General features: G+C 35.8%; 1 protein-coding gene and 1 pseudogene across 1 annotated transcript; one reads left to right on the top strand and one right to left on the bottom strand.

The window, feature by feature from the left end:
* Positions 1-36,960: 36,960 nt before the first annotated feature.
* LOC120187743 lies at positions 36,961-42,427 on the top strand (annotated as a pseudogene).
* Positions 42,428-49,089: 6,662 nt separating this feature from the next.
* Positions 49,090-51,387, bottom strand: LOC120187710 (ribosome-binding protein 1-like). Its single transcript, XM_039191362.1, has 6 exons — positions 51,283-51,387; positions 50,911-51,156; positions 50,344-50,841; positions 49,898-50,166; positions 49,419-49,617; positions 49,090-49,356 (listed from the first exon to the last, which is right to left on the bottom strand). Exons 1-6 carry the CDS (start codon positions 51,385-51,387, stop codon positions 49,090-49,092), a joined length of 1,584 nt encoding a protein of 527 aa, XP_039047293.1.
* Positions 51,388-72,089: the final 20,702 nt, after the last annotated feature.

Raw genomic sequence — 72,089 nt, 5'->3', positions numbered from 1 at the left:
CGACCAACCTTTTCTTTCTACTTCAAACTTGGCTCTTAAGATTTCAATCTCTGATGGAACTGACCGAAAACGATCTTCCATAGAGATATCCTCATTTTGATATGGTAGAGGAATATTTTCATTTTTCATGACAGACCTCCATTCCTCATAATCAAGAGTTAACATTACCTTCACTACTTTGGCTTGAATACAGAAAGTTGTTTTCCAAGTTGTAACGACATCCATGATTTTTCTTTTGTAATTTTTTCTATGAAATGAGAACTTAGATGAACGTAATCCAGTAGTAACAGGAACAAATTGAAGACCCTCGTACTGCCTTATAACCAAAAGTGGTGCATATCCAATTCCTCCCCACAAACCGAGCAGCATTACCCAGTTGTAATCATCACATTTGTAAAAGAATTCCCTTTGAATTTGCTATGGGGTACGCCAAATAATATCGTTGCTTTGTAGATTTCGAAGGGCATTGATCCACATATCTTTCGTGACTTTTTTCGGCCATTCTTTCTCTAGAAACTCTTTCAATGGTGAGTAGTCTGTACTAAAGCGACGGTATGAAACCTTTTCTGTCCTCCAAAAATGGCTACGGATCCATACATATAACAATCGTGTACATCCCAAAAATCGTCCACCTCCTAGCCTTCTACAAGCGCTTAAAGATCGAAAAGTCTCTGCTAGAATTGCAGAAGCATGATTGACCCTTTTTGGTAGCTGCTCGAACAAATCTACTACTGCAGCCTCAATGTATCCCAATACTTTTGGGAAGATGACCATACCATATATACCCAGAGCAAAAAGATCAAATCGTACTTTATCATCTGGATGACTCTGAATAATTTCTTTGATGTTGGTCCAAGCAATGCCTTCTCCCTCGCCCTTTTGTTTCGTGCGGGCTACTACCCATTCCTCTCGTACTCCTGCAATCTTTGCTAATTTAACTCGGAAAGGTTGAGTTTTAACTGACCTTGAATAAATTTGATTCTCCAAAGCCCCTTCTATATGTAGCAAAGTTGTGTACTCTTCAATAGTAGGAACCAAGTCCTCCTTATTGAACGTGAAGCAATTATACCCTAGATTCCATAATTGAATCAGGGCTCAAAGTAAGTCATTATCAACTTCGACATAGAGTAAATAAGGGGTGTCCCCGTAAGACTGATAGAACTACAACTTTCTATTTGAATCCCAACTCTCCCAAATGCCTCGCAAATCTTGCATATCATTTTTTTAGAGAAACCGGAGCATAACTTGCTAACTCATGTACATAATCATCCTGCAGACTGTCTCCCCATTGTCTGTGTAAGTCCTCAGCCCACTGTTTTACTTCTGAGTTTGGAACTATTTGATTTGAACACTTTTTATCCATAAATGAAGGTTTTCCAATGATACGACTAACTCGAAGATCAATACCTTTAATCCTTCATGATGATATGCAAACAAAAATAAAAGAAAACATAAAAAAAATGAATTAGTTCAAATAATAAGGAAAAAAATAAAATTTAATGTCTACCTATATATTTCTATTTAACATGCATTTTACATAGTATAATTTAAATAATCTAAATTCATATGCAATTTATTTAACAGAAAAATAAATAAATAAATAAATAAATAAATAAAAAGGAAAAAGTTAGAATTCATTTATTCTTTGTGTACACCTATTTTGGATAAAATTTTGGCATGGCTTCAGATCGGAAGAGTTTCTAGGGTTTACTATATGCAGAGTTTCAGTTCTAAGAGTAAAGGTACCCGAATTGTCATTGTTAGTGCCCCCTTGGGCTGCTCAATCCTAGTCCATCACAGGCTAAAGTGGATCGAGTTCAATTCGAGGGGATACACTTCTCTATGCCTGACACGAAGAATAAATTCTCATGAAGACGTAGAGTATATGAACCCCGAAAGCTACTTGCTAGGTCTGACATGGAGAATAAATTCTCACGAAGACGTCGCTTTCACTCCCACTTAAAAGGGACAAGCTTGATTATAAAGCTTATGTTATGCAATGCAAGTGTTGTGTGTGAGGAGAAATGTTCAAACCTCTGACAAACAAATAGATAATAAAATTTAATATTTGAAAATAAAATAAAGATATAAAAAATAATATATATATAAATATTATGAAAATAATAAGTATATATAAAAATTTTGAAAAGAAAGGTTTATAAATTAAATATATGAAATTTTAATTTTTAATTAATAGAGACGATTTATAATTGTTTTTAAAGCTTGACCAGGTCCCCAGTAGAGTCGCCAAGCTGTCGTAACCGGTTTTTGTCCGGGCACGAATTTTTACTTGGTGGGAAAAATAATGTGGATAAAATGATTTTGATTAAAAATGTTTTGGGAGTCGCCATTGACCTTTTTGAATTAGGTAGGTCAAATACCTAAAAACAATCTTTTAAAATAGTTTTTAAGAAAACATAATTTAAAAGATAAACTGATCTACGTATAACCAAAAAGTTTTAATAAAGAAAGGATTCGTGGTCAATTACGTTTAGGGAAGGATTAGCACCCCTATAACGCCCAAAATTGGTACTCATTAATTATAATTTGTCTCTATTATTTGAAATTTTAAAAATTCAAAGATATATTTAATTTATAATCTTGTTATTTCAAATTTATAATTTTAAGAAAATCTATTAATTTATATATAAATAAAATATTTATATATTTAGAAATATCAGAAAAGGGCTTCAAGGTCTTTTAAGACAACTCTTTTCTTAATATTAAAAAAATAAATAAATATTAAAACATTTATCTAAAAATAATATAAAAAATAGATTTATATCTAATTTATAAAAGTAAAATATTTATTTTTATTTAAAAAATTAGAAAATAAACATTCAGTTGCTTTAAGACTGCCCTTTCTTAATATTGATAAATATATATTAAAATATGATTAAAATGATTTAAAAGTATTTTATTAAATTTATAAATAGAATTTTAATAAAATAAATAGATAAATATTATTTATTATAAATATATTTTCATGACTAAATAATAATAATAATAATTAAATATATGAACATATAAAATTTAAAATATAAATAAACAATAACTAAAATTAACATTAAATATAAAAAGTAATAAGACTTTTAATTAAATAAAGGTATTAAAATTAATGGCTAAATTATAACATTTTAAAATTAGATAACTAATTTATAAATAATTATTTAATATTTCAGTGACTAAACATGCCATTTTTCCTATTTTTAATTTAGGGACTATATTAAATATATATAAAATTGGAGCATCAAATTAAACCAAATTAAAACATGTTGTTCAAGATTAAAATATTAATTATTAAAATTATGACGGCTAGATCGATTATTTGCCTAAAATATATATATATTATGTAAAGGACTAAATTATAAATTAAACAAATTAAGAGGCCGAATTAAAAGATTATAAATTTGATTCCAGTGACTATAATGTAAAATTACAAAACTAAGGGACTACGGATAGGGTTTGACCTTTAATAAATTACAAACAGACCCTTCCCCAAAACGACGTCTTCGGGGAGGGGTATTTAAACCCTTTTAACCGACCATTTTAGTCGGTTCTCTCATTTCTCCCTTCCCATTCTCTCTCTAAGAGAGATAAAAGAATTTTCTCTCTCGCCTCTCTCTAGGTTTCCCTCACCGGAGGGAAACCAGACACCGATCGGCCGCCTTACTCCGGCACCGACTACCGCCGCCGGCCACTATTCACGGTGGCCGAAATTGTGAAAAATAACCCCGAATTTCTCCCTTTTCACTCTAAGGTCGAATACGGCCTTGTTTCATCCTAAAACCCTTTGGATTTCCTTAGATCTAAAAGAAATCGTAGGTATTACCTTCGGTTATATAGTATTTCAGGCGAGCAGGGTAAGTTTCCTTATCTTTTCCTCTTTCGATTTGTTGACTGGGATCGTTGGTAGCCTTTTTTTTGTATCTTGCTTGTTGTTGTTTCCTCTGTATGTTGTTTGTTGTTCTTGGTGGTTCCTCGTTCTTGCTCTCATCTTTTTTCTGTTTGCAGGTAAGTCGAGGCTTTATAGCCTTCACCGGTGTGGCTCTCGGACCGATCCAAAGGGAGCCCTTCGATGAGTCACCATAGCTATGGTGGTGACTTACCATAGGGATTCGTCGGGGAGAGGGCATCTGGCTTCTGGAAAGCTAGGCAAGGCTGGCGTCTTGGCAGCAGCAGCGTCGGCAGCAACTGGTTGGACCATGTAGCAGTGGAGTGGTGTCGGTAGTGACTGAAAACCCTTGCATATGGCGGCGGTGCTGGGATCTTCTGGAAGCATCGACGGTTAGGAGCTAGGGTTTAGAAACCCTAGCAATAACCCTAAACGAGTTATGTCTTACTGGGCCATCTGGATCTGGATTGGGTCGGTTCTGGTTGTGTAAAATGGGTCTGGTTATTGGGCTCCGGGATTGAATGTATTTGGGCTTGCTTTGTAATAATTTATAAAATAATAATAATAATAATAATAATAATGAAATGAAAAAAATTAGTGTTTACAGCCCAATTTAAACTCTTGATTTTCATGGGACCCGCTTCAACCTATCCCAATTTAAATTTCAAAGAAAACAAATATCTTTTTTTTATCCCAATCCTTTTCCACGTAAACTAGTCACCTTTCCTATCTTTATTCAAACTCTTTTTCATCATACATGTATCACGTGTTCTTTCCCCCATAAACCCTTTTTATTTTTTATCTTTTACGCTTCCTGCTCTCTCTTATAGTTCACGAAACGTGACAACCTTCACGAGTCAAACAGACTCGGCGAAGCACGCGCCTGTGACCTCCCACCGCTCCTCTACGCTACAGGTTCACCTCGGACGCTCTGCTACCACCACTCGCCATCTTTCCTTCATCTTCCTCGTGTCACCATGGTGAGAACAAGGAACCAAAGCAATGCTCTATCAGAGTTGTTGTTTCATGTCTCTAATGTCCACTGATGCATATTTTACCCTAATATTTTGAATGATCATCTTTTCAAGAGAAGCAATTCTTTTATTCATTTTTTATTCCTAGTGAGATCATTTCTTATTGTAATGGATTTAATTGCTTTTCATTTTTTCTTGATCATCATAAGAGGGTTTTTAGTAATGCCCAATTGTTGGTGTTCTTATCTCTTTTCATGGTTCGTCGTCTTTTGAGTGCTAAGACTCTTTGTTTTAAATGATCTTCTCTTCGTGTAATTTTTTACAAGAACACATGCTCTCAACTTAGGTAAATAATGAAAATGAGCTTCTCTTTATGAGAACTCATACCTAGATAGACACATGTCTTAGGTCCTTACAAAACTTTTTGAACATCATTTTCCACTTCAAGAGTAAAAGATGTCTTCTTATTTACGAGCTTGCTCATTTTCTAGTAACAAAAAAGTTATCAATATATCAGATATAGGAATGTCTTGTGTCATAGATATGAGCTAATATACCAAACCATCCTAAATTAATCCACGCCCCTTCTTATTAAGACAATCATTGATGATGTTACAAACAAATGTAAGAAGTTTTATCCTCTAATATTTCGTTATTTCTTTATTGATTTAAAAATCAGAGGATGTTTCCATTATTTATGCATCACTCCTTATTCTTGGTTCGGATTTTACTTCTTGCCACCACTTCTTTATTTACATGCATTTTGAGTCAAACAAAACATGATGCTTTCATGTAAGTGCAACTACGCTCCACAGTGAGTGGAAAGTGGACATATTTTGCTCATCTCGAAATGCTCAAAGAAAATCTGTAATACGAGTCCAAGATACTTTGAAGGTTTCATTGTAATACTCGATTTTCGGCCAACCTATCTTTTTTTCTAAGGTCGAATTTTTTTTATTGAAGATGGTTTTGAAGTGTGGGATATTAGTCGACTTGCAACACATTTTCAAGTGGGGTTTGAACGTTTTCAAGGTATGATGTTTTCTTGAAATAGAACCGACTTTCAATTAGTTTTCCAAGTCATTTTGAAATGCCTCAATCAAAAGTCGGAAACTCAAGATATGCTTATTTTACTGAAGATAACATGTGCAGAAAGTTGGATACTAGTCCAATTTGAGAATTTCAATTTATTATAACTTTAAATTATTTTATTGATTATTTGTAATTAAACTAAACCTTAAATAATTTTTTATTTAAAGGTGTTTTTTTTAATTTTCTTTTTTTTTCATATTTTTCTTTTTATTTTTCCTATTATTTCAATTGATTCTAACCTTATTTTAGAAAAACTATATTGAATGAGTGAAAACCGATTAACAAGGAAAATGTCTTTCAAATAAATCTTCATATATTTAGCCTTCAGTGAGATATCTCGATAAAAATTGATAGTAAATCTTGAATAATTATTTTCTTTTTAATCCAAAACTTAAAAGAAATAAAATTGTATTTGTTTTAATCTTGAGTTTTATATCAAATTAAATGAACCAATAACTTATCAGATTCTAACAGGATTTGTGTGTTTTCACACTAGTAGGAGATATTTACGACCACCCTCACAATTTTTTTCTTCATAATTAAATTTTAATTTGTTTTGATTTAATTTTTCACTTTTAATTAAAAACATTTCAACCCTTATTATTTTCTTTTTTATTTTATTTTATTTAATTTCTATTTTAACTTTTCTCTATTTAATTGCTTAAATTATGGCCGGTTGTTATTTTCTTTAATTTAAATTTTTTTTATTTTATTTTTACTTTTCCCATAATTTGATTGCAATTTCAATTAATTTCCATTTACAAATCATTGTTTTAATATTTTTTAGCTTTTCCTAATTTATGCCATATATTTTTCCTCTTTGGTTTTAGATAAAAGTTAATTTGATTTAACTTTATTTTTCTTCTTTATTTTAAATTATTTTACATTTTTATTTCTTTTTAACCAATTTTTACTTTTACTTATTTGAGTTTCCTTTATTTCTTAAAATTATAATTCTTTCTATTTGTTTTATTTTTTATTTCATGCATATTTTCCATTTTTTATATTTATTTCTTTATTTTTTAAAAGTAAATTTATTCAAAATGACTTATATTATTTTTATATTAGTATTCGTGACCCTTTTGCCTCTTTTTGTAGATTAATCTCAAATTAGTTTAAAAAAACCCTAACTTATTTTGTCTTACAATAAAAAATTCTCAATGGTAAGTAATTTTGATATTCTCTTTAATTTGACCTCAAACTTTATTTTTAATACAATTTAGTCACTATTTATTTTATGTTATTCATAGTTCTGTCTTTTTCAATTTATTTATATTTTATGCATGTATTCTTAATTCTTTGCATTATAATACTAACATGTTTTTTTTTTGGTACATATAATACTAACATGTTAATCAAATTGATTCCTTGATTTGTTTTCTTAATTTATTTTAATAATATTCTATGAAGCATGTTGTTTGATTGTATGACATCTTTATTAAATTGAAAAGCATGACAACTTACGTAACACCCAACCCACTTCAAGTTCATGGTTCCACCTTATCGTGATCAGTACATGTTGTATATGAAGGAACCCAAATAAAAGGCAAACAATCATTTGAAATATTTGAGACTTTCATAAAAGTCTACTTCATCAAAAGACGGAGCTCCATAAATCAAACATTTTTCAAAATAAAGTATACTTCAACTTTCATTACAGCCTATATAATTCAAACAGAGTACCCTTAGACCCGTACAATAAACATACATGGATACGTTAGACCCAACAAAAGAATCTAGAGGTGTACTATGCAATGGCATCATGGATTCCCACAGCGATGGCACTCCTAGCGGATGATTACTGCTACTAGTCTGAGAAGGAATCATTTGAAAGAATGAGCAACAATGCTTAGTAAATGAACAATGTTATATATGGTTCATATGGTATAAATTTCAGTAAGCAAATAAGGAAATATAAGCCTCGTTATTACTCCAGCTCCAGCAATGTAATTAGTGCTTCAAAGTGATACTAAAAAATTTCGTCGGGGCTCTCGTGCGAGTCACTCGGAATAATTATGATTTGGTGCTACCGTGCAAGTCACTCAAATCCTTTAGGGATCATGTGCGAGTCACCATGAATAAATATGATTAGGTGCTATCGTGCAAATTACTATAATCCTTTAGGGCTCACGTGTGAGTGACCCTGAATAAATATGATTATGTGCTCCCGTACAAGTCACTTTAATTCTTCGGGCCTCTCGTACAAGTCACCCAGAATAAATATGATTAGGCATACATATATATATATATCATTATATTATTTTTACTTTTCTTCTTTCTTTTATTTGTTTATTATCAACACAGTCTTGGCATTTCAAAATTTTCAACTCAATAGTATCAGTACTCCAATGGGAGTATTGATACTATAGTGGACGGGTATCGATACTAAAGTGAGTATCGATACCAAACTGGCTTACTGGAATCCTTAAATTTCAAAATATCTATAGAGTATCAATACTAGTAGCTTGGTATCGATACTCACCAACATTTTCGATACTTAGACCCACAGTATCGGTACTAGTATGATATTCTTGCATAAAATTCTCTAGAAATCTCTAGGGTACTGTGTTTTAACATTACTGGTACTTGAACCAATATTTTTACTTTTTTAAAGGCTTGAAACGTTATTAGGGTCTCACTACCTCTTTTGTTCAGGTCTAGCTCTTGAAAGGTATGTATCTTACACAATATACCTAATTATAACACATAAAATACAAGAAAATTAATTCATTACCTATAATAAAATAGTTATTGATGTAAGTTCCTCACTTTCAACACCTTAAAGCTTCTCCTTGCCTTTTGAATTAGATGATCCTTCAACCTCTTTCTCTAAAAAAAGAAAATATTAGGCTAAATGTACAAAAGAGTGGACAACAATTATATATATATGCATATACAACAAAGCCTTTAACCTAACTTTCAAATTTTTCATAATAACTAAACCCCCTTTTCTCTTTATCTAACAACATTCCCAACATAAGGATTCATCAATTCTTACCTTGCTTAGGAATCCTGAGCTTCAAAAGTCTTGAATAGAACAAAAGAAATCAAAGGAAAGTTGTGGAAGAAACGAAGAATGTTAGCTTCCCTTGTAATACCCCCAATAATAGGTCAGTGATTTATTTAAAAGGAATTAAAAATTTGGAGGACTAAATTAAGTAATTGGTAAAGTATAAGAAATGACTTAAGTAAGACCAATTTGTAAGAGATAGTTTATTGAAAGGGAATTTTGGTCTTTTAGGTTAAATGAATTTAAAACCTATTTAAATTAGGGATTTAAGAAAAAGAGGAAAGTGAAAAAACTTATTTCTCTCTTTTTCTTCTTCCCGTGGGTGAGAGTGTTCCTCATAGCTTAAGGTAAGCTTCATCTAACTCATGTTTTCGATTGATTTTGGTTGGTTATTGTAACCTTAAGTAATAGGTAACCTTAAGGAAATGTTATATGAGATTAAAACTATGAAATAGAGGAAATATTAGAGATTTTAGAAAATGGGTTATGAAATGATATGTTAGTATATTAGTGTTTATTGATGTTTATTGGTAGAATTGACTTGTCAAAGTAGTAAATGAGAGATTAGAATAATTAGATGAGTTTAAAAACAAGTTGGAAATTTCAATGTGATTCTTATAATCAAATACTCTTGAGGGATACTAGATGTTTTACATATCTAAATGAAGGAAAGTTAGTAGGATAATTAGAGAAGAGTTACATAGAATTATTAGGGGTAAACATGAGGAAAATTGACCAAATTTGGGTATGTCTCAGGTTGAAAACTAGAAAACCTGGGCATGGTATCGGTACTGATAGAACAATACCGATACTATAGGCTAAAATGGGAAGAATCAACTAAGTAGTATCGGTACTAATGTTATCAAATATTGATACCGAGAGGGAGGTATCGATACCGAGAGGAAGGTATTGATACCATTAAAAACAAAATACAAAAATGGTATCGATACCGTAACAGAGTATTGGTACCATAGTATAGTAGTATCGATACCATGGTAAGGGTATCGATACTAACGAACCAGAAATAGTGAGATAGGCTGATATTGTTATAGAAAAGTTAATAATAGGTACTCTTGAGTAATGTTAAGTGTAATTGTTAGAAAATATACTATTAATTGATATTGTACATGTATTTAATGGATATTGAATAGATCAGAATCAAGCCCCCGAATCAAGCAAAGCAAAAGGCAAAGGCCAAGTTCCGGAGTAGTCAACTTTACGTTTGGATACCAAAGCGAGGCAAGCCAGGTGAGTGCATTTAATTATGTACGTATATGCTATGATAATCATTGTTGTAGGAAGTATTGATGTATGTATGGTGATTACCAAATGACACTAAGTGTATAAAGAGTTAAGAAATTCATACTAAGTGTATGAATTTCCGTATTTGGAACTTTGTGTGCAAAAAGTTAAAAATTTATACTAAGTGTATGAATTTCTGTATTAGGATGTTTGTCTGCAAAAAGTTAAGAAATTCATACTAAGTGTATGAATTTTCGTATTGGGCACCTTGTGTGCAAAATGTTAAGAGATTCATACTAAGTGTATGGGTTTCAGTATGGGAAATATGTGTATAGACATAAGAAATTTATAATAAGGAGGTGGATTTTTATATTGGTAATGGGTATGCAAACCACATGGATTATAGCAATGGTTGAGAAATGACGGTATTAGTATTATCGATGTAAACCATAGAGTGTTTAATGAATTGAAAGAATCCCTTGAAATGTAAATTTTAATAAAATAAATTGTGTTTAGAATTTTACTTATGATTATTTATGACTCACTAAGAAATCTCTTAGCGTGTGTTAATTTCATGCGTAAGTTTTACTAGCAGCGGAGTAAGGAGATTTTTGGACATCGAAGAAAAAGGGTCGCCTCGTCAGTAACAGTATGACATACATGTCTACATTTTTATTTATTTAGTTGGCATGTAATGTATTTAGTAAAAATGTTCTGAAAAACATTGAACAATATATTTTGTTATGTAATTAAATTTAATGCATGTTTTATATTAGTTTTAATTAAAAATGTTTTATAAAAATAAACAAAATTTTACGGGTTTTCAAAAGAAGAACTGTTTTAAAAGTGAGGTGACATCTACATCTCGTGTATGGAAAGGTATACGGGAGATAAATGTTACATTTATTGGTATCAGAGCTATAGGTTTAGCCGATTCTCGGCCCAAATCGAGTGTAATTTGATGTAAAAAGAGTTTACAAGCCGCTAAGATGTCAAGTTACTGATAGGGTATAGAAAGAAATATGATAGATGTCTCTCCTTACTAACTTAAGTACTATTTTATGAATATTGTACTAGATACTGAATTCTACGAATTTGAGAAGAGTGGTTGGGTGAGAAAGTAGAGATGGATCGGGAAGTAAAAGTTATAAGGAAAATAGCGGACATCAGATTCCGTCAGAGAATGCCAGTGCACCGGCGCCTCAAGGTATGCCTATTCCGGAGTTCAGAGCTTTTATGCATGCTCTAGATACTATATTGACAAGGTTTCAACCTCCCTTGCCTCTCACTGCTCCTCCAGTACTGCGAATATTAATCCCAAAGGAGTTAAGAAGTTTGGGAGCTCCTGAGATCAGGGGAGAAGAAAGTAAAGGTCCGATGGACGCAGATTTATTGTTGAATGATGTTAAGACAATGTTGGAAAGTTTGCAGTGCCAGATCATGAAAAGTTGGGCGGAGCGGTATCATTACTCTAAGGATCAGCTCGGGTGTGGTGGACAAATACGACAATGTATGCATCGCCAGAACAAGTGAGTTAGCAATTTTTCCAAGATGAATTCAAGAACAAGTATATCGGGGAACAATTTATGAGATTCATGCTGCTGAAATTTCTGAACTTGAAGCAAGGTGATCGAGTAGTGCACGAGTATGAGGCTGAATACAACAAAATTAACCGTTATGCTACCAAGGTAGTTCCTAATGAAAAAGTTTATTGGGATTGGTTTATTGAGGGTTTGAGGCCTAAGTTAAAAGAAATGATGATGACCTTAAACTTGTCTAGTCTACAAAAAGTTATAAACAGAACGAAGGCTATTGAAAGAGCCCAAGAGAAGACGTTAGTAGTGGAACAGAGTATTCATACGGGAAAAAGATAGAAACGCCTTTATCTACACATTATGTTAAAAGGGGGAAAGGGCTCAGGTTCTCGATTCACTGACAGAGTTGATTATTCTGCAGTTTCACGGAAAACTAAGTAGTATCATTCCTATGTTGCTATCTCGGGTAGAGCTCCTGGAGAGAAACCTCTATGTCAGACATGCGACAAGTCACACAGGGGAGTATGTAGGTTGCTTTCCGGTACTTGTTTCCATTGTGGTGAATCTGGTCACTTTGCTTGGAGTTACCCGAAGAAATCAAGAGATAGATCAGCACAATCAGAGAGATCAGTCACTGCACCAAGTAGATGAAGAGGAATATCAGGTTGTCAATATGAGTCTAGCCAGAGACATGAGACTTGGGGTGTGGCCCAAGTTTATAATATAAATATCAATGAAGATATGGATGATCCGAAGATCATAACAGATACATTTTACCTTTTTGATAGGACTATTTTTATTCTAGTTGACCCAGGTTCTACACATTCGTATATTAATACCAAGTTGATTAGAACTAGAGGAATTCCTTTAGAACCAATTTGTAGTGAAATGATAGAGATAAATTCTATGGGTCAAAGTGCAAGGGTGGCTAGGGTGTGTAGAAAATGTCCAATTAAGATTCAAGGGGTTGTATTCTTGGCAAACTTAATAGAGTTTCCCTTTGATGAGTTTGAAATCATTTTGGGCATGGATTGGTTGTTTCCACATCATGGATGGGTAGATTGTCACCAAAAATGATTATTCTTAAAGGATGCGAAAGGCTTTGAAATTATGGTGATAGGTGAGAAGGCGAAATCCCTGTCCAATGTGATATCGTCCATGACCGCAATAAAAATGATGTCAAAAGGATGCGTAGCTTTTCGAGCTAACGTGATAGACACTCGTGTTCCGAAAGTGTGATTACATGATATCCCCACAGTTAGGGAGTTTTCAGAAGTTTTTTCTGGAGAGTTACCGGGGTTACCTCCAGATCACGAAGTAGAATTTAGAATTGAGATTTATCCGGGTATCGAACCTGTTTCTATGGCTCCGTATTAGATGGATCAAATGGAGTTAAGGGAATTAAAGGCTCAGTTGCAAGAACTACTAGAAAAAGGATTTATTAGACCCAGTGTTTCTCATTGGGGAGTGCCTGTACTATTTGTGAAAAAAGAAGGACGGGTCTATGCAGTTATGTATTGACTATCGTCAACTAAATAAGGTAATAATAAAGAACAAGTATCCTCTTCCGAGGATTGATGACATGTTTGATCAATTTAAAGGTGCAGTAGTGTTCTTTAAGATAGATCTCAGGTTGGGGTACCATCAGTTAAAGATCGAAAGGGAGGATATCTCTAAGACGGTTTTTCGGAATCGGTACGGACATTATGAATTTGTGGTAATGCCGTTTGGTTTGAAAAATGCTCCTGCAGTATTTATGGATTTAATGAATAGAGCATTCCAGCCGTATTTGAATCAAATTATGGTAGTGTTTATAGATGATATTCTGGTATATTCCAAGTCAAAGAAGGATCATGATGCTCATCTTCGAGTGGTCTTTCAGATACTTCGTGATAAGAAGCTGTACGTGAAATTGTCTAAATACAAATTTTGGTTATCTGAGATTTCTTTTCTTGGTCATATAGTATCTGCAGAAGGTATCAGAGTGGATCCCAAAATGATTCAAGCTATAGTGGATTGGCAACCCCCAAAGAATATTTCTGAACTTCAGAGTTTCTTTGAGCTCACTGGTTATTATAGGCGATTTCTGAAGAATTTCTCAATGTTAGCTCTACCGCTAACTAAGTTGTTACGGAAAGTGATTCCTTTTGTTTGGACAGAAAAGTGCCAAGAAAGTTTTGAAATGCTAAAGAGAATTGTAATTGAGGCTCCAGTGCTCGTGCAACCTGAGTCGAGTAAAGAATATGTCGTTTATAGTGATGCATCCAATAATGGGTTAGGATGTGTGTTGATGCAAGAAAGGAAAGTTGTGGCTTATGCCTTAAGATAATTAAATAATCACGAGAGAAATTACCCGACGCATGATTTAGAATTGGCTCCAATAGTGTTTTCTTTAAAAATCTGATGCCAATATTTGTACGGTGAGCATTGCCATGTTTTCACATATCATAAAAGTCTAAAGTATTTTTTACTCAAAAAGAACTGAACTTAAGGCAGAGAAGATGGATTGAGCTCTTGAAAGATTATGATTTAGTTATTGACTATCATCCAGGAAAGGCTAATGTGGTATCAGATGCACACAGTCGAAAGACTTTTGTAGCTGTAAGGGCTTTAGATGCACATATGTCTTTGAATGAAGATGGTGCTTTGATTGCCGGTTAAAGTTAAAATCGATGCTTTTGGATCATGTAAAATAACTGTAAGGTCGAGATAAGAAATATTTGATGAGATTGGTGCAGGTTAAAAAAGAAGTGACCAAAGATTTTGAAATAATGGAGAATGGATGTTTATATTACCGTGGAAGGCTTTGTATTCCCGATGATGATTATTTGAGGAAGGATATTCTTTGCGAAGCCCATTATAGCCCTTTAAATATGCACCCAGACGAAAATAAAATGTATCAAGACTTGAAGAGTCGTTATTGGTGGCATGGCATGAAAAGAGTTGTAATAGAGTTTGTTGCTAAATGTTTGACATGTCAACAAGTGAAAGTTGAACATCAAGTGCCATCTGGGTGACAATGGATTTTGTTTCAGGTTTACCGTTGTCACTAGGTAAAAAGGACTCGATTTAGATAATAGTAGACAGATTGACCAAGACAATTCATTTTATTCAGACTCGAGTAGACTACTCGATGAATAAGTTTGTGGAGTTGTATATAAAAGAAATAATGAGACTGTATGGAGTACCGAGATCGATATTGTTCGATCGAGACCCAAGGTTTTCTTCAAGATTTTGGAAGTCTTTACATGAGTCATTGGGTACTTGATTGAACTTTAGTACAGATTTTCATCCGCAAATAGATGGGTAATCAGAACGAACTATTTAGATATTAGAAGATATGTTAAGGGCATATGTGATTAAATTTAAAGGATCACGGGATAAGTATTTGTCTTTAGCAGAATTCGCTTATAATAATAGTTATCAATCCAGTATTAAGATGGCCCCGTATGAAGCTTTGTATGGGAGGAAGTGCAGGACCCCATTAAATTGATTTGAACTGAAAGATCGAGACCTGGTCGGCCCGGATTTGATGAAAGATATGGAGGATAAAGTGAAAGTTATCCAGAGTAATCTAAAGATAGCTTCAGATCGCGAGAAGTCATATGCAGATTTGAAAAGAAAAGAAATAGAATATCAAGTGGGAGATAAAGTATTTTTGAAAGTATCACCTTGGAAGAAGGTATTACGTTTTGGGTGAAAAGGAAAACTAAGTCCGAGATTTATTGGACCGTATGAGATATTAAAAAGTGTTGGACTTGTGGCTTAACAGTTAGCTTTGCCTCCAGATATGGATAAGATCCACAATGTTTTTCATGTATCCATGCTTAGAAGTTACAAATCAGATCCATCCCATATTATTACTCCGGCAGAAATAGAGATCCGACCAGATTTAACTTATGAGGATGAACCAATGCGAATCTTGGCTAAGGAAACCAAGCAATTACGTAACAAAAGGGTTCCGTAGGTTAAAGTGCTTTGGTAGAATCATAAGGATAGGGAAGCTACTTGGGAATGAGATGAGGATATGAGAAAGTAATTTTCACACCTCTTCATTTCAGAGTACTTCTTTTAAACTCGAGGATGAATTTTCTAAATGGGGAGAATTATAATACCCAAAATAATAGGTCAGTGATTTATTTGACAGGAATTAAAAATTTTAAGGATTAAATTGAGTAATTGGTAAAGTATAAGAAATGACTTAAGTAAGACCAATTTGTAAGAGATAGTTTATTGAAAGGGCATTTTGGTCATTTAGGTGAAATAAATTTAAAACCTATTTAAATTAGGGATTTAAGAAAAAGAGGAAAGTGGAAAAACTTATTTCTCTTCTTTTTCTTCTTCCCGTGGGTGAGAGTGTCCCTCCATAACTTAAGGTAAGCTTCATCTAACGCATGTTTTTGGTTATTTTGGTTGGTTATTGTAACCTTAAGTAATAGGTAAGATTAAGGAAAGGTTATATGAGTTTAAAACTATGAAATAGAGGAAATATTGGAGATTTTAGAAAATGAGTTTTAAAATGATATGTTAGTATATTAGTGTTTATTGATGTTTATTGGTAGAATTGACTTGTTAAAGTAGTAAATAAGAGATTAGAAGCATTAGATGAGTTTAAAAACAAGTTGGAAATTTCAGTGTGATTCTTAGAATCAAATGCTCTTGAGGGACACTAGATGTTTTAAGTATCTAAATGAAGGAAAGTTAGTATTGATAAATAGAGAAGAGTTACATAGTATTGTTAGGGGTAAACATGAGGAAAATTGACTAAATTTGGGTATGTCTAGAATTGAAAACTGGAAAACCTGGGCACGTGTATTGGTATTGATAGAATAGTACCGATACTATAGGTTAAAATGGGAAGAATTAACTAAGTAGTATCGATACTGATGTAATCAGTATCGATACCTTCCTCTCGGTATCGATACCTCCCTCTCGGTATCGATACCATTAAAAACAGAATGCAAAAATGGTATTGATACCGTAATAGAGTATCAGTACCATAGTATAGTAGTATCGATACCATAGTAAGGGTATCGATACTAACGAACCAGAAATGGTGAGATACATGATATTGTTATAGAAAAGTAAATAATAGAGACTCTTGAGTAATGCTAAGTGTAATTGTTAGGAAATATACTAACAATTGATATTGTACATGTATTTAATGGATATTGAATAGATCGAAATCAAGCCCCTGAATCAAGCAAAGCAAAAGGCAAAGGCCAAGTTCCGGAATAGTCAACTTTACGTTTGGATACCAAAGTGAGGCAAGCCAGGTGAGTGCATTTAATTATGCACGTATATGCTATGATAGTCATAGTTGTAAGAAGTATTGATGTATGTATGGTGATTACCAAATGGTACCAAGTATGCAAAGAGCTAAGAAATTCATACTAAGTGTATGAATTTATGTATTGGGCACTTTGTGTGCAAAAAGTTAAGAAATTCATACTAAGTGTATGAATTTCTGTATTGGGTACTTTGTGTGTAAAAAGTTAAGAAATTCATACTAAGTGTATGAATTTTCGTATTGGGCACCTTGTGTGCAAAATGTTAAGAGATTCATACTAAGTGTATGAGTTTCCGTATGGGAAATATGTGTATAGACATAAGAAATTTATAATAAGGAGGTGAATTTTTATATTGTTAATGGGTATGCAAACCACATGGATTATAGTAATGGTTGAGAAATGACGGTATTAGTACTACCATTGTAAACCATAGAGTGTTTAATAAATTGAAATAATCCCTTGAAATGTGAAATAAAATAAATTGTGTTTATAATTTTACTTATGATTGTTTATGACTCACTAAGAAATCTCTTAACATGTGTTAATTTCACGCGTACGTTTTACTAGCAGCGGAGTAAGGAGATTTTTGGACATCTAAGAAAAAGGGTCTTCTCGTTAGTAACAGTATGACATACATGTGTACTTTTTGATGTATTTAGTTGGAATCTAATGTATTTTGTAAAAACTCTCTAAAAACATTGAACAATATATTTTGTTATGTAATTAAATTTAATGCATGTTTTATATTAGTTTTAATTAAAAATATTTTATAAAAAAGAAACAAAATTTTACGGGTTTTCAAAATAAGAACTGTTTTAACAGTGAAGTGACATCTATATCTCGTGTACAGAAAGATATACGAGAGATAGGTGTTACATCCCTCTTTATCAAGAATTCCCATTTTTAATCCCCAAAACTTGGAGAAATCTAATCAAATCGGCTATTTACCCTGTTAGTCCTTATATTTCTATACTTTTATATCTCACTCTTTTGGGCTTATAAGATTGGGCCTCTTTACAATTACATATTCTTCTAGTAACTCAATCCAACTCCTAACTTTCTTATTTTTATCTAACTTTTTTAATTTGGTTTTGTACCCAGCCATTACAATTCTAGCACACTAATTTGAAATTTGTCCCTCAAAATTTACCTGAGGTAGATAGATGTGGGTATTGAAGCTACATAGTCTCCTTTGGTTCCCATGTGCCCTATTCTACCCCATGATTCCTCTACACTACTTTAACAAGTGATATACGATTATTTCTTAGTTCTTTAACCTCACGAGCCAAAAATCATTCATGTTTTTCTTTATAAGTTAGATCAGTGTCTACCTCAATTTTTTCCAAAGGTCTGACATGAGTGGGATCAAATCGATATCTACTTAGCATGGATACGTGGAAAATATTGTGAATTTTATATAACTCTAGCGGCAAAGCTGAACGATATGCCACTGGTCTGACACGTTCTAGGACTTTATATGGTCTTATAATCCTAGGGCTCAATTTTCATTTACGGTAAAACCTTAGTATTTTGTTCCAAGGAGATACTTTCAAGAATACCTTATCGCGAACCTAAATTTCTATATCCTTATACTTGAGATCTATAAAATACATTCTAGGTCAAAAGTCGCTTTCAGTTTGTCTTGGATTATTCTAAATTTTTCCTTTGTCCCCTAAATCAACTCCAGGCCCACAGGTTTACTTTCATACAATTTCGTCCATCATAATGGTGTCTTGTACTTCATTCCATATCATGCTTTATAGGGGCATTTCGAATACTCTCTTGATAGTTATTATTGTATGCGAACTCTACTAATGGTAAATAGCCCCCCTAAATTTTCTCAAAATCAATTATATAACATTTGAGAATATCTTCAAATGTTTGAATAACTCTCTCAGATTGTCTGTAACCCCCCAGGCCGATGCGGATAGCCCAATCCGATCTGGGGTGTCACATTAGGGCCACCGTAGCGACCCACCGTAAAAATCTCAGAAAAATTAAAATTTTTGTTAAAACATGTAAAATCATAAAATCAATTTATAATACAAAATTAAAATTTATCAGTATTCTGAAATAAAAATATTTTCATACTCGTATATATAAAAAAATACAACCTACATGCCCCCTAATTACCTGCATCGTACTCCGTAAGCAAGACCGGTGGAACTTCCCTACTAAAGTCGATAACTGCACTAGTACGATTCTTTTAACCTGAAATGGTGAGTAACAGAGTGAGCTTTGAAAAGCTCAGATATACAATACTACTAGTTGATGCTACAGGACATGCAGATAAATGTAGAACAATAAAATTTCCTTATTGAATAAGACGTATACATGTGTTTGGGATAAGCTGGGGTTTCACTGGTAGTTCATTGAGTAGAAGCCATGAAGATCTCAGTTCATAGGAAACATTCATAGTATTAAGTGTTTACAACATATTCTCAAAACCATAGTAGAACACTCCAACCGAACACCGTTATGCAGTTCCCCAGAACTGGATCCAAAAGGGTTTACCCTAAGCACACAGCAAAGGGAGCCAACCTAAGGGTATACCTTGGGGCCCAAGAGCCAACCCAAGGTTCACAATAGGTCCTTAAGGATTTACTGGCTGGATTAGGGCTGAACCTCCATACTCTAGAATCCTACCTATATAAAAATCCAATAGAAAAAAGTTTTAGCCGTAAATCATAATATTTGGATTGTGATCCAGTAATATGTCATAACCATGATAATGAAATAAAGCATATAAATGATCTCCACCTGTACACCATAAGTAGTCCCATCATTAACCCAAGGGAGTACCTTGAGGCCTGATAGCCTACCCAAGGATCACCTTAGGTCCGAAGGATTTACCAGCTTGATCAGAGTTGTACCTCCATACTCTATTCCACCCAGATAATGTCCCAATAAAACAGTTTATGTAATAACCAATGAAACAGGAAACCATAGTTCATAACTCAGTAAATTCCATGATTCCATAAATCAAGAACAATTCATATTTTTTGGTGAAAACCTAAATCGGAGAACACATACCAGGAAAACACTAGAGGATCCATGTATTTTTCAGAAGCACTTAATAGTATCAGGAAAACATGAAATTTATTTTATTTGATCGGGTTCCAAGAACAAGGTCCTCTTGAAACGAATTAATTACTAATGGAACTAATCTGACATTTAAAGTTGATACTTTAAAATTCCACTATGATTCAGGTGCATCAGGAAGGTGTTCAGGAACCTTTATACAAAATAATTCTAGATTCAGATTTACTGAGAGTAATTCCATTACTCAACAGTCAGAGGTATTCAGGATTATGAATTGAATTATTAGGATTTTAAGTCCAATTGAACCAAATAGGTTATTCAGGATCCTTTGTATTTGAGTTACTTGTGTGATCAGATATGACCGGAGTGACTTGAGCTGATAAGGGAGAAATGAAGATTCAGGACATTTATAATTTGTGTCGATCTATCAGATTATCGAAATAACTCAAGCGGAACAACTCCCAGAACTAATGCATGTCGACCCGTCAATTCGTTGCCCTTCCAAGGTATTTACTCTTTAATACCAACAATTATTATCCATAAATCACCTCTAGAATCATCATTGAATATATCATAAGGAGACGAACATATATTCCAATGGTCTTTATTTTATTTATGCATTGCAACAATATTAGGAATTTTTGACGTAATTAAATTTATGGTTCATAACCCATTGGGACAGTGCAACATATAATATCATCAGTTTTTGTACGCTATTCCAAGTTATTCAGTTAATTTAATTAATATTCAAATTTATCCTGATCGTTTAGGAGTTCCCTGAGCAATTCGGTCGTTTCCACAATTTTGAATACATACAGTACTTACATTCCATTTAACTTGGTCAAATAATGTAGTCATATTGGTATTCGAGGTATATTTATTCATTTCGGAGCTTGAGGGCATTAGTCATTCCAGATCTTGGAATTATTTTAGGTCATTTTATACTTTAGGGGCATTTTGGTCATTTTACTCTTTAGGGCATTTCATAAATCCAATATAGATCCAGAATTTAAATCGATGATTTCAATGTTCAAGTGAATCAAGATATGAACTCTCAGGTCGTCCCTATTATCATAGTCATACATATTGCTTTTTACTCTTTAAGGGCATTACCGTAATTTCACTCAATTCCGTCAGTGGCATTACTTCAGGTAACTTAGGTTTAAGAGTATTCCATTTCCATTAAAGTTTAGATTACTTTGCTCATTTACTCACTGGATGTTAATTTCACCACTAGGGAAAGTCTTGTTCCTTTTCAGTACAAGGACATTTCGTAATTTTACCCTATATGGCAATTTTAGGTAACATATTATCCAAATATTCTCGGTATTTAACCTTAAAAGAAATTAATCAAAATGTATGGATCTTGAAGTCAATTTATTCATTATTGAATCACCGAGCTTATTATTATTCATTATTGAATCACCGAGCTTATTATTATTATTTCCGATTGATTTTCCACTTTCTGAAGCGAGCCATATAAGTCCTATCCGGTTACCATCATTTTATAGTATTCATATCGAGTTTAGGAAATAATCACTACATACATGTGACCAATTATACCTATCCATACAGGAATCAATACTAACATGTTCCATAAAGCATGAAACAAGTAGTAATGTATTAACCCAGTTTCCGTGCCATACTGATTGACCATTTAACTCCATTCGATTACCCTCGAACTGTAATTCAACTTCCAATAATCCTTCTGATACAAAATAACCAAATTAATGTCAGAAACTGAACTTAATTTAAAACCATATTGAATCCGAAGGTAAATCTTTGATAAACAGTTTACTGGGTGCGAATTTGGCGAAATAGACTTCGAATTCGGACTCAGGACATTGAAAAACATAAAATGGGACCTTTTTGAAAAAGTTAACTTTTTTGTCAAAGTCAACAGGTTGACTCGGACGATTTGACTCAGACGGGTTGACTCATACTGATTTAACTTGGACTGAGTTGACTTAGTGACTGTACCGAACCAGGCAGGTCGGGCAGACGGGTCGGGTTGACCGGTTCTGGAAATTTCCTTGGACCGAAAATAAGGCCCACACGCACCCGACGACGCGTGGGCCGCCTGCGGTGGTGAAAAGGGGCCATTTCGGCCAGCTGTTAACTCCCGAAGCATCCTAGCATCATTTCAGACCAATTCAGACAAATAATATCGACTAAAACAAGCCAAAACTATGGAAAATTAAATAATCGAACGATCTCGGCTTACCCACAGCGACGACGTAACCATGGGCGACGAGATGGGTCGAGTTCTAATCGGAATCACATGGGGAACACCATAGTGTGGGCGATGAGGTGAGATCGTCACCGGATTGGACGAAATTGACGATGTTTTGCATCGAAAAGAGTGGTATTCGTCAAAACTTTGTGTCCAAAACTACGGTGAATGATGTCGTTATCTGGTGTAAAGGGGCTCGAGTTTTGGTCATCGATTGGTGGGGAGTTGATTGGTAGTAGTGGTGTGTTCTAATTGTGGCCAGACAGTGCTAATTTGGTGGTGAAAGAGAGGTCGATAGTGAGGAAGTTAGGGATTTAAATGAAATTTGGGGATTATTGGGTTAACTGATCAGAGAGAGAAAACTTTATTTTTCATTTTTCAATAAAAATGGGAAAATTATGGGTTTGGTCCCTAAATTCCTACAACTTCTAAAAACTGACTATAAGTTTTAAAAACTTAAAATTTGACCCAAAATTAGGGTGTGACAATTCTCACCTCCTTAAAATAATTTTGTCCTCGAAATTTACCTGAAGTCACATAAATGTATAAATGCATAAATGAAGCTTCCATCAGTTCTTTCATATCTTCAAGTAGCTTTAAAATAAGTACAAGTTCTCTACTAATCCTTAACCACTTGAGTATACATTCTTATCAGAACTCTCCATCATTCCAATAAAATAATCAAAACAAAATTATGCTTATGGAATCAATTCAACCTTGGCTACGAGATTAGGTTCATAGAGCAGTAACATATCTCAATTTCATTTCTGAAGTCTGGTCTGAATTTCTTGGATAAATAACTCTCACATTACTTGTGAGGTACTTTACATAATTTGGAAAACCATGATTGTATTCCTATATGCATAGATCGAGCGCTAACAGATAGAAAACTTAGGTTATCTCGTTATAGAGAGGGACTCAGAGTTTCGACTCAGAGAAATACGATTATAGTCTAGGGTCATGTACTGACCAGATATCTTTTGACATTCGACCGGTCGGTCTACCCAGAAAAAATTTGACTCATCCTAGGCTCTGATACCACTAAATGTAACCCTCAGACCGATGCGGGTGGCCTGATCTGATCCTAGGTGTCACATTAGGGCCACTGGAGTGACCCACTGTAAAAATCTCAGAAAATTTTAAATTTTTGTTAAAACATGTATAATCATAAAATCAATTTATAATACAAAAGTAAAATTTATCAGTATTCGGAAATAAAACATGTTTTCAGACTCATATATATAACAAAATGCAAACTATATGGCCCCTAATCACCTGCACCGTACTTTGCAAGCAACGCTAGTGGAACTCCCCTACTGAAGTCGATAACTGCACTCGTACGATTCTTTTAACCTGAAATGGTGAGTAATAGAGTGAGCTTTAGAAAGCTCAGTAATACAATACTACCAGTTGATGCTACAAAAAATGCAGATAAATGTAGAACAATAAAATTTCCTTACTGAATCAGACATATATAGGTTTTCGGGATAAGCTGGGGTTTCACTGGTAGTTCATCGAGTAGAAGCCATGAAGATCTCAATTCATAAGAAACATTCATAGTATCAAATTTTCAGGAGATCGAATAGGATGTCTAGTGTGTTCCAACCAAAACCAGTGAAAATATATAATTCTTTTTAAAATAGTAATTGTTTACAACATATTTTCAAAACCATAATAGAATCATCCAACCGAACACCGTTATGCAGTTCCCCAGAACTGCATCCATAAGGGCTTACCCTAAGCACACAACAAAAGGAGCAAACCTAAGGAAATGCCTTGGGGCCCGAGAGCCAACCCAATGTTCACCTTAGGTCCTTAAGGATTTACCAGCTGGATCAGGGTTGAACCTCCATACTTCAGAATCCTACCATATAAAATCCAATAGAAATTAATTTTAGCCATAAATTATAATAATTGGATCGTGATCCAGTAATATGTCATAACAGTGATAATAAAATAAACCATATAAACGATCTCCACCTGTACACCATAAGTAGTCCCATGATTAACCCAAGAGAGTGCCTTGAGGCCTGAGAGCCTACCCAAGGATCACCTTAGGTCCGTAAGGATTTACCAGCTTGATCAGAGCTGTACCTCCATACTCCAGTCTACCCAGATAATGTCTCACTAAAACAGTTTAAGTAATAACCAATGAAACATAAAACCATAGTTAATAACTCAGTAAATTCCATGATTCCATAAATCAGGAACAATTCATATTTTTTGATGAAAACCTAAATCGAATAACACATACCATGTTGCCATGGTTCATAAACCAGTAAATAAATAGTTTCCTTAAAAATCATTTCAAAACATATAAAACTGTCATGTGGTACTTGTGAACACACTAGAGGATCCAAGTATTTTTTAGAAGCACTTAAAAGAATCAGGAAAACATGAAATTTATTTAATTTGATCGGGTTGTAGGTATAAGGTCCTATTGAAAGGAATTGATTACTAATGGAACTAATCCGACATTTAAAGTTGATTCTTTAGAATTCTACTATAGTTCAGGTGCATCAGGAAGGTGTTCAGGAACCTTTATACAGAATAATTCTATATTCATATTTACTGAGAGAAATTCCATTATTAAAAAATCAGGGGTATTCAGGATTATGAATTGAATTATCAGGATTTTAAGTCCAATTGAACCAAATGGGGTATTCAGGATCCTTTATATTTGAGTTACTTGTGTGATTAGATATGACCGGAGTGACTTGAACTTATAAGGGAGAAATGAAGATTCGGGACATTTACAATCTGTCTCGATCTATTGGATTATCAAAATAACTCGAGTAGAACAACTCTCAGAACTAATGCATGTCGACCCGTTAATTTGTTGCCCTTCCAGGGTATTCACTCTTTAATACCAACAATTATTGTCTATAAATCACCTTTAGAATCATCGTTGAATATATCATAAGGAGACGAATAGATATTTTAATGGTCTTTATTTCATTTTCGCATTGCAACAATATTAGGAATTGTCGACGTACTTAAATTTATAGTTCATAACACATTAGGACAGTACAACATATAAGATCGTCAGTGTTTCCATACAATTCCAAGTTATTCACTTAATTTAATTAGTATTCAAATTTATCCTAGTCGCTTAGGAGTTCCCTTAGCAATTCGGTCGTTTCTGTAATTTTGAATACATACAGTACTTCCATTCCATTTAACTTGGTCAAATAATGTAGTCATATTGGTATTCGAGGTATATTTATTCATTTCGAAGTTAAGGACATTAGTCATTCTAGGTCTTGGAAATACTTTAGGTCATTTTACACTTTAGGGGCATTTTGTTCATTTTACACTTTAGGGCTTTTTTATAAATCCAATATAGATCCAGAATTTAAATCGATGATTCCAAGGTTTAAGTGAATCAATATATGAGCTCTCAGGTCATCCCCATTATCACAGTCATACATATTACTCTTTACTCTTTAAGGGTATTACAGTAATTTCACTCAATTTCGTCAGTGGCATTACTTCGGGTAACATAGGCTTGAGAGTATTCCATTTTCATTAAAGTTCATAGTACTTTGCTCATTTACTCATTGGAGGTTAATTTCACCACTAGGGAAAGTCTTGTTCCTTTTTCAGTGCAAGGGTAATTTCATAATTTTACCCCCTAGGGCTATTTTAGGTAACATATTATCCAAATATTCCCGGTATTTAACCTTAAAAGAAATTAATCAAAATTTATGGATCTTGAATTCAATTTATTCATTATTGAATTACAGAGCTTATTATTATTATTTTTGATTGATATTTCCGCTTTCTGAAGTGAGCCATATAAGTCTTATCTGGTTACTAACATTTTATAGTATTCGGATCGAGTTTAGGAAATAATCACTACATACATGTGACCAATTATACTTATCCATATAGAAATCAATACTAACATGTTCCACAAAGCATCAAACATGTAGTAATATATTATCTCGGTTTTCATGCCATGCCGATCGACCATTTAACTCCATTCGATTGCCCTCGAAATTTAATTCAACTTCCAATAATCCTTTAGATACAAATCAACCAAATTTACGTTAGAAACTGAACTTAATTTAAAAACCATATTGAATCCGAAGGTAAATCTCTGAAAAACGGCTTACCGAGTCTGAATTTGGCAAAATGGACTCGGATTCTGACTCAATACATTAAAAAACATAAAATGGGACCTTTTTGAAAAAGTTTACGGTAAAAGTCAACGGGTTGACTCCGATGAGTTGACTCAGACGGGTTGACTCAGATCTAGTTAATTTGGATTGATTTGACTCGGTGACTGTACCGAACCAGGCGGGTCCGGTTGACCGGTTCTGGAAATTTCCTTGGACCCAAAACAAGGCCCACATGCACCCAGCAGCGCGTGCGGTGGCTACAGGGGCTATTCTGGCCGGCTGTTCACTCCCGAAGCATCCTAGCATCATTTCAGACCAATTCAAACCAATAATATCGACCAAAATCAAGCCAAAATTGTATAACATTAAATAACCTAACGATCTCGGCTTACCCACGGTGACGACGTAACCTTGGGCGACAAGATAGGTCGGTTTCTAATCAGAATCATATGGGTAACACCATGGTGTGGACGGTGAGGTGAGATCTTGCTGGATTGGCCGAAATCGACGATGTTTTCTGGCGAAAAGAGTGTTTTTGTCAAAACTTTGCGTCCAAAACTACAGCGGCCAATGTTGTAACGGATAGGAAACTTAGGTTAGCTCATTATAGAGAGGGACTCGACCTTGGAGTTCCGGCTCAGAGAAGTACGATTGTAGTCTAGGGGCATGTACTGACCAGACATCTTTTAACATTCAACTGGCCGGTCTACCTAGAAAACATTTGGCTCGACCTAGGCTCTGATGCCACTAAATGTAACCCCCAGACCGATGTGGGTGGTCTGATCCAATCTGGGGTGTCACATTAGGGCCACTGGAGTGACCCAATGTAAAAATCTCAGAAAAATTAAAATTTTTGTTAAAAATGTAAAATCATAAAATCAATTTATAATACAAAAGTAAAATTTATCAGTATTAAAAAATAAACATATTTTCAGACTCGTATATATAATAAAATGAAACCTGCCCCTAATCACCTGTATCGTACACCGCAAGCAACGCCGGTGGAACTCCCCTACTGAAGTCGATAACTCCACTGGTATGATTTTTTTAACCTGAAATGGTGAGTAACAGAGTGAGCTTTGGAAAGCTCAATAATACAATACTACCAGTTTATGTTACAAGACATACAAATAAATGTATAACAATAAAATTTTCTTACTGAATCAAACATATACAGGTTTTCGGGATAAGCTGGGATTCCACTGGTAGTTCATCGAGTAGAAGCCATGAAGATCTCAATTCATAGGAAACATTCATAGTATCAAATATTCAGGAGATCAAATATGATGTCTAGAGTGTTCCAGCCAAAACCAGTGAAAAGATAAAAATCTTTTTAAAACAGTAAGTGTTTACAACATATTTTCAAAACTATAGTAGAACCTTCCAACCGAACACCGTTATACAGTTCCCTAGAACTGCATCCATAAGGGCTTACCCTAAGCACACAGCTAAAGGAGCCAACCTAAGGGAATGCCTTGGGGCCCGAGAGCCAACCCAAGGTTCATCTTAGGCCTGTAAGGATTTACCTGCTGGATCAGGGATGAACCTCCATACTCCAGAATCCTACACATATAAAAATCCAATAGAAATCAATTTTAGTCGTAAATCGTAATATTTGGATCGTCATCCTGTAATATGGCATAACCGTGATAATGAAATAAACCATATAACTGATCTCCACCTGTACAACATAAGTAGTCCCATGATTAACACAAGGGAGTGCCTTGGGGCCTAAGAGCCTACCCAAGGATCACCTTAGGTCTGTAAGGATTTACCAGCTTGATTATATCTTTACCTCCATACTCTAGTCTACCTTGATAATGTCTCAATAAAACAGTTCAAGTAATAACCAATGAAACAGGAAATCGTAGTTCATAACTCAGTAAATTCCATGATTCCATAAATCATGAACTATTCATATTTTTCAGTGAAAACCGAAAACAGAGAACACACACCATGTTGCCATGGTTCATAAACCAGTAATCAATAGTTCATTAAAACTCATTTCAAAACATATAAAATTGTCATGTAGTACATGTGGAACACACTAGAGGATCCAAGTATTTTTCAGAAGCACTTAATAGTATTAAGAAAACATGAAATTTATTTAATTTGATCGGGTTCCAGAAACAAGGTCTTATTGAAAGGAATTGATTACTAATGGAACTAATCCGACATTTAAAGTTGATACATTAGAGTTCCGCTATGATTCAGGTGCATCAGGAAGATGTTCAGGAACCTTTATACAAAATAATTCTAGATTCATATTTACTGAGAGTAATTCCATTACTCAATAATCAGAGGTATTCAGGATTATGAATTGAATTATTAGGATTTTAAGTCCAATTGAACCAAATGGGGTATTCAGGATCCTTTTCATCTGAGTTACTTGTGTGATCAGATATGACCGGAGTGATTTGAGCTGATAAGGGAGAAACGAAGATTCAGGACATTTATAATCTGTGTGGATCTATTGGATTATCGAAAAAAACTCGAGCGAAACAACTCCCAAAACTAATGTATGTCAACCCGTCAATTTGTTGCCCTTCCAAGGTATTCACTCTTTAATACAAACAATTCTTGTTCATAGAATACCTCTAGAATAATATTTGAATATATCTTAAGGAAACGAACATATATTCCAATGGTCTTTATTTCATTTCTGTATTGCAATAATATCAGGAATTGTTGATGTACTTAATTTATGGTTCATAACCCATAGGGACAATAAAATATATAAGATCATCAGTATTTCCAAACTATTCCAATTTATTCACTTAATTCAATTAGTATTCAAATTTATCCTGGCCACTTAGGAGTTCCCTAAGCAATTTGGTCGTTTCCGCAATGTTGAATACATACAGTACTTCCATTCCATTTAACTTGGTCAAATAATATAGTCATATTGGTATTCGAGGTTGATTTATTCATTTCGAAGCTTGAGGGCATTAGTCATTCCAGGTCTTGGAAATACTGTAGGTCATTTTACACTTTAGGGGCATTTTTGTCATTTTAGACTTTAGGGCATTTCTATAAATCCAATATAGTTCTGAAATTTAAATCGATGATTCCCAAGTTCAAGTGAATCAAGATATGAGCTCTCAGGTCTTCCCCATTATCATAGTCATCATATTATTTTTTACTATTTAAGGGTATTATCATAATTTCATTCAATTCGTCAGTGGCATTTCTTCGGGTAACTTAGGCTTGAGAGTATTCCAGTTCCATTAAGGTTCAGAGTACTTTTCTCATTTACTCTATGGAGGGTAATTTAACCACTAGGGAAATTCTTGGTCTTTTTTCAATATAAGGGCATTTTCATAATTTTACCTTATAGGGATATTTTAGGTAACGTATTATTCAAATATTCTCGGTATTTAACCTTAAAATAAATTAATCAAAATTTACGGATCTTGAAGTTAATTTATTCATTATTGAATAACCTAATTTATTCATTATTGAATCACCGAGCTTATTATTATTATTTTCGATTAATTTTCCACTTTCTGAAGTGAGCCATATAAGTCCTATCCGATTACTGACATTTTATAGTATTCAGATCGAGTTTAGGAAATAATCACTACATACATGTGACCAATTATACTTATCCATGCATGAATCAATACTAACATGTTCCAGAAAGCATGAAATAAGTAGTAATGTATTACCTCAGTTTCCATGCTATATTGATCTACCATTTAACTCCATTCGATTGCTTTCGAACTTTAATTTAACTTCCAATAATCCCTCAGATACAAAGCAACCAAATTTAAGTTAGAAACTGAACTTAATTTAAAAACCATATTGAATCCAAAGGTAAATATCTGAAAAGTGGCTTACCGCGAATTTGGCAAAACAGACTTCGGATTTAGACTGAGGACGTCAAAAACATAAAATGGGACCTTTTCGAAAAAATTGACTTTTTGGTCAAAGTCAACAAGTTGACTCATACAGGCTGACTCAGACCGAGTTGACTTGAACCAAGTTGACTCTGTGACTGGATCGAACCAAGCAGGTCGAGTCTGGTCGGATAGGCGAGTCGGGCGGGCGGATCTGGTTGATCGGTTCTGGAAATTTCCTTGGACCCAAAACAAGGCCCACGCACACCCGGCGGCCCGTGGGGAACGTGCGACGACGACAAGGGTTATTTCGACCAGCCGTTAACTCCCAAAGCATCCTAGCATCAATTCAGACCAATAATATCGACCAAAACCAAGCCAAAACTGTATAACATTAAATAACCGGATGATCTCAGCTTATCCACGGCAATAGACGGCGACAATGTAAACTTGGTTGACGATATGGGTTGGGTTCTGATTGGAATCACCTAGGGAACACCATGGTGTGGGCGGTGAGGTAAGAATGTCGCCAGTTTGGTCGAAATCGATGATGTTTTGCGGCGAAAAGAGTGGTTTTCATCGAAACTTTGCATCCAAAACTACGGCGAACGACGTCTTTATCCGGTGCAAGGGGGCTCGGGTTTTGGTCTCTGGTTGGTGGGGAGTTGATTGGTGGCAGTGGTGCACTCCAATAGTGGCCGGACGGTGCTAATTTGGAGGCAAAAGGGAGGTCGGTGGTGAGGGAGTTAGGGATTTGAATGAAATTTAGGGATTATTAGGTTAACTGATCGGGGAGGGAAAATTTTACTTTTCACTTATAAATAAAAATGGGCAAATTATGGGTTTGGTCCCTGAATTCCTACAACTTCTCAAAACTGACTATGTTTTAAAAACTTAAAATTTGACCCAAAATTGGGGTGTGACATTGTCCATCAGTTTGGGGGTGAAATGTAGTACTAAAATGTAGCTTGGTTCCTAAGGCCTCATGCAACTACTTCCAAAACCTTGAAGTAAATCGAGGATCCCTATTCAAAATAATAGATGAAGGTACCCCATGCAACATTAGAATTTCCTCAATATACATCTGAGCCAACCTTTCCAAAGAATAATCTATTCGTACTAAAAGAAAATGGCCAAACTTAGTTAATCAATCCACAATCACTCGTATCGAATCATGTTCACGCTGAGTTGTACGTAACCTAGTGATGAAATCCATTGTGACTATATCCCATTTCCATTGTGGAATCTAAATCGATTGAAGGAGGCTAAAAGGCACCTGACGTTCAGTTTTTACTTGTTGGCACACCAAAAACTTGGCTACAAATTTAGGCACTTCTCTTTTCATTATCGGCCACCAATAAAATTACTTTAGTTCTTGGTACATTTTGTTACTTCCTAGATGAATGGAAAACTGACTATTATGGGCCTCTTGTAATATTTTTCTCTTTAATTTCTAATCAAATGGAACACAGAATCGTTCTTTAAAGTATAATGCTCCATCATTTCTTTATTCATACCATATAATTCGTGCCTACCTCACTTGTTGGAGTTTGTCTACTATTTTACCAATTAGCAGTTGAGCTTCTCAAACTTTCTACATTAACATAGGCTCCAGTAGTAGTTCTGCCACTAAACCCCCATCTTCCCTCATACTTAAACTAGCAAACATAACTATTAACTCGCTCATAGCCTTATGAATCAGGGCATTGACCATTATATATGCTTTTCTCAAATGAAATTCAATGACACAATCGTAGTCATTAAGTAGTTCGATCCATCTCTGATGCCATAGATTTAACTCTTTCTAGGTGAAGAGATATTTTAAACTTTTATGATCAGTGAAGATATAACATTTATCCCAAATAAATAATGTCTTCAGATTTTTAGTGCAAAAACAACTGCAGGCAATTCCAAATAATGGGTGAGATAGTTTCTTTCATGCCACTTTAATTATCAAGATGGATAAGCAATTAATTCCCTTTTTGCATGAGGACATATCCTAATCCACTCAATGAGGCATCTGTAAAAAGTAAAAAATCCTTCCCTGGCTCTGGTTGGATTAAGATAGGGGCTTCTGTCAAAATTTTCTTTAACTCTTCAAAGCTTCTCTATTTTTCCATTCCCCCACTTGAATTACATTCCTTTATGAAGCAACCGAGTCATTTGCATTGCGATCATGGAAAATCCTTTGACGAAACGACGATAATAGCCAACCAATCCAAGAAAACTATGAACTTCAGTTATGCTCTTTGACAACTCTCATTCAAGTATTGCCTTGATATTTTGTGGGTCTACTCAGATGCCTTCCGTAGAGACTACGTTCCCTAGAAAGTTCACTTTGGATAACCAAAACTCACATTTGCTAAAATTTTCATAGAGCTTCTTTTCTCGAAAGGTCTACAAAAAAATACTAAGGAGATTCTCATGTTCTTTCTCCAATTTGGAGTATACTAAGATATCATCTATAAGAACCACCACAAACTGATATAAGTGGGGTTGAAAAACACGATTTATCAAATTCATGAAGGCCACAAAAGGGTTTGTAAGTCTAAATGGCATCACAATAAATTAATAATGCCCGTATCTTGTTCTAAATGCAGTCTTTAGGATATATATATCTCTTTATCCTTCAACTGATAATATCATGAACTCAAGTTGAGTTTTGAGAACACTCATACATCTCTGAACTGATAAAAAAGGTCATCTATTATTGGGAGTGGGTACTTATTTTTAATCATCACTTTATTCAATTTTTGATAATCAATACAAAACTTTAAAGAACCATCCTTCTTCTTGAAAAACAACACAGGGGCTCCCTAAGGTGATACACTTGGGTAATAAACCCTCAATCTAAAAGTTCCTAGAGTTGGGCCTTTAGTTCTTGAACTTCTGTTGGCAACATCTAAACAAAATTCCTAGGTATATTTTAATTCTAAATAAAATTTCTCGAACAAGAGTCAAGCTCAAATATTCCACGGGGAACACGTCATGATATTCTTCTATGACTCGTAAACTTTTCAAGTTCAGGATTCACACATCAGAATTTAACACATATGCTAAAAAGGCTTCTACACAATGGCTTAAAATCTTATGGGCTGTCAAAGCCAAAACTACTCAGACACAGTCTTTCCTTTCCCTTCAGTTTACCACTATTTTCGAACCCTCTAGTCCCTAAAGCTTCAATTGCTTAATCTTACACTGTAAGCTTGCATCATGTTCCAGAAACCAATCCATCCCTAAAATCATGTTAAACTCTTTAAAAGGAAGATCCATTAAATTAGCGGGGAAAACATATCCTTGGATCTCTATTAGACAACAAGGATACATCTAAACCTAATGGACTAGATACTCTAACTCCTACATTCAACCCCTCTCTCTAAAACACTTCCCCCTTTATGGCATACCTATTAATATATGAATGCGAGGAACTCAGGTCTATCAAAGCAACTATTTGTATGGAAGATACTATAAATATACCTAAAATTACATCAATCGGCTTGTAGTCTTCTCGAGCTTTCACTATATTGGCACGCAGACACTCGGGTATCTGCAAGATCCTTCAATCCTCTTGCACCTCGGTCTGTTTGCCTTGACACGAGACTAGTTCCTCCTCTATTTTTTTCTTTTACCTCCTTTTCCATATGTCGTTAATCTACCTAAACCGGCTGGTGCGTCTTTTTCAAGTTTAGGACAATCTCTGATAAATGATCCAAAGACCCACATCATAACACCTTTGATTTTTTTGCCAACACTGTCTCGAGTGTATTCTCCTACAAAATTTCACATTCAGGTATTGAAGTAGCTCCAGTTGATCCTTTGAACTTGCTACAGAGGTGGTGTTAATTGGTCTCCACCTCTAATCCAAAACAGAACCCTGACCTGACCTTTTAGACAAATTGAAAGCTGAATTCCTTGACTCCCTAAAATTCTTAGCTCTCTTGGTTGATGATCTAGAGGCTCATAGCAGATCTGACATCCTCTTAATTAGTGCCCGCACTAGGCTCTCCTATTGATTTGGCTTTCATATTCAATACTCGCTCTATAGCCTTTCCTTGCCTAAATTGCTCAAAAAAATACCTTTGGAGGATTCGCTGCCAACTGAGCGTGGATAACCAAATGTAATCATTCCAAAAATCTACGACTCCTAAAAGCTTCTGTAGACATTATCTCTAGAGCATACCGACTCAACCTAAGGAAGTCTCTTTCATATTCTAACACTATTCTATCACCCTGAACCAATTATGAGAATTACAATTGTAGATCATCCATGTGAGCCTCTGCAATATATTTCTGACGGAACTCATTTAGAAAGAGTTCCCAAGTCGCATGTTATGACTGCAAGGTCATTTCAATTGTTTCCCACTAATCACTAGCGTCTCCCTTAAGAAGAGAAACTCCACATTATAGATTACCCTCTTGAGCCAAATGTAATTGCATTAGGGTCCTTTGAGTTTCATGTAGCAATTGATCTGCTACTATAGGATCGACCTCACTAGACCCAAAGAACTATACAAGTTTGTACGTCCTAAGTCGCTGTACTAGTGTCTCAAATATGGTAAAAAAATGAGGGGTAACTATAGTCAGTTGAACTCTAGGTTTATCCCTTACAATTCTTCGTAAGGTCACGTTTAAGTTTTGGAAGTATGCCGCTTCAGTCATCCTGACGTCTTTCTTGAGTTATGTTTCCCTATAATCCAGGAGAAACTCATCTTCCTAGTTCTTTGAGAGGGATGCTTGACTTTCATTGTGAGCCTCTTGTCTCCTGTCAGGTTCACTTGCCATTCTTTATCTACTTCTACAATAATAAAGACAAAGGAAAACACCATCAGAATATCAAGCACAGGAGAGTAAATCTGACTCTAGGGCTTGTATCCATGTATTTACCCACAACACTAACACTGGTCTTGGGACAGACTCAACCTGATGGTCTGATATCAATAAATGCAACACCCACCCAAATAAAAGACAAACAATCGTGTGAAATATTTAAGACTTTTATAAAATTCTACTTCATCAAAAAATGGAGCTCCATAAATAAAATGTTTTACAAAATAAAGTAGACTTCAACTTCCATTACACCCAATATAATTCAAGCATAATATCCTTAGACTTACAATATACATACATGGATACGTCAAACCCAATAAAAGAATCTAGAGGTGCACTCTGTAATGGTGATTGATAAGCTCTTCCCTTTTAATGTATTTAACCTTCTCCTTGACTTTTGAATTAGATGATCCTCCAATCTCTTTATCTAAAATAAAAAATGTTAGGGTAAAAGAACAAAAAGAGTGGATAACAATTATATATATATATATATATATATATATGCATATACAACTAAACCTTTACCTAAATTTCAAATATTTCCTAACAACTAAACCCGTTTCATATTTATCTAACAATATTCCCAACATAATGATTCATCAATTCTTATCTTGCTTAGGAATCCTGAGCATAAAAAATCTTGATTAGAATAAAAGAAATCAAATGAAAGTTCTGGAAGAAATGAAGAATGTTAACTTCCCTCTTTCTAAATAATTATTGTTTTTATTCCCAAAAAGTGGGAAAAATCGACTCAAATGGGCTATTTACCCTATTAGTCCTCATATTTCTATACTTTTACATCTCACTCTTTTGGGCTTATAAGCTTGGGTTCCTTTACAATTACATCTCAAGAATTCTCAAGAATGTTATCTTCCCACTTTCTCAAGAATTCTCGTCTTTATTCTCAAAAAGTGGGAAAATCTAATCAAATGGGCTATTTACCCTATTAGTCCTCATATTTCTATACTTTTACATCTCACTCTATTGGGCTTATAAGCTTGGGCCCCTTTGCCATTACATATTCTTCTAGAAACCATTGTAGCTTTACATGCATAACTTGATATTTTCCATAATTAATTAAAAGGTAATATTTATTCATTTTAAATTTTTGAAAAAAGTTATCCTAATCTAACTGGTACTTTGATTCTGGCAATTTAAAATAAATGAATATTCTCCGATGAAATTATATAAGATGATAACACTTTAAAATTAATCCGGAGGGCGGAAGAGGATATATTCTTCTATTTAAATCTATCAAGGATAGGCCGTTTGACCTCATTCAAATATTTTATTAAAAAAATAAAGTCTAAATAATAATTACTAATTTACGAAAAATATTAAATTACTACTAATTTAATAATCTATTAATTTTCTAACAAACAATAAAAAAATATTAAATTATTTATTATTAATTTATTACACCTAAAAATAAACCCTAAGCAACAATTCAAGTAGACCAATAACTTCTTTTAATGAATATGAGTCAACCAAAATTATAACTAATTTAACGAGTAACGGTTCAAATCGAATAATAAAACTTTTTAACGAACATAATTTAAAAATTATTTAACTTACGATCAACTCGCTTAATAATTACTCTATCTTTCACGAGTCAGATGGCGTAAGAGTGGATGATTAACGATGCAAGGATCTAGCAACTTCGAGAGACAAACTAGAAGAACCAAACTTTACTCTGATAGTAATATCCAATAGAAGTCCACCACATCATCATTTAAACTTAAAATCCCTCCAATAATATGGTACCTTGATGGAAATACCCTCCCAAGCTCTACTCCTTATCACCGCTCCTCACAAACCCCCCGTTAATTAAGTGTGCTGATATCTAAATAAATTATAACCGTCCGATCACTCTTCGTCCTGACTCCAACTGTCAGTATTAAGCGAAACCCAATTTGAAGCAGAGAGAAAGAACAACTGAAACTTGCAAAAAAGTCAACTCTTTCAATATTCTCATTTCTCTATCTGTCTTTGGCCTTTTATTTTCGTATTGTGTTATTTTTCGAAGCTTGTAATCTGAATTTTAGAAGAATTCCACTTAGAAGATTAGTATATATTTTGCAAATATTAATCTTTAATTTCTTCAGGGTTTTTCTTGTTTATATTTTGTTACTCGTCGCTGAAAAGATTCGGGAATTGAATATAGGGTTTTAGAGATTTGAGAGGCAGCGAATGAGCAGTGACAGTCAGGTAATTGTTACTGGGTTTAGAATTTGTTTTTCTGATCCGGGTTTAAGGGAAAAGGGCTTTATTATTGGAGTAGGGTTGTTTTTCTATCGAACTTCTCATAGTGTATAGATTTTTGAGTCTTGAATTACTATATATTACTATAAATTTCTAAATATAGATCCAGTAATATTTATTCTCTTTATCTTGCAACCTTAATGTCTGCGCATGATCGAAAATGATTAGAAGTGAATTTTGGAATTTTCTTTTGAGTGTTTTATAAGGTCTAATATGATTGTTGGGGGCGGGTGAATTTAAGAGTTTTAGTTTAGGTAAGTAAACAAATTATCAAAAATGCTAGGATTTGGATTCATGTAAGAGCTCATTTAATTCAACGATATATAAGTTCAATTACCAACTATGAAATTTCATGCATAATCTGAGTATATTCACGCGGAATGGTAGAATTCAGGGTTCCATTGTTGTTCTCTATTTTTTAATTGGATGGATTTGGGTCTTTTGGAAGATGAGTAATTGAACAAAAAGGTTAAAGATTTCAATATTTAGATAAATGCATGAATGAGCGCATCTGACTTTGCTTACAAACCAAAATTTGATCATTGTTGTGATCTAATGGTGGGTTTTTTTTTAAATCAGATGGGATAAGTTTGCTCCTATGGTTGATGTGTTTAGAGATTAGTGATTAAACAGCAGCTCGTTTGCATTGAATAAAGAGAAGTAAGAAAGGGTATTTTGGCTAAGATGTTGGGAAAGAGTGATAGGTTTGCTGGGGGTTATTATTGTGGCCCTTATGAGCCTCCTGGTGAAACAGAGGGATGTGGAAGCTCCGGACGAATTGATAATGAAATTGCTGCTTCAGAAAATTCAAGTGCTTCAATTAGGAAATGTATCAGTTTAAATCTTGTTAAAGGTCACACTTTTGGAGTCACTAGACAAGTGCTTTCCCCGCCACACATGTCACAGTCTGAAAGAAAGGATTTGATACATAGGTTTAGTGGTGAATTGGAGCAAATACGGATGCTTCAGAAGAAAGTTGAGTTGCAAAGGACAAATGGCATTTCTGTGTCATCTTCCTGTGATATTCTTAGTTGTAGCAATGGAAAAAATTTACCTCATGAACTGGATTTTCAGAAATCGTCCATATATTCTTGTCCCGGGAACAAAAAAAATGCTTCAAGTGGAAAGGCATGCAAGTTTAGTCGGGATGTTTCTGGAAGATTTGAGTCTGCGAAACATGCATCTGCAGCAAACACTACACATATTATCATGATGAAACAGTGTGAGGGTCTTCTAAAGCGATTGATGAGCCATCAGTATGGGTGGGTCTTCAACAAACCAGTAGATATAGTGAAGCTGAATATTCCAGATTACTTCAATGTTATTAAGAACCCAATGGATCTAGGAACGGTTAAAAAGAAGATAGCATCTGGTGCATATGCCAACCCCCTGGAGTTTCATGCTGATGTTAAGCTTACTTTCGGTAATGCAATGACCTATAATTCCCCTAGAAATAATGTCCATGCTATGGCTGATACCCTTAACAAGTTTTTTGAAGTGAGATGGAAAAATATTGAGAAGAGGTTACCAGTTACTGGTGCTCAATTGGTTCAAGGTAAAGCTCCTGTCGAGGATATAGTAAGTTCTAAGACAATGCCTCCTGCTAAAAAGAGGAAGACTACTTCAGTGACCCAGGAAGGTGTACTGGGACCTGTGAATAGAATGACAGATGAGGAAAAGCACAATCTAGGTAGAGAACTTGAATCTTTGCTTGCTGAAATGCCTCTGCATATCGTTGATTTCTTGAAGAAGCACAGTTCAAATGGAACAGAACCTGGAGAAGAAATTGAGATTGATATCGATGACCTCAGTGATGATACCTTGTTCACATTGAGGAAGCTTTTAGATGACTATTTGCTAGAGAAACAGAAAAACCAATCAAGAGCTGAACCTTGTGAAATTGAGGTAAGTCTCTTCACCATATAAATTCTGAAAATTGGCAACTTTGCCTATGTTGGATATGGCTGTGGTTAGATTCTTCCAAGTTTTTCTATGTATCTGGAGGATCCTTGGAGTTCATATCCCCATGTCCATGTGTTGAACATTAGTGCCTGACATGGGTACTTTAAGAAAAATGAGGAGTCCAACCACATAGATCATTGCTTTCTTTTGATGCTTCAATTTTTTTCATGCTTCTGAATCTGATTTTTTTTTGTTTGTGTTTTTGGAAAATTTTCTGATGCAGCTACAAAATGAATCTGGGCTGAGTAATTCATCCTTGCAATAAGGTTATCTTTTGAATCCTTCTTCTTGATATCTCACCTACTGAGCTAAATTTTCCTTTCTGACTGGTTTTATATTATTCCTTTGCATTTCCAGGGAATGACCTGGCTGATGAGGGTGATTACATTGGAGGAAATTATCCTCCGGTGTCAAGCTGTCCTCCTGTGGAAATAGAGAAGGATAAAGGTCAGAGAAACTCAAAGTCTGTCAGTCCAGGCAGCAAAAGAGGTAATATCATTTTCCTCTCATTTTATCTTTTTGTATGCATCATGCATTCTGTTTTCTGTTGTTTTCATTAAAACTATGATAGGTAAGTTTCTTAGTTTTTATTAAATCTAGACTGTTTGAACCGTATGGCAAAAGAATGAGGTTCCTTGTAATACCTTCTAATCTTGTTACTTCGGCTGCTTATTCTAAAATTGTAGGAGATAAAGAAACTCGATATAAAAACTCTTTTTGACGGCCCACTCAGTAATATAATTGCCCCTTCCTATTCACTTCTCTTTTCTTTGTGTTTTTCTAGTATAATTGAAGTTGGTTTCCTTGGTTTCTTCAGTGCAAGCTTGTCTGATGTTTGCAGGTGTCATTTCCGTGATTGACTTCTTTTGTATTCTTTGCAGGTTTAGAGATTGGCTGTTCGTCTGACAGTGAACCTGATGGTGCTAAAGCTGCAAATTCAGTGGAAGCGATGAAGGTGTGTTCTGATTCTATTTGTACGTGTGTATGCTTGGTCAACTTCAAAGTTTTCTCTTGCAGTTTGAGGCACGGTTGAGTTTCTTTTCAAGTAGCATCTTACTTTGTATTATCCTTCAGATGCTGGAAGCTGCAGATTCTGGGACTCAATTGGATGAAAAGATGTGTGCTGAAAACCATCTTGATAGCACCGGTGAGTATGAAGAAGGGAATATTTTTGTATTTATATTCGTGCTTTATTGGCAAAGCCATGAAATTGGAAATGCTTCGTTACGTGTAAGGTTCATTAACCCATGTTCTCATGCAGAATGTGTTAGTGTGTTGGATCAGCCTGATCATACATATCAGCCGAAACCAAGTTCTGTTGGGTCAGATGGTTTTCAGGATGGTAAGATTAATGCAGTTTATGGAAGGAAAATCTGTGTTTTGGTTTAAAGTTGTGTCTCACTGTTTGTTCTATTAAAAATCTAGGAGACAGTGCTTCAGCGGAGAGACATTTCTCCTGAGAAACTCTTTAGATCTGCTTTGTTGAAGAAAAAATTTGCCGATACCATTCTAAAAGCACGAGAGAAGACACTTACACAGGTTAGTTGTAAACTTGTGTCCCTGATACCTAAAACTTATTCCATTATTATACCCTCTAAGCTTTTGACTCTGGATCAGTGTGAGAATGGGGTCCCTGAGCAATTGCATCGGAAGGAGGAGCTTGAACAACAAAGGAAAAATGGTTTGAACTTTAATCCACCTTTCTGTTGATTCCTACAGATTGAATTAGAAATAATTCTCAAATGACGTTATTCTACTCCAAGGATGAATCAAAAAAGAAATACTTATTGTTTGTGCTTTATATTTTTTTATTTCTGATGAAGAAAATAAACCTTTTAATTAAAGGATTAGGAAAAAATGGTTTGGATCTCCTATGAGAATGATTGGGAAGATTGAAAACCAGAAATAGTGATATTTGCTATTGTTGCAAAACCATATGAATAGCAAATATGGTACAAAACCAACATGACAGGTGCATTGTATGGATTTCAAATAGTTGAATGTTATACCCACATGGATTATGTCTCTTGTTTCAGACTTTGAACTTATCAAACTTAAATCACCATTAATAAGGCATCCTAATGTGGGTGGATTTGGTTTGGGGTGCAAAAATAGTACCTCGGGATCTGCCATGTTAGAAGGCCAATTGTTTTCAGGGATTTTAATATGCAGTTTTGAATGAGTGAATTGATGTGTTTTCAAGATAGAATAGTTTCAGGTGAAGTGTCAGACACGGGTATGTATCCAACATGGTTATATGGTTAGATTTTTCTTAGTGTTTTCATATATTTGGAGGATCGATAGATATTATATCCAAGTGTCGGATAACAGTGTCAAGACACGGATAATTCATGAAAAATCAAGTCTGAGCAACATAGGTTTGTATATCTTGCATGCCAAAGCAACAAGTTTATTAATGTTGTCCAGAAAAGGCAAGGTTGCAAGCAGAAGCCATGGTTGCTGAAGATGCTCAAAGAAGAGCTGTAGCAGAAGCGGAAGCCAAGGCCAGACGGAAGAGGGAGCTTGAGAGGGAAGCCGCAAGGCAGGCGTTGCTGAAAGTAATGCATTGTAGTTACAATTTCGTAATTTGGCCCCGTGTCTTAATTTTTGTGTACCTAGCGTCTACATAATATCTGGTTATGGTAGGTGGAAAAAACTATTGAGATAAATGAGAATGCTAGGATCCTTGAAGACCTAGAAATGCTTAGAGTTGCTCCGGCGGAGCAGTTGCTAAGTTCAGTGGATGAGACGAGTCCAGATCATTCTCATGATGGCTAGGGTAGCTTCAAGCTTGAGGGCTGCAATCCTTTAGAACAACTGGGTTTGTTCATGAAGGACGATGAAGGGGAAGACGAGGAGGAGGAGGAGCTGCCTCGCCCCCCAAATACTGTAAATGATACTACAGAGGAGGGCGAAATAGTTTGATCCTTTCAAAAATCTTGCTTTGGTTTCTTTTGGGGTTATAAGCTCCTTTATTTTGAAATATAATGCGAATTTGATTCATACCGAGGGAAACGGAAAACCTTACGGAAATTATGATAAGTCTTTTCTTTCTTCTGTAAATATATATGTAAATTACAAGAAATTTAAGAAGGTTTTTGTTTTGTGCCTAGTCGAAATTCAATTACTATGTCCACTTTAAATTTTATTAGTGTAAAATTTACACAAGTAGTGATTCAATTATGTGTTAACTTTATATCATTAGATATTCTGGTTATAAAAATTTGGGTAAATTATATATGGTTTTTAGAAAGGTTTAACTTATGCATTCAGTTAGTTCACTAGCAAATCAAAAGCATCAAGAGCCTTGGATGGGTTAAATGGTTTCAATCATATGGTAATAGAATCGAAGTTTCTTTCGCAAACATAAAAACAGATTGATGTATTGGTTTCTTCCTCCTAAACGTATGGGGATCAGAATGTGTTGCTTACCGGAACCAGGGGCAAAGGCTAGTCGAGATTGCGCACGAAATGAGCTGTCAATGTTCATGATAGATAACATTCTTGTGATTTTGGTGATTTGGTCGTGAGAAGAATCAGTGGAAGGTTCTTTCTTCTTGTAATTCAAGTTAGCAAACTGCATAATATCATGAAAGCACAAAGGTTGTCGCACCTCAGAGATGTGTTTGAGGATATATTTTCATAAAGTGAGAACTGCATAATCCCGGAGAAAATAATGTGGATTGAAGTGGCTGGAATCCCAATCTACTGTTGGAACCAAATTTCATTTCGGAAAATGGCTAAAGGTTGGGGAGTCTTAGCAGTGGGCGAAAATGCATCGCATCCTAAAAGCTTCAATAAGGTTTCAATTCTCATATCCACTTCTGAGGTCACATTATGTGGAAGATTCAATTTTATGTTGGCAGAGAAAGTTTTAAAATTAGAGTGTGAGAGGCGGGTTTCTTGAAAATATTCTTAGAAAATCTGTTATCACATGTGGCTAGAGGGAGGGTAGAGAGGGTAGTTCGTCTAATGACGTTATCTCCATTAAATCTTTGGTTAGAAAAGAATCATCGAAAAACCCTCAGACTATACCTTCTCCGGCGTGGTGGCCAAAAACCCTCAAATATTGCATATCTCATTGAAAATGAAGCATTGAATGCCATATGCTTTTGAAAAGACATCTCTGATTTTGACGGCAACGCTGTCGGAAACTCGATAAGTAGATTGGTGAACTATAGTAAATTTGGTTCTAGGATTGTTGACAAGGAGTTTAGTAAACCGTTGACCCAATATCCTGTCTAGGTTGTAGGGGATCTACTAGCATATGAAGAACTTTCTCATTCACCTATTCGAGTTTAAGATTCAGCCGATGTGGGTCTCAATATTAATTTGTCCCAAATAGCTCATGCGAGTGTGGATCACATAGATGATTATCCCATACTAAAAAGGATAACTAGGTTACGGGCTTCACTAATTGTTTGTCCAAAAGCAATGGAGAAGACTTGGACCGTGTTAATGTATTATCTCGCACCCGGAAGGATGTTATAATGATGGGGTTATTAGTAAACAGAGAGCTTGAAACTCAAAAGAAGGGTTTTTATTTTTATTTTTATTTTTATCAGACTCTATTCTCTGTGTCTTATACATCAATTCTTGAGTCAACAATACTGCCTTTGACAAAAATTCTCATATCCCTAGGGTGGAAAAGGATTTAGCTCTTACTGTAGCAGTAATTCCTACGTTTGAAACAAGGGTCTCTTCCCCCAAGCTCAATAGGATTTATTCAAGACGAGTAAAGAAATATAATTTCATGCTAGAGATTCAAGACAAGGTTTCTCTTAAAATTGGAGAAAAAAATGATGTGATCCAGCCTAGCATCAACTCTCTTCATCACTTGATCACACCATGGACATTCTTCAAGGATGATTCTAAGGGAGTCCTACCTTACTTTGTCTTATATCTACTTGTTTATACATCATATAGTTATTTTCCATATAATTTATATCATGCTTCATGCTATGCTACATATGACATGTTCATCTTAATATACTATTCCATGCATACTTGTTATATATCATGTTAAGTATGATGATTACATGCCTTATCTTACATGCCATGATTAATATGTGTTATCTTACCTTATACTTAGTTTATATCACGCATATTATGTTAAGCATAGTTATGAAAAGTTCTAGTCCTTATAATATGTTGATCTTCTACTTTGCTTAGCATAAGGCATTCATTCATATCTTTACTTAGTCTATTAAATGTTTATGCATTCATATTTAGCTCATCTTATACATATGTTCACTTATCAAGCTCATATCTAGCTTTTACCTAGACGTCATATTGCATTTCCATTGTTTTACATTGATTCAATACTTATAAAATTGTTTTCTATGCATTTTTAGGTTGGTAGCTATGGAAGGTTATGCCAGCTCTTAGATAGCTAACACAATCTGTGGCAGCTCATGCTTGCTCAATTACATCAAAGCATAGCTAATTTTAGCTCAAGACAACTCAAGGCATGAGGACACTAGCTCAAGAGTAGCTGAAGGAGCTGAACGGGATCTGAAACTAGCTGGAAGGCAGCTAAGGACTTTGTAGCTGAGCTGAGGACTTATGTCAGTTGGAGGCAGCTAGAGTGACACTAGGTACCTAGCAAAGTTATCTATATCACCTAGCTAGCTACCTAAGCTTCTAGCTAACTTATTAGCTTCACTAGCTGCCTATGTCATTACCTAGAAACATCTTACACCAAGAATACATCCTATGGCCAAGACCTTACCTTACTTTGGCATGGAGAAGCCACAACATCAAAAGAGTCATGTGCATTGTGTTTGCTGCTATGTGCATCATTCAAGTATGTACACATCACGTGAGAGCAAAATAGGCGCCAAACACCAAGGGGAACTTCTCTATTCGGCCAAAAGCTCTTTTCTCTTCAATTTAGACGCCAAACAAAATCCAAATGCATCCAAAACACCCCCTTGGCCGAACCAACACCTAACCATTCGGCCTAAGGCATGAATATTTATTAAAGGACATGAATCTTCATAAAAAAAATGCATTTTCAAAGGCTTTTCACACTTAGCCGAATTTATTACTTTATTTTAGGCTCAAGGACATCATTTTTCATTAAAAGAACATGTATCTTTCAAAGGGTTCATCCTAACAAATATATTTGTCACTATTCAACTATGCCCTTTGGAAATCTATAAATCCAATGCCTTGGTTAGTTGTAATGCGTACAATTTATCTCTCTTGACATATCAAATATACTTGTGAGGTTATCCTCTTTGTTTAAATTCTTTACAACTTTTATCGACTTATGAAGTGCTTAGGCTCTTTTAGCATCAACCCTTCTCTTTCATTGATACTTTTGGTTCTTTTGGTTTAATATACCAAACAGGTCAAAGTCCTTTACTACCACCCCTTGTTCAAATTATAAGGTTTGGTGTTAGGCTTCCTATAGCCTAGTTTCTCTTTTAGTTGTCCAATATACTATCCACTCGTATCCATTTCATTCATAAGACCATCACCACACCCCAAATACTTCCTCAACCATTCTTTTATCGTTCATCTTATTCAGCCCACCATTTCACCCTTACATCAACTACCTAGCCTTCCATTTGAACCTATCTTCTTGCAGGTACTTACTCATTCACTAAATCCACAATCAAGGGGTAGGTTACCCGATATCAAACGGTATTCAGAGCTTTGGGTGAAGAGCCAACGTGCAGCAAGAAGCCCTACAAAAGAAGAAAAAAAATAAAACAAAAGGATACATCAAGTGGTGCAATTTGGCCAAGTGAAGAAAACATCAAAGAAAGATTCCATCATTTCATTCAAGGAGTTTGAATAACAAAGTAAAGGCCAAGTTCAAAGTGAGGCACCAAAAAATCAAAACAAAAGCAAGGGTTAGCACTTCAACAACATCAAAGGTTCAACATCACATGGCAAGTGATCAAGACCTTTGATTGTGGTGAAAGTGAAGTTGCGAGTGCTTTCTTGTAAGTAACCCTCTTTTCTTCTTTTATTTCTTATTTCTAGCCACCTTTTTCATTATATTTGTTTTATCCTAACCATTAACCTATTTGTAGACGATGCTAACTAAGACCAAGACTTGAAAAAGTTTTGAGTCGAGTTCTGTAAGGACTTTTGCACAAGAGGAAGAGAGAAAAAAGGTATTTGAGCAGGAGAGATCATAAGAGGATAGTAAAAGCCAAATAAGTTCTAAGTGCAAACAAGAGAGATTGAGTGCCATTATTCTTTTCTTTCGAGTGCATAGTGAGGTTCTTGTGCGATCATAATTGGTAAGGTCCATTTTTACACATTTAAATTTTTTTCTACTAACAATGTCTTGTGATCTTTCATATTCTTCAACAATGGAGGACAATCAGTAAAGAAGGAATGTATTTCACACTTGTTTCCTTGTAAATGGTAAAGTGTTTTTTGTAATTATCGACAGTGGAAGTTGTGCAAATCTTGCAAGCACATACATGGTGGAGAAATTTGGACTTACAACATTCAAACATTCCAACATATATGTTTTGCAAGGGTTGAATAAAGATAAAGAAGTATAATTCATGGAGCAATTAATTGTGCCATTTAAAATTGGAAGATATGAATATGAAGCCATTTGTAATGTTGCACCAATGAGCACGAGTCATTTGTTATTGGGGTGACCTTGGCAATTTGACAAGAGAGCAATTCATGATGGATTCACCAATCATGTCTCTTTTGAACACGATGGAAGAAAGATCGCATTGGTACTGCTAAGTCCAAATCAAGTTAATGAACATCAAGTCACTCTCAAATCCCACATGGAGGCATGGAAGAAATCTAAAGAATAAATGAAGGAAAAAGAGAAAATCAAAGATGTAATGGAGGAAAAACGAATTGAAGAGACAAAAGGAATTGAACTTGAACATGAGCAAGTTGAAAGAGATGATATTCAAGAAGAAAATGTGAAAGAAAGATAAAGTGGAGTTGAACAAAATGAGAGTGAAGTAGTAAATTAAAGACAAGATGGAGTTGAAAATGTGTATGAAGAAGAGTAGAGTGAAGAAGAGAATCAAATTTTATCTAACCAGATCTTTTCTCCTATTCTTTCTTTTGTTTTACAGGACAATCCAAGAGACATATCTTTTCAAATTAAAGAATCAAGAAACATGTGTCTTGAAGAATCAATGGGCGTGACTTTAGGTGATCCACAAGACATGTCACTTGAAGTTTTAAAAGAGGTTTCATTGGAAGTTCCACATATAACCCGTAAATCCGACCTAGAAGGAAAATATGTCGAATATGGAAAGTCAATTTGAAACTTGTCCCTCATGAAACCATTTTTTATTTTGAACTCTAAAACAATCATTTAACGCTTGAAAACATTTATAATTCCAACACTAAATAAATATCATTAAGTAAAAGTCAAAGGAAATCCATTTTTACAAATACAATTAAAACATTCATAACAACCCAAAATAATTAATATTGTCTAATGTCCCAAATTCAGGTAAAATAAAATAATTCCAAAATATTATATTTAAAATAAGAAATAGATAATCCGAATAAATGTCATACTGTGAAAATAGTAAAATCTTCATAAAGACGCAACTCTAATTATCAGTTCGCCTAGCTCGAGAATCTGAAAGAAGAAACTAGGGGGAGTAAGCTTAATATGCCTCTAAAGTGCAATCAAACACAAGTTACAAAATAATCTGAAACAAACAATAGAAATTATTCATCCAAATATCAACGTTATGATTATATATAAATGTGATGTAAATGCTTATTGTCACGCCCCCAGAACTTCGACGCCTCACACCGTCGGAATATCAGAGTTAAGGTCTGACGGGTCGTGCGGCCTTAGACGCTTTAGACGCTCCTCGGTCTTATCGGCGACTAAGTAAGCCTTACCCAAGCTAAGTGAGTGTGCAAACTCACAAAGGTTGGAACCAAGCCCTCAAGGCTTCGGATTGCGAAAGCTTTAGAATGCCGACAAGGTCGGACTATCGTGTGGAAGTGCTAACACGAAGGTGGCTACTCCTGGCCACCGAGATAGGTAACAAGAACAAAGAAACTAAGAACTCAGAAAGAATAGAGCAAATGCCTCAGAGCTTTATTACTCTCTCACAAAGAGAAGAATGGAATTGGGTGATTACAAATGAGGAGGAGAGCTCTCTATTTATAGTTGAGCTCTCTCTCAATCAATGGCCTAGATCATTTTACATCAACGGCTAAGATTTGCCCAATTAATGACAAATCCCCTAAATCAAGGAATTACAACCAAATCCTTCCTAATTACATCCATTAGTAGAATTCTTTCATTGGATAGGTGTTCACACTGGATATGGTAAGATTTTCCCACAATATCTTCCTGATTTTGTTGCCTCTTGCCATATTTACCGAGCTTCTGTGATCATCTTCAGATATGATGCCACTTTCCTTTTCTGCACGGCCAATGTGAATGGGCTCCATAGCATTCTCCAAGCGATGGGCCAAGTCTGGTGGCTTTGGCAAGCCCGATAACTATCTTGAGATTCCCTTTCGGACTCTTGCACCAATGTTTTAGCAAGCCCGATCCTCTGTCTTGAACCTCTCTGTCGGACACTTGCACCAGTGTCTCGGACCCAAGTTCCTAGCCCGTGACACTCTCCCCCACTGAACTTAGCGACGCCCTCGTCGCTGCACTCAACGATCCTGGGCAACACCACTTTGGATACTCTTCAGTGCCTTGGCTTGTCGCGATTCTCCCATACGAACTGCTTGCCTTGGCTTTTGCCTTATGTAACTTTCTCGATCTTTCACGCCATAGTTCACATCAACATGGTTGCCTTTCGACGCCTCTGCTTGCTCATGTCCCCCCATAAGGACTCAGCATCCCATAATGGCTGTGCTTGCTTCGGCTCTTGCCGCCAAGTGATGAAATGGGCTAACACGCCCACAAGTGCATCTCTTCCGTAGGAACTCTTTCCTACAAGTCTTGATTTGCCTTGGTTTGGACCTCCCTGTCCCTTGCGGCAAAGTCTTGGATCCCATCCAAACTTTTTTTCATCCGCGTTAAGAGTTAGGTCTTGCCCGACCTACACTCACTTAAAGTTGCAAATCAAGCTCACAAGAACACAAGAATAGTGTTGAGATGTACCTTCCCCTCTGATTTAGTTGGCATTTGCTCAAATTTTTGCGTCAGCCCTTCTTGCTCAATGAAGTCTGACACTCCCCGCATTGAACCCTTGTCATTGGAGTTCTTTGCGCCATCCTGCATCGGCACTTTCTCGCGGCAAAGTCCGATGCCCCTCCTTGCTTCATCCCTTCTAACACGAAGGTTGGAGCTCGCTTCCCACCTTTGAAATGGGTGGTGTCTCCATGGTTGCCTTGTCCCTCAACGTCTTGGCCTCCTTCGACTCTTGTCTACGAGTCTTTGAAGGATTGTTCCTCTCTTGAACATCCTCGGTAAGCCCTTGTCTCGACTCCTTGGACATGGTCAACTCAGTCTGCCCTTGGCCTCTACTTGCTTTGGTAGAAATGAACCGTATTGAGCCAAGTCGCAACGCCCCCTCGATCCTTGGTTCGTCCTATTCTTTGGACAACTCGATCCTGGGCTCATCCGTTACCTTGGATGACTCGGCTCCCCTCGGGTAATCTTGCAACACCTCGGGCACCTTAAGTTTGCGCCCCCTGGTTTGCTCGGCTCTCACCCTCGGCTTAGCATCTTCGGCACTTGAACTTGTGCCAAGATTGCGCACATTGTCTCCAGACTCACCGTCTGGTTCATCATTGAGTGGATCTTCTCTACCACTCGAGGAACAACCTTCCTCATCATCCGACTTGCCTTCATTCTGGAATCTCCTACCGCTACCCTCGGCTTTGGGCTTTGCTTTGGAAGTCTTCTTCTTGACTCCAAATTCTTTGATGGACTCGGCGGTTGTCAAGGCTTTAGACAGCCCCTTGACTTCCCTTCGCTCCAACACTTTCTTTGCCCACGGCTTCAATCCGAACATAAAGGTGAAGAACCCTTCTTCGTCAGTCAAACTTGGGACTTTGAGCATGAGTCTTCTGAATCGGCTCACATACTCCTTCAGTGTCCCCTTATGCCTGAGGCGCCTCAACTTGGACCACGACTCCATCCTGGCATATTGTGAGCAAACCTGCTCACTTTTCACCCTCGGCTTGACGGCTTTATCACTTGCTATCGCACCGGGTCCTTTCCTGTGCTCGACTGCTTTGACACTCGCAGTCTCGTCACGTCTCGATCCTGGCTTGACTACTTGAGAACTTGTAGTCTCACCATGCTTGCCCCTTGATTCGGCTACTTTGGAACATGTAGCCTCGTCAAGTCTTGCCCCTGACTTGATTGCTCGATCATTCGCAATCGCATCTGGCTTCTTTCTTGGCTTGACTGCCTTATCTTCGACAGCCTTACCTCGTCTTGATCCTTGCTTGGCCGCATTGATCCCATCAACTGGACCAAGTCTTTCCCTTGACTTGGCAGCTTGAACTCTTCTGCCTCCGCCAATGCTTGCTACTCCTCCTTCTCCCATCCTCTCCATGATGGTTGTAAGGCGACGCTTCTCGGGACATCTTCTAATCAAGTGAGGACCATCACAGAAGTAGCACTTGAGATTTTCCTTGCTCGCATTCTTCTTTTCCCCGGACTTGGCCTTGCCATTCTTACCCGATGGCTTTCCTTGGCCGCGAACAGTCGATGGCTCAACTTGGCCACTCGAAGAGCTTTCTATACCATCTCCCCGCTGCACCATTTCCCGGTCTCCCCCATTGTTGCCACTATCCCTGGGCATGGGCCTGGACAACACATCGCTCTTTGGCTTGACATCTGCAAGCTCAGTCGGCGTTCCGGCTACAGCTATGGCTTCCGAAAATCTCTGGGCATCACCTTGCTCTCCCCCGAGCATCGCCCCTGGTCTAAGTCCTTCCAAGAAGGTCTTTAGCGCACCCCATTCACTCATTGCTCCCTTGCATATGAGTAGCTCCCTCTTGAGCTCATCCACCTCGCTTCTCAAAGCCGCTACCTCGGCTTCTTGGGCATTTCTCCCTCGAACCATCTCTAACTCGTCAAGAACTCGTTGCGTCTCGACCTTGAATCTGCCCTCCATGGACTCTAATCGATCAAGGCGGGACTCCACAACACCCTGGGTCTGCTTGGCCTCATCCTCGGCTTGTTCAAGTCTACCGACCCTTTGTTCTCACGAAGTTGAGATATGCTCTAGATTAATGAGCTTTTCGGTATGGTCAGCAATAACTTCCATCCAATAGGCCCATTTCTCGTCGATCGTTAGCTCCTCGTCTGGTTCCTCCTGAAGACTTTCCCCGTCATCATGAGAGAACCTTTCGTCTCGCTCGGACATGCCTTCGGCGTCACCATTGAGCCTCTCTACCTCGAGAACCGGCTCCCCTTGGTGTGCTATTGTTGCCTCGAGCATTCCTTGCGAACTCATCACGGCATCCTCATGCTTGGACACCGACGATGCTCTTGAGCCCAACGGACTCTCTTCCCGTTTCCCACCATGGCACTCCTTGCCTTTGGGTGCGGAAACTCCTCTTTTCTTGTGCCCCATTCAATTATCAAAGTAAATTGATTGAAAGTAAGTAAAACAAACTTACTCGACTCGCACCTTCCACCAAAACACGGTTGAAATGATCGTTGCTTGCCCACAACGACTCGCTCTGATACCACTTGTCACGCCCCCAGAACTTCGACGCCTCACACCGTCGGAATATCAGAGTCAAGGTCTGACGGGTCGTGCGGCCTTAGACGCTTTAGACGCTCCTCGGTCTTATCGGCGACTAAGTAAGCCTTACCCAAGCTAAGTGAGTGTGCAAACTCACAAAGGTTGGAACCAAGCCCTCAAGGCTTCGGATTGCGGAAGCTTTAGAATGCCGACAAGGCCGGACTATCGTGTGGAAGTGCTAACACGAAGGTGGCTACTCCTGGCCACCGAGATAGGCAACAAGAACAAAGAAACTAAGAACTCAGAAAGAATAGAGCAAATGCCTCAGAGCTTTATTACTCTCTCACAAAGAGAAGAATGGAATTGGGTGATTACAAATGAGGAGGAGAGCTCTCTATTTATAGTTGAGCTCCCTCTCAATCAATGGCCTAGATCATTTTACATCAACGGCTAAGATTTGCCCAATTAATGACAAATCCCCTAAATCAAGGAATTACAACCAAATCCTTCCTAATTACATCCATTAGTAGGATTCTTTCCTTGGATAGGTGTTCACACTGGATATGGTAAGATTTTCCCACAATATCTTCCTGATTTTGTTGCCTCTTGCCATATTTACCGAGCTTCTGTGATCATCTTCAGATATGATGCCACTTTCCTTTTCTGCACGGCCAATGTGAACGGGCTCCATAGCATTCTCCAAGCGATGGGCCAAGTCTGGTGGCTTTGGCAAGCCCGATAACTATCTTGAGATTCCCTTTCGGACTCTTGCACCAATGTTTTAGCAAGCCCGATCCTCTGTCTTGAACCTCTCTGTCGGACACTTGCACCAGTGTCTCGGACCCAAGTTCCTAGCCCGTGACATTATGCACATGCCCATACACCTGTCACACCTAGAAGAGAGAGTGAGTTTCTCAAAACCTCACTAATTCCAACTCACACATGATGAAATGGACTACACCACAAAGGTAGAGGTCACTGAATCCGAAAAAATGACATTTACCCAATGAATGCAGTGAACTTCCCCTATAAAAAAATCATCCCTACATGATATGGAAAATGACATAATATCCGATGTTTGATCTGATTCGAATAACAATATTTCTTAAGCATGTTCAAATAAAATAGAAGCATATATTCTGATTCTAATAATTCCATGCAAACACATAACATAAAATTCAATTCCGATAGCTCAACATGCAACCCATGACATTCTTTCGAATGCAGTTACACAGACAATTTTCACAATTAGACATGCTCGCAAATAAATTTTCAATCGATCAAACAAGCAAACAATCCAAACAAGTAATATAGCACCGAATAAAGAGACGCACCTCAACAAAGCTAACGACGACAGTAACCTCTACCATGGTAAGCTAGAATAGTAGATCGGTCCGATTTAGTGTCTACATCAAATAATTTATTTAAATAAATTATTCTAAAATTAATTACGTAAATAAAATACTAAATTTTATTAACTAACACTCACGGTTGACACAACCTATACGATTAAGTTCAAACTTCATAGGTAACGGCTGTGGAGGCGGTAACTCGGTTCAAAATTTCATGTAAAATTACGTTGACCGATTTCAAAACCCAATAAACCAATCTCAAAATAAATTACCAATTTAGGAAAAATAATTAAAATAATTTTTAGATTTGATTAGGGTTCAAAAGTAGCTTCCGATTCGATTACAAGTGATTTCCAGAGCTAGAATAGGGGATTGTCGGTGACAAACTACACCGGCAGCAATCCCACGGGTCAGGGGCCCCACGGTCGGCCATGCCATGGTCTTAATCGACCGACAATGGTGCTAAAGGAGGATAAGCAAAATGACAACAATATATCAAGGTCAAAGAAGGGTTTTTTCACGGCCACCCGAGTCTGATCAGTCGCTGCCCAGGCCAGTCGAGCCTTCTCCGGCAATATCTCCCTAACGTGGCGGCCACTAACGGCCAAGTCAAGTGGTGACAATGAAATTTCACGAGCCCTAGTTTGTGGGTTCGATCAAAAAACAAAAACGGAGTTTGATGGGGAACTTAAGCAGTGGTCGGTGACATACCTATGAATGACTGGCGGAACGACAACGACATAAAGCAAACAACGAAGAGGTTGGGATTTAAGATGAACATCGTTGCTAGGGTTTGGGTAAAGGGACACACACTGATATAATCGAACGGGGGTGGGATTTGTTTTTAAAAAAAATGGGTTAATTGAGGCACTGGCCATTGAACTTTCTAGGGTTAAAAATGACTCTAAACTTTCTAAACTTACAATTTGGTCACCAATCTTAATTTAAGAATTTAGGTTTAAATTTCCTAAATTTTAGGGTTTTTAATTTGGGGGTTTTTTGGGTGTTACGATTCTCCCCCTTAATGAAAATTTTAGCCTCGAAGTTTACCTGGAGGAAAGAGATGCGGATACTGAGCCATCATGGTCTTCTCGGTCTCCGACGTGGACTCATCATGACTGCAGTTATGCCATAAGACTTTGACCATCTTAATGGTCATTCTCCTAAGAACTTTTTCATCCCTTTAGAGAATTTCAACTAGCTCCTCTTCAAATATCAAATTGGGTCGTATTTATACCTTATCCACTTCCAACACATGAAAACATCATGAATGCGAGCAAACTCAGGTGGTAACTCAAGTTGGTAGGCCACTGGTCCAACACGATGTATAATATGTAAGGTCCAATAAAGTTAGGACTCAACTTGCCTTTCTAGCCAAAACGAAGTACTTTCTTCCATGAAGATACTTTCAGGAAGACCTCATCACCCATTGCATACTTAATATCATGACGTTTCAGATCAGCGTATGATTTTCGTCTATCAAAAGTAATCTTCAATCTATCCCGAAACAAAGTCCATAGTCACACGCTCCTATTTCTACTGTTGAATCTCAATATATTGCAGTAACCTAGATGTATGTTGATACTCTCCTTCACTTTCTAATAGGTCAAACACTGAGACACATAACCAAAAATATCCTTCTTGAGTCCTTTTCACTAATACCTTTATTGGATATTTCTATACATCTTATCCCCACCATGATGTATAGAGTACGAACTATCATGAGCCTCACAAAGAATAACTTGCTTTAAACCAGAATTCCTTATAATACATTATCAACCTCTGAAACAAATAACACTATCTCGATCAACTATAAAATCTTGAGATGCACCACTATCAACCTCGCTATTCTGGTGAATAGAAAATGGGTCATTACGATGTTCTGCACGGATCTAAAAAATAAGAGTATGAACTACACGTAACTCTGCCAAGAGATTACCATCCTCATACAAACTCATACGAGCAAATAAAGCCCTCAAATCTACAATAACATTATGACTTAATGCATCGGCAACCACATTAGATTTGTCGGGGTGATACTCGATTTCACAGTTGTAATCCTTAAGCAATTCTAACCACCAACACTGTCTCAAGTTAAGCTCATTTTGAGTGATGAAGTACTTTAGACTATTATGATCAGTGTAAATGTAATGCTTCTCATCGTAAAGATAGATCCACCAAATCTTAAGGGCAAAGATCACGACTGGAAACTCGAGATTATGAGTTGGGTAGGTACACTCATGAGTTTTCAACTCCTAAGATGCATATACAACTTTTCCATCTTGCATGAGTACACATCCTAATTCAACATGAGACACATCACTCTACATAGTACAAGCCTTACTGGGTTCAAATTGAATCATAACTGACGCTTTAGTCAACATAGTCATTAACTTATTGAAACTCGCTTACTGGGCCTCAATCTAATCAAAAGGTACATTTTTTCTCTCTAAAAAGCGCTTCGTTACATAAGCGGCGATGATGGAAAAAACCTCCACAAATCTCCGATAATAACCAACTAAACACAAGAAACTCTGAAACTCTGGCACATTCTTCAGTTGTTTCCAACCATAATAGTTTCAATATTTTTTGGATCCACCTGAATACCCTTTGTAAAGACTATATGACCCAAAAATGTAATTTCTGAAAGCTAGAACTCACACTTGCTGAACTTCGCATATAATTGATTCTCCCTTAACCTTTGCAAGACAATCCTCAAATTTTCATTGTGCTCATTTTCAGACTTATAATAAACCAAGATATAATCAATGAAAACCAAAACAAATTGATTTAGGTAGGTTTGGAATTCTCTATTCATCCTATCCATGAAAGTGGAAGGAATATTAGTCAGCCTGAAAGGCATCATGAGAAACTCGTAATGGCCATAACTAGTCCCAGGATCGACATCCCTAAGCCGAAGGTGTTCAATGGGAGTTATGTTTCTCTGGACTTTGACAATTTTGTTTGGAGCATGGACAGTTCTTCCGGGGTAGTGGCATCGAGGATGATACCACTAAGGTAAATATTGATTCCAATTATCCAATTGATGTTGCTAATTTATGGTGGCGACGCAAGTGTTCCAAGGTGAAAGACAAGTCACTTCAAGTTGGGACATGGGATTAGTTCGTGGGATAACTCAAAGAGTATTTATACCCAAAGAATGCTCAGCTCGAGGCTCAAGCAAATCTGAAGTAGTTGAAACATGACTGTTCTCTCTTGGAGTACATCAAGAGCTTCACGGAGATTCGGTTTCAGATTCCATACTTTAATGATTCAGAGGTTATTTTTCCTTCATATGATGGGTTACAACGATGGGTGGAGTTTGAGATTCAACGAAGGGGAGTAAAGGAACTGTCCGAGGCCATGGATGTGGCTGAGTCTTTGGCCCCGTTTGAAGTCAAGAAGACTGACTATTCCAAACAAAATCCAAAATCCAAGGGCAATGGTAGGGGAGAGAATGCCAAAAGAGGATCCAATAACCCATCAGGAAGTAACAGGAAATCGAACAAGAAGGGTAACCAATCGGGTGACTTGGCATGTTTCAATTATAGAGGAAATCACATGAAGATGGATTGTCCTCAACATGTGAAGGTTTCTGCCATCAGGGAGGATGATGGGTAAGAGGAGACCTTGAAGCTTGGCTCTATTCTAAGTTGTGTAGGAGTCAAGAAGGGTCGAGGAAAGAATGGGATGATGTTTATGGACATCACCGTGCCTGGCCATAAGATGTGTGCATACCTCAAAGTTGTTCGTGTCCAAACAGGTCTTCAAAAGACTTAACCTTCTAGTGGATAAAGTAAGTCAGTTTATCAAGACCGTTAATTCCAAAGAGGCTTTGATTCCGGGGATAGAAAAAGGAATAGAGTTCGATATTTGGGGCTGGAACGGTAAAGAAAGTATCAAGGTAATTACACTCGATGACTTTGACTTTGTGGCTGGAATTAGTTTCCTTGATCGGATTAAGGCCTTCATGGCACTGTTTGAAAACTATTTATGTATTCTTGACCGAGAGGTCAAGATGTTGTCTGTAATTCAATTTTCAAAGGGGGTGCGTAAGAAGGTACCCACCTACTTGGCGATGTTGGTGGGAGGTGAGCCCATAATGTCCGAGGAAGTCCCGAATGAAGTGGGAAAAGTGTTGGCAGAGTTTAGGGATATTATGCCAACAGAGTTATCGAAGCACTTGCCACCTAAGAGGGAGGTGGATCATAATATTGAGATTGTGCCGAATGCAGAGCCGCCCACTAAGGTTCCTTACCACATAGCTCCACCCGAGTTAGAGGAGCTACACATACAGTGAAAGATCTCTTAGATGCAAGGTATATCTGACCGTCTAAGGCACCCTTTGGTGCATCGATATTGTTCCAAAAGAAGCATGATAACTCTCATTGGATGTGTATTAACTATCGAGCTTTGAACAAGCTCACTGTGAAGAACAACTACCTGATCCCATTGATTGCCAACTTGTTCGATCAACTTGGTGGTGCAATGTGGTTCACCAAGTTTGATTTACATTCCGAATATTACCAAGTTAGGACAGCCGAGGGGGATGAACCGAAGACAGATTGTGTGACACGCTACGGTTTGTCTAGTTCCTTTTGATGTTTTTGGCCTCACAAATTCCCCTGCCACATTTTAAACATTGATGAATAAGGTACTACAACCCTTTCTTGTTTAATTTGTTGTACTTTACCTTGATGACATTGTGGTGTATAGTAAGACACTCAAGGAACATGTTGAGCACTTGAGGAAGGTGTTCCAAGTCTTACGTGAGAATGAGCTCTATGTCAAGGAAGAGAAGTGTTCATTAACCCAAAAGGTGTCCAAGTTGAAAGAATTCTTGGGACTATCTAACTATTACCGACGGTTCGTGAAGGGCTATTCCAAGATGACCACACCTTTGACCAAGTTGCTCAAGAAGGACAAGGTGTGGGATTGGTGTTCGAAGTTCCAAGAGTCTTTTGAGAAGATCAATAAGGCCATGATGAGTGAGTGAGCTCAAGAAGGGTTTTCCCCATGACTAAGACTTTGATTGAAGACACCAAGGAGTAGAGAACCAGAAAGTTCTGGATCAAGGGGGAGTTGTTGTATACTCGAGGGCATCGTCTTTACGTGCCTCAGTATAGGAAGTTACGCAAGGAGCTCATGAAGGAATGTTATGATTCCAAGTAGGCAGGATATCCGGGAGGTGATTAGACTTTGGCACTACTTACGGAGTAATACTATTCATTACACATGACGAAAGATGTTCAAGCCTATGTGAAGAGTTGTCTTGTGTGCCAACAAGATAAGATCGAGATGAAGAGATCGACGAGATTGTTGCAATCTTTGCCCATTGTCGAGTACCCATGGGAGAGAATATCCATGGATTTTATAACTGGTTTCCCAATCACAGATGGGCTATTGAGTTTTATGATTGTGGTTGATAGGTTTTTGAAGTATGTAACGTTCATTCTGGGGTCAAAGCATGTCCAGCAGAGAAGGTGGCTTGACTTTTCCCCAAGCACGTGCTGAAGTTTTGAGGAGTGCCGAAAACCATCATTAGGGACCAGGACACATGGTTCATTGGGTGGTTTTGGACCGAGTTGTTCAAGTTTATGGGATCAAGTTTGAACTTTTCTACCCCCATGCATCTACAAATCGATGGGCAAACTGAAAGAGTAAATGCTTTGTTGGAGATTTATTTGAGGCACTATGTGAGTACCACTAAATGTGACTGGCCAAAGTTTTTCGATGTAACTCTGTTGAGAAAACAGTTTGATATTTCGATATAACAAAATTGTTACTAAATTTTAAGATTTTATATTAGATCCAAAATTATATATTCGATTCAATTATTCGAATATAAAAAAATATTACTCCAAGTTTTCAAAGATCAATTTTTACTCCTTACTTAATGAAAAATTGTGATTTATACTTAAAAATATTTTTGGAACAATTTTTACAAAGTATTTCAAACCATAATCAAGTCAAAAATGAATTTTAAATAGGGATGTACCGATACCCCCTTAGCGAGTATCGATACCCCTCAAACATCGAAAGTAAAAGACGTACAGATACCCCATAGGGTATCAATACCCCTTTATATAGAGGTACCGATTCCTAGCCAGAAGGTATTGATTCCTAGCCAGAAGGTACCGATACCCCTCATTTGAATTTGACTCTGAGAAATAACATAATGCAAAATAGATACCGATACCATGACATGTATCGATACCTATTTACATAGGTGTATTGATACACCCTTGAGAGGTACCGATACCTTCAGTTTTGCAAAGGTCAAAATATTTGAATTTTATGTAGGTAGTATCAATACCCCTATGAAGGTGTACCGATACCCATACGCTCCCAACATCTTTTTGAAGTGGATTTCACACCACAACGGCTCTATTGACTTCACCAAAGATCACCAAGGTCTAGAATTGATATGAGGTGTATTTAAACAAGTTCTTGGAGCCATTAATCAACAAGAGAAGCTAGAGAAACAAAAGAGAAAGCCTTAAACATCAAGTTTGAGCAATTCAAGCCAAAATCCTTTCAATATTCATTTTTATTTCAAGAACACAATTTTTGCTCAATTGTATTCATCTTTGAGTGTTCTTTTTTTTAGAATTATGCAAACATTCTACCTTGTGAGGTTTTTCTGTAAGTTTACACAGTTTGTAATTTTCTCTTTGAGAAAGAGTGTTCTCAAGAATTTGGGGTATAATTCTTGAGGGAGTTGTAATGATACTCTTTGTCCTCAAAAGAAAGACAAATTAGTGAATTTGTGGAAAATCCTTAGTGTGGATAGCTAAGATAGTGGACGTAGACTTTGATTGAGAAAGTCGAACCACTCTAAATTATTGTGCAAATATTTTCAATTTTCTGTCAAAGCTTCCACCAAAATTTTAATTGCCAATTCACCCATCTTGACCGATTCATCCGATCGATTAACAAAACAATTGGTATCAGAGATACACTCATTTGAAGGTTTTACCGCCTCTTGAGTAGATTCGGGAAGAGTTTAATCGATATTCAAGTTATCAATGGCATCTACATCAAACTTCGACTTCGTTCTTGATTATCAGCCCATCAACAAGCCTCAATTCTTCAATGGCACTAACTACACTTATTGGAATAATAAAATGAAGTTCTTCATTCAAGCTACTGATATGGGAGCATGGAAAATCATGATGAGAGGATGTTCCAAACTATCCACAGATTCAAACATGTGGAGTGAAGAAGATACGAGTTTATTCCAGCTCAACTCGAAAGTAATCCATATTCTTTTTGTACACTTGGACTAGATGAATATGGGAGAATATCATATTGTTCAACCACCAAGGAGATATGGGACAAACTTCAAGTCACACATGAAGGAACTGACGAGGTAAAAGAAACCAAAATTAGTCTTCTTTCTCATATCTATGAAAATTTCAAGGGATTCGGAGAAATAATCCCTAATGAGAAACTTGTGAGAAAAATAATTTATTCTCTTCCAAGTTCCTGGCAATCAGAAAAGACTACAATTATCAAAGCTAAAGACCTAAAGTCTTTAACTCTCGAAGAGCTCATTGGTCTCTCCTCACCCATGAAATGATTCAAGATGAGGAATTTCATGAGAAAAAGGACGACACAAAGAAGGAGAGGGAGAAGAAGAAGAACGTTGGTATTGCTCTCAAATCCATCAAAGATAAGAGTGATTCTGACAATAACGAGGATGAAGAAATGGCCTTGCTTTCCAGAAGACTTAGAAAATTAATGAAGTCAAATAGAGGAAGAAAATTCTAACGAAATGAAGGCTTCAAAAATGAGTCATAGGAGAATGACCCAATTATTTGCTATGAATGGAAAAAGTATGGGCATGTTAAATACGGTTACCCATAATTAAAGAAGAAGTGTCTTTCAAAGAAGAATCATAAAGAACACGTAGCTACTTGAAGCAATGATGAATCTTCTGATGAAGAGGAACAAGAAGTAGTAAACCTGTGCTTGATGGCCTTCAGGGAGGATTCTCAGGTAACCTCTAACTCATCTAATTTTGAAGATTATTCATTTGATGAGTTATTAAAGGAATATAATGGGTTGGCTTCGGATTATGAGAAATTATTTTCAAAATACAAGAAAGATATTTTAAAATTGAAAAATGAAAAAGGTCTCATATCCAAGACCAACATTGAACTTGAAAGTAAGTTTAAAGATTAGCAAGTCAAAATCTATGATTTTGAAAAGAAAAATTCTGATTTGCAAAACTTAATTTCTAAAGTTTATTATTATCGTCAAAAGGAAATTGATGATCTTAAAGCTTCTTTCAATAAAGTTGGATCAAAACGTTTGAAAACGGTGAAAGTTCAAAATCCAACTATATTAGAAAGAATTTTAAATCTTACAATCATAGAGGTCCCTAAAGAACCTCTAATGGAAAAATCGTTAGGAGTATATGGGTTCCTAAAGGACTCAATACTACAAAAGATAAAGATATCCTAAACAAATGAATACCCAAGGGGACAAGGCTTTTTAGGGACTAATGAATATGGACCCAAAAGAATTTGGGTACCAAAAATCAGAAATTAATCTATGTTTGTAGGAAAAGGAGCATTGCTTCAAGGAAAGAATTCAAGTTCAAATACATAGTACCTTGACAGTGGATGCTCGAGACACATGACTTGAGATAAGAGCAGTTTACTAAGCTTAACGACAAAAATGGAGGAGTGGTAACCTTTGGTGATAACTCAAAAGTTTATTGACATTGCATCTAATCGGATTATGCTTATTGGTTATAGAATATGAAACATTTACATTGTGCATTTAGATTCTATTAATATGACTAATCTATACCTAGTTTCTAAGGATGAACATGATAGTTAGTTATGGCATAGGAGACTAGGACATACAAATATGAGTGTTTTGCAAAGAATAAATCAAGATGACTTAGTAAGAGGGTTGCCAAAGCTAAAATTTGATAAAGATAAAATCTGTGATGCATGTTCAAAAGAAAAACAAAAGAAAGTTTCTTTTAAGTCCATTAATGATGTATCAACTAGTAGAGTATTACAATTGGTCCATATAGATATTTTTCAGCCAAGTAAAACTACTAGCTTGGGTGGAAAACAATAAGCCTTTGTATTGGTAGACGGCTATTCTAGATATACTTGGGTTCTATTTTTAAGTACTAAAGATGAAGCATTAGAAAACTTTATCACGTTTTCAAAAGTAATCCAAAATGAAAAAGGTTACTCCATTTCAAGTGTTAGGAGTGATCATGGTACTGAATTTGAAAATCTTGGATTTACTGATTTTTGTAATTCAAATGGGAATAACCATAATTTTTCAGCACCTAGAACCCCTCAACAAAATGGAGTTGTTGAGAGGAAAAATCGAACTTTAGAAGAAATGACTAGAACCATGCTTTGGAAAACAATTTGCCTAAATATTTTTGGGCGGAAGCCATAAATACCGCGTGTTATGTTGTTATTAACCGAGTAATGATTAGGCCTATTTTAAAGAAAACTCAATATGAAATTTTTAAAAATAAAAAGCCTAACATTAGTTATTTTCATCCTTTTGGATGTAAATATTTTGTTTTAAACAACGATAAAGACAATCTTGGCAAATTTGATACTAAAAGTGATGAAGAAATTTTTCTGGGTTATTCCTTAAATTCTAAAGCTTATCAAATATTTAAAAAAAGAACTTTAGTGGTAGAAGAGTCTATCCATGTTTTTTTCGATGATAATCCCCTTCCGAGGAAGGATTCTTGTATTGATGATGACGTAGGTATTGTAAATGCAAATGACGTTGGAGAACTGTCATCAAATGAAGAAGTGAAGGATGAGGAAACTCAAGATGCCTTCAAGAATCTAACCATTGAAGAAAGGGAAGTCTCATACCCAAGAGAGTACAACTATTTCAAGGATGGTGAGATTTTAGGTGATTCATCCAAAGGGGTAACTACTCAATATTCTCTTAGATACATTTGTAATTATGTTACATTTATCTCATGCATAGATCCTAAAAATGTTAAAGAATCATTAACCGATGAAAATTGGATTATGGTTATGCAAGAAGAGTTAAATCAATTGAGAGAAGTAAGGTATGGACATTAGTTGAAAGACCTAGTGATAAATCTACTATAGGTACTAAATGGGTGTCTAGGAACAAACTAGATGAGAGTGGTAATATGGTGAGGAACAAGGCTAGACTTGTTGCTCAAGGCTATACTTAAGAAGAGGGAATATATTATGATGAAACATATGCTCCCGTAGCTAGGATGAAGCTATAAGAATGTTATTAGCATTTGCATGTTTCAATGAATTTAAATTATATCAAATGGATGTTAAAAGTGTATTTTTAAATTGTTTTATAAAAGAAGAAGTGTATGTGGAACAACCTCTTAGATTTGAAGATTCAAAATTCCCAAATCATGTTTTTAAATTGACAAAAGCACTATATGGTTTAAAACAAGCTCCTAGAGCTTAGTATGAAAGATTGTCAACATTTTTAATTAAAAAAGGTTTTTCAAAAGGGAAGGTTGACACTACATTGTTTATAAAAGGAAAAGGTAAAGATTTATTGGTAGTTCAAATTTATGTTGATGATATAATATTTGGTTATACTAATAAAGCTCTTTGCCAAGAATTTTCTAAGCTAATGTAATGTTAATTTGAGATGAGCATGATGGGGGAGCTTTTATTTTTCTTAGGGCTCTAAATCAAGCAAAGGAAAGATGGCATCTTCATCAATCAAGAAAAGTACGTTAAGATATGCTCAAAAAGTTTGGATTGGAGAATGTTAAACCCCAAGCCACTCGTACGAGTTCTTCAACAAAGCTTGACAAAGATGAAGGAGGTAAATGTGTCGATGTTAAATTATATAGATCAATGATTGGTTCTTTACTTTATCTAACCGCAAGTAGATCAGACATTATGTTTAGTGTTTGCTTATGTTCTAAATTTTAGTCATGTTATAAGGAATCACATCTACAAGCCATTAAGAGAATCTTTAGATACCTTAAGGACCCTCCTAGTATATGACTTTGGTATCCTAGAGACTCTAGCTTTAGCTTGCATGCCTTCTCTGATGCGGATTATGGAGGATGCAAAATAGATAGGAAGAGCACCTCTGGTACTTGTCAATTCCTAAGAAATATGCTGATTTCTTGGTTTTCAAAGAAACAAAATAGTGTTGCATTATCTACCACTGAAGCATAATACATTTTATCCTATAGTTGTTACGCACAAGTTTTATGGATGAAACAATAACTTTTAGACTATGGAATTGAAGTTGGTATCATACCTATTAAGTGTGACAATACTAGTGTTATTTGTCTCACTAAAAATCCCATCCAACACTCTAGAACTAAACACATTGAAATTAGACATCATTTCATTAGAGATCATGTCACAAAGGGAGATGTAGTTCTAGAATTTGTAGATACTTTGTATCAATTAGCCGATATTTTTACAAAACCTTTAGATAAAGAAAGATTTTGGAAACTTAGTTGAGAATTAGGTTGAACTGACCTACCTTGACTTAGTGTTTAAAATGATTTTAGCACTTTTAATTAGAAAAAGGAAAATGCTTATAAAAATAACATTTTTGAATTCCTTTTATGCTAATAGTTAGGGGGAGTTTATGATCTTTAGTGAAAATTAATAATATGTTTAAATAAAATTTAATGGTAGATTTGATTGATTGAACATTGTTAATTTTTGTGATATGAGTTGCCAATACCACTACAATTAATTTTGCATGCTAAGTGTTTAAATACAAATTTTTGACATTTTTGTGCACTAGGTATCGATACCTATCACCCAGGTATCGATACCCCCTTGCTAGACATCGATACTGATTCAGACAATACCCATACCCTCCTTGAATGTGTATCGATGCCCATAAATGGGTACCGATACCCCCTGTCGGGTTTAGGCTTTAAAATCCCCAAATCTTCATTATTTTGTTAAAACCCTTATATTACAAACTCACATCGTTCCTCTCTCTTTTTCACCAAAACCTCCATATTGCTCAAATCCTTCGATTACAAGTCAAATTTCTTTCATTCTTCAACTCCTAATCCTACTACATTCATCAAATTTGTAACACCTACAACCCATATAATTATACCTATATAGATTATAGATGTCACCTGAATTTCTTAAAATATTTTCCAATTCCAAAACTGATTTAAAATTTATTTTCTTAAAAAGATAAATGATAATATAAAAATATAATATCTCATTAAATTATCACATACTATTTAAAACACATATTAGTATGTATTTATACTATCCGTACTGAAAATAGAGTAAAACATTTTAGTTTAGTCATTACAAACCAGTTCCAAAATAGTTCAACAGAGCAACTAGGACATTTATAGTACATGCCACTAACTAAGCCAAAATCACATCATAGGATGTCTTACTGATATGGAAATATACTCCTTGATGCTTGATGTCGCTCTGAGCTCTTTATTCTACTACTGGCTTTTTACCTATGCATGAAAATCATCACACGCTAAGTGTATACTTAGTGAGACAATTTAAAACAATAAACAATACAATACAAATCATGCCTGAAATTTAATATCATTTTCAAATGCCAAAAATCAAAACAACATAATATAATAAAGTCATTTGTATCATCAATTATTGCCCATAATTCTCAATCCATGAGGAACCCGGTATAGGAGTCAAATATTGCACAAAAGTCCTAAGATCGAGCCTTGCTCACCTAATAATGCACCGTAGTGCTGAGGTCGGGTTTTACCCACCTGACTTGTACTATGTATCTTATTTGACACTATATGTACTACTTAATCTGTAGCTGCTAGACTCTATGACATGCCATTAATACCACTGAACCTCAATATCATACTTGGGCATATAGTCATGAATTAAATCATCCATGGAAACGCATAACCATGAAATAAACATTACAGCAGTTTATACCCAAAATAACATCCATGTCAAAATCTCATGCTGATAAAACAAAGTCGACTTGTCGCAAGTCTTCCTAATGATGTATAAAACATCTATGTACCATGTCATGCATGTATTGCACTCACCTCGACACTTTATAAATCCAAAATATTTGCCTCACTACAGTCCACAATAACTCTTTTATACTTGATTTGCTTCAATCACAATTCAATCGCGATCTGTACAAAATCATAAATTCATAACAATACTAATGTTATTATTATACTAACATAAGACATCCCCAAAATAAAATCCATAATATACTTGAAACTCATTTTCTACCAAAATACTTAACACTTAATAATTCCTTTTTAACATTGGCACCAACTTTTCCATTTTACACAAAATGATTCTTCTCCATTTTATCACTTAGATTCTTAATACCAAAATTCCAGCATTAAAATTATTACCATTCAAATGCTTTTACAAAGGTATAATTACTTTTAAGTACCTCAACTATGTGAATGTTGTAATTAAACCACCAATCTTTTCAAACTTCCAAAATGATCATATTTCATATCTAAACACTCATTTCAATCCCAAAACAGTAATTTCCAGCATAGTATATCAATTATTAAACAATTATACAACCATTCACAACTTTTCTAAAATTATCAAATTGGTCCCCAAACTTTTCAAAAATTACATAATGGTCCCAAAATTTTTTATAAGGCTTGTAGAATACTTCCTACATCATTTCCAACCCTTATATAATTTTTCCATAATTGTTCTCACTCAGATAACCCATGGCCGAATACTTTATCCATTAAAACTATGTTTTCATGATTTTGTTCAATTTTGATTCAATTCAAGCATGAAATCAACTTCCAATCAACCTTACAAACTCTCTAAAATTAAATCCCTAATCAAATCTCATCAAGACACCAAGTTCTTGAATTTCTTCATTTGACTGAAATTTATAGAATCATATCTAGGAAGTTTGAACATGTTTTAATCATAATTCATTCTTGGAAATGAATATACAGCCTCAAAAACATCAATATTCATCATCAATTTCTTGAACCTTATCATGAATATAAACCCTAAAATTTGGGATCTATGAAATTAAGCAAGTTGAGCAAGCATAATTGGTACCAAAAGATAGCGTTTTTCGACTAGATCACTTTCCTATTTCACGACATAACTTGAAATCCAAAGAAAATGGCTTAAAAATAGAAAACAAATATTTTTCCCTTATCTTGGTATAGCTCACAGAAAATGAGAGAAAGATGAACAACTTTGGCATGAAATTTAGATATTTTTCATGTTAAGTCTATCTTAAATTTACCTTTAATGAATATTAAATTCATTAAACTAGGAAAATACCAATTTGCCCTTAATGAAACTTCATAATTACCATTAAACCAAGACACCTAACCTTATCATCTTCCAAAATAAGACACCTCAACCTTATCATATCCCATAAGTAAAAGATGAACAAATAAAATCTTAGTTTACCGATTTGCCCTTACATTTGTTCAAAAATCATAATCTTGTCACTTTAAATCCAATGGTCCAAATTAAACATGAAATTAAACCCTTAAATCTAAAGATTTATATTGTTTTCCAACATTTACTAATGTGAAAACAATATTTTTCGGTATAAGGTATCAGCCTTCATTTTTCCTTAATCTTCTATTCGATCTGATTTACCGAATTTTCCCTCAACTTCCTTGTTCAATAACTTTTATTACACAACTCATGTTAAAATTCTGATTCTCACAGAAACGTTATTCTTGAGATAAACTATTTATTTCTGAGCCCAAAATATAACATTTTGAAATTACCATTTTGGTCCTTAAACTTTTCCAAAGTTTATACGTTGGTCACCAAACTTTCAAATTTTTCATTTTGGTCACTATTTAAATTTTGGGGTATTACAACTATCCCCCTTAAATAAAATGCGTCCTCAATTCTTTAAGACGTACCTTATATGAAAAGGTGTGGATATTGCTTTCTCATGTCCTCATCTCTTTCCCATAGAGCGTTATTGATTTTATGATTTCTCGAGCCAAGATCCGCACTGGTTCTTCTTCATAAGTCAAATCTGGTCGGATCTCAATTTCCTCCGATGCAATAACATGTGAAGGATCTGATCGATACTTTCTAAGCATCGACACATGAAAAACATTATGTACTTTGTCCAACTCCGGAGGTAATGCTAACTGGTAAGCCACTGGTTCGACACGCTTTAAGATCTCATAAGGTCCAATAACTATTGGACTTAGTTTTCCTTTGCGCCCAAAAAGAAAAATCTTTTTCCAAGGTGATACTTTAAGAAAAACTTTATCACATTCCTCAAATTCAATCTATTTTCGCTTCAAATATGCATAAGACTTTTGTCGATCAGATGCCATCTTGAGATTATCTTTACTTTATCTTCAACCTCTTTCAACAAATCCGGGCCAACAAGATTTCGATCTTTTAACTCAAACCAACTCAATAATGTTCGACATTTTCTCCTAAATAAAGCTTCATACGAATCCATCTTGATACTCGTTTGATAGCTGTTGTTGTAGGCAAATTCTGCTAAAGGCAAATACTTTTCCCATGATCCCTTGAATTCAATCACGCATGTTCTCAGCATATCTTCCAATATCTGAATAGTATGCTCTGATTGACCATTCTTCTGTGGATGAAATGACGTACTAAAATTCAATCGAGTACCTAAAGCTTAATGCAAAGAATTCCAAAATCTTGAAGTGAACCTTGGATCCCTGTCGGATATGATTGATACTGGAACTCCATGTAGCCGAACTATCTCCTTGATATATAAGTATGCATATTTATCCAAAGCGTAATCCATTCGTACATGAATGAAATGTGCTGATTTAGTTAACCGATAAACTATCACCCAAATGGAATCCTTCTTATTTGATGTCAAAGGTAACCCTGTAACAAAATCCATAGTGACTCTCTCCCACTTCCACTATGGAATAGAAATCGGTTGTAACAATTCTGAAGGCACTTGATGTTCAGCTTTCACTTGTTGACACGTCAGACATGCAGAAACAAACTCATAAATGGCTCTTTTCATACCAGGCCACCAAAATACACTCTTTACATCCTGATACATCTTGCTCCCACTTGGATGCATAGTCAGTGGACTAAAATGTGCCTTAGAAAGAATATATTTCTTTAACTTATCATCCTATGGAACGCAGATTCTTCCCCGGTAATACAGACAACCATCAGGCTTAACTTAAAAATCTTTAGTCTCACCTTTTTCCATCAGTGAAATCTTTTCTAAGCATCGGCCATCTTTCTTTTGTAGCTCTATTATCAAATCTAGAAGCATCAGTTTTATTTTTAATTCAGCCAACAATGCGCCATTTTCTTTCAACAATAGTCGCACATCCATAGTTCGCAAAGCTACAAAAGTTTTCTGACTAAGTACATCTGCTACAACATTTTCTTTCCCTGGATGATAATCAATAATCAGATCATAATCCTTTAAAAGTTCTATCCATCTTCTTTGTATCAAGTTTAGCTATTTTTGAGTCAACAGATACTTTAAACTCTTATGATCTGTGTAGATGTGGCATCGTTCACCATACAAATAATGACGCCAAATCTTTAGAGAAAATACTACCACTGCTAACTCAAGATCATGAGTGGGATAATTCCTCTCGTGCGTCTTTAATTGTCGAGAAGCATAGGCTACCACCTTACCTTCTTGCATAAGTAAACAACCCAAACCATTATGAGATGCATCACTATACACCACATACTCTTTTCTAGATTTTGGTTGTACCAGCACTGGTGCTTCAGTTAAAATCTTCTTCAGAGTTTTAAAAATCTCTTGACATTTCTCAATCCAAACAAATGAAACATCCTTTCTCAAGAGTTTGGTCAAAGGAGAAGCAATCATCGAAATGTTTTTCACAAACCTTCGATAATAATCAGCAAGTCCCAAAATCTTTGGACCTCTGTAACATTCTTTGGAGGTTTCTACTCCACTATTGCTTGAACTTTCTTTGGATCCACTCTTATGCCTTCTACCGAGACAACATGACCAAGAAAAGAAACTTCTGACAGCCAAAACTCACACTTTGACAGTTTGGCATATAATTTTTTATCCTTAAGTATCTTGAGCACAATACGAAGATGAGCATCTTGTTCTATCTTTGTCTTCAAGTATACCAGAATGTCATCAATAAAGACCACCACAAACTGATCCAAATAAGGTTGAAATACTTGATTCATCAAATCCATGAATGTTGACAGAGCATTTGTCAAACCAAACGACATTACTACGAACTCGTAGTGTCCATACCGTGTTCTGAAAGCTGTCTTTGGAACATATTTCTCTTTAATCTTTAATTGGTGATATCCTGATCAAAGATCAACCTTAGTGAAAACTGTTGCTCCTTTAAGCTGATCAAACAAGTCATCAATCCACAGAAGAGGATACTTGTTTTTAATAGTCACCTTATTCAACTATCGATAATCTATGCACAAACGCATTAATCCATCTTTCTTTTTCACGAACAACACCGGTGCACCCCATGGTGAAATACTCGGTCTTATGAATCCTTTATTTGGTAGCTCTTGCAATTGAGCCTTTAATTCCCTTAATTATGTCGGAGTCATTCGATAAGGAGCCATAGAAATAGGCGTTGTACCTGGAAATACATCAATCCCAAACTCCACCTCTCTATCTAGAAGTAATCTAGGTAGCTCATCCGGAAACACCTCTGGATATTCTCGTACAATTGGAATGTCTTCCAACTTAACTTCAATGTCTTTTGTATCCACCACATTTTCTAAAATTGCTGGACACCCTTGTAACAATAATTTCTTAGCAGTAAAAGCAGAAATTACATTGGATAAGGGATTTACCTTTTCTCCAACAAATATTATCTCTGAACCCGTTGCATCTTTTAAAACAATCTCTTCAAATGATAATCTAACCAACCATAGTAGGAAGATAGCCAATCCATGCCTAAAATTATCCCGAACTCCTCAAAAGGTAATTCTAACAAGTTTGCAGGAAATTCTACTCCCTGTATCTTTATCGGACATTTATTACAAATCCGACTAATCTTTTCACTATAGCCGAATGGATTAATTACCACAATATCCCTAGAAATAGGTTCTAAAGAGATTATCCTTTCTCTAACCAGTTTTGTACTAATATACGAGTAAGTAGAACCAGGATCAATCAATACAAAAATAGGTTCATCAAAGAGATAAAAGGTACCTGCTATAATCTTAGGAGCATCTCTGTCATCATCAGTCTTGATGTGATAAACTGTCGTAGTAGTTCTGCCTTCACGATTAGATGCCACCTAGACGTTCCTGGTTTGCTACCTATTTTATTTCCACCTTGTTGCAGTGATGTTACTGACTGATATGGATAAAGTTCTGGACATTTATTTCCATAATGTCCAACTTGTTGGCAATGATAACATTTCCCTTCCATGAGTCGGCATTGACCGTAATGATTCTTTCCACAAAACTCACATTCTGGTTTAGAATGAAATCCCAAACCTTTAGTATCTGCTGAAGCTGCATATGTCTGTTTGGACTTCCCTCCAGCAAATCCTTTTTTGCCCGTAATTACTGAAGAAGGATAACTTCTTTGCTGTTGACCATTGTTGCGTTTGAAAAATGGTGCAGAGTAGGAATTTCCAAATCTTTTATTTGTATGTGCTTTCTTCGCTTCTAGATCCTCAAGGTCAACTTTTTCATAGCTTTAGCCTTGTTGACTGTTTCTTGAAAAGCAGTAAAATGATGAGAAACCAAAATTATCTTATACTGAGAATCCAATCCAGAAACAAATCTATCGATTCTAGATTTCTTAGTCGGAAGA

Source organism: Hibiscus syriacus, unplaced genomic scaffold (genome assembly GCF_006381635.1).
Source record: "Hibiscus syriacus cultivar Baekdansim isolate YM2019G1 unplaced genomic scaffold, ASM638163v2 tig00113725_pilon, whole genome shotgun sequence".
Lineage (NCBI taxonomy): Eukaryota > Viridiplantae > Streptophyta > Magnoliopsida > Malvales > Malvaceae > Hibiscus > Hibiscus syriacus.
This window is presented reverse-complemented; position numbering and strand designations above follow the sequence as displayed.

Excerpts from the sequence above, each read along its gene's own strand:
- LOC120187710 (XM_039191362.1), bottom strand. The coding sequence starts at position 51,387 with ATGGAGGGCAGATTCAAGGTCGAGACGCAACGAGTTCTTGACGAGTTA. Across the intron at positions 51,157-51,282 it reads TAGCGGCTTTGAGAAGCGAG|AGATTTTCGGAAGCCATAGC; the intron begins GTGGATGAGCTC and ends GGTGATGCCCAG. Across the intron at positions 49,618-49,897 it reads GATTACCCGAGGGGAGCCGA|GTGGGAAGCGAGCTCCAACC; the intron begins GTCATCCAAGGT and ends CCCATTTCAAAG.